Source organism: Puccinia triticina, chromosome 18A (assembly GCF_026914185.1).
Source record: "Puccinia triticina chromosome 18A, complete sequence".
Lineage (NCBI taxonomy): Eukaryota > Fungi > Basidiomycota > Pucciniomycetes > Pucciniales > Pucciniaceae > Puccinia > Puccinia triticina.
In genome coordinates, this window is record NC_070575.1 from 2110223 (window position 1) to 2180571 (window position 70349).

Below are 70349 nucleotides of genomic sequence, written 5' to 3' on the forward strand. Positions count from 1 at the left end.
AAGTTGGAGTGCCTTGATTTTGTACTCCCAAAACATGGAGTCCCCAGATGGGCACTCCATGTTTATTGGAGTACACAACTGGGTACTCCAAAATTGAACAAAATAGGGGAGTGCAGCTAGATGCACTCCAAAAAAAAATGGAGTGTAAGCCCAAGCACTCCACCTTTTCAGTGAAGGATTTTGGCTTTGCACTCCAGTTGGCAAATACCAAATGGAGTGCATTGGGGTGCACTCCAAGTCTCCTTTTTTTTGGAGTGCCCACAGCAATCACACCTCTCTGAACGTCTGGACCGGTCATCAAGGGGCACACAACCAGTCATCCAGAGGACTCATACCTCTTGATGACTGGTGCGGACCGGTCATCAGTCACACCTCTCAATGACCGGTGTGTACCGGTCATCAAGGGGAGGTGCTACTCTTGATGACCGGTCTTTACCGGTCACCGGTCTTTACCGGTCATCGAGGGGACTCCCACCTCTTGATGACCGGCGCGGACCGGTCATAAGTCACACCTCCCGATGACCGGCACAGTCCGGTCATTGAGAGGACTCACACCTCTCGATGACCGGTCATCACCGGTCATCGAGGTGAGTCACATTTCTTGATGACCGGTCAGACCGGTCATTGAGGGGACTCAAACCTCTTGATTACCAGTCATCACCTGTCATCGAGGTGAGTCACATTTCTTGATGACCGGTCAGACCGGTCATCAAAGGTAATAACACCTCTCAATGACCGGTGTGTACCAGTCATCAAGGGGAGGTGCTACTCTCAATGACCGGTCGGTCTGACCGGTCATCGACAGGAGATGTTACTCCCCTCAATGACCGGCACAGACCGGTCATCAAGAGATGTGACTCACCTCGATGACCGGTCATCACCGGTCATCGAGTGTTATTACCCTTGATGACCGGTCTGACCGGTCATCGAGAGGTGTGAGTCCTCTCAATGACCCCTCTGTGCCGGTCATTGGGAGGTGTGAGTCCTCTTGATGACCGGTGGTGAACAATCATTGAGAGGTGTGAGTCCCCTCGATGACCGGTCTGTGCCGGTCATTGGGAAGTGTGGCCGGTCCGTGCCGGTCATCGAGAGGTGTGAGTCCCCTCGGTGACCGGCACAGACAGGTCATCAAGAGGAGATGTTACTCCCCTTGATGACCGGCACAGACCGGTCATCAAGAGGTGTGATTTCCCTCAATGACCGGCGGTCCGGTACAGACCGGTCATTGAGGGGAGATGTTAATCCGCTCAATGCCGGTCTGTAACGGTCATAGATATCAGGAGGATCGAGAGTGGTGTGTTTGTACATAGCCTGGTTGAAGTTGTAGGCACTCCAGCTCTGGCTGGAGTGCACAGTAATGCACTCCCCTTTTGAGGAGGAGAAATATCAGGAATGGAGTGCTGGGGGAATGCACTCCAATCTGATGGAGTGAGACTCATGGGCACTCATTACATTTCCTGGCCACTGGAGTTCTTTGTGCTGCACTCCAAAGAGTCTTGAGTCCCCGGTTCTGCACTCCAATTGACTTGGAGTACTCTAGTCTGTACTCCAACAATCATTGGAGTGCACACTCCATACACTCACTTTTGGAGTGCTTTTGGGATTTTTTTGGAGTGCATTTAGGCTGACCCACACTAAATTAGCAGATAGTGCACGCTACGGATAGTTTAGCGTAGCCGCCCACCGTTGCTCTAGGGCTAGTAGGGATGTGCAGTCCTCAGCTAGCCCAAGTGTGGGAAATTCCTCCTCTGTCTGAAGGCTAACATGCCTGGTGAGAGGGTGGTACTCAATCAGACTAGAAACGTGAAATTGTTGGTTGTAGGATTTTTATCCTAAAAAGAATATAGTTTGAGGGCAAAAAAACCATAACTCAGGAAAAGGATTTTTTATAATGTGAGCCTGAGCCCTTTGTGTGTAAAGCCTAATTCTTCATTCTAAAAATTCCATGTCTACAAAGCAAAGGGGCTGGCTTTATGCACTCCAAATATTTACTACATGCACTCCAAAAAAGGAGTGAAATTGTGTCTACTCCAATAAATTTTGGAGTGAGCAAAGGTTCACTCCAAAAGTGGGCTAAATTGGAGTGTTCAGAAGTTCACTCCAATATTTATTGGAGTGAAAACTTGTGCACTCCAAAAAAATGGAGTATAAAATTAGGCACTCAAACTGTGTAGTGGAGTTCAACCCACTCCATGTTTTGTTTTGGAATGGACCACTGGGCACTCCAAAAAAGTGGGGCCAGTGATTCCCATTCAAAAAGAGCATATAAATAGGCTCAGCAATATTGGAGTGCACAAGTTTCCACTCCAATAAACATTGGAGTGAACTTCTGAACACTCCAATTTAGCCCACCTTTGGAGTGAACAAAGGTTCCCTCCAAATATATATTGGAGTGAACTTCTGAACACTCCAATTCAACCCACTTTTGGAGTGAACCTTTGTTCACTCCAACATTTATTGGAGTAGACACAAGTTCACTCCTTTTTTGGAGTGCATGTAGTAAATATTTGGAGTGCATAAAGCCGGCCCCATTTTTTATTGAATTAATCAGCAATTATATCACCTATAATTATATTGGTACCAAACAGGGCCTTACTGCTCTGATTACAGGTTGAAGATTTTTTTTTTTTTTTTTTTTTTGAAAATGTGGTCCTCTCCGCAACATGGAGATCTATTGGTCGAAAAAACATGAAATGATTTGCTAAGGTGAAGGAGGAACTGGCAGATTACTGAAATTTTTGGGAATTTGGCAAAAAAACAAGTTCCTCGTGTGCCAACATTCACCGCTTGCGGTAAAGTCCGCAGCGCGACCTCCTCGGAGGGACTGCGTGAAGTTCGAGTAAACCCCTGTTCACCCAAATTTATTGGAGTGAGCAACCCCCCACTCCAATGTTTTTTGGAGTGGTCGGCAGATCACGCCTTTTTTGGCGTGCACGTAATTAGTCAATTCTTGGCGTGCCTAAAGCCCGCCTAAACTACCAAAACACGGATGACCAAGACAAGAACAACGGCGATACACAGAAAAGGAAAGCACAAGTTGAGCGAAACAAAAATGTATCCCAAGTCGATGAAAGGTGAAAGCGATCGTTCTCTCCCAAACTCAGTCAATTTTTTGTTGTGGTTATCCAGTGTTATTGGAAGAGGGAAAAGAGTTGAAGGCGAAGGGGGATCAGACCACATTCTCAGTTTCTTCAATAACCTCTTCGATCCATTCTTCGATCTGTTCCGAATCGACGGGCTCGGCAGGTTTTTGCGCGACGAAAGGTTTGCCTGCCCGAGTGGCCTCGGCAGTGCGTTCTTGTTTGGCACGCCGTCTCCAGGAGTCCCATTCGTCAAGCAATCTTCGGCGATGGGCCACCAACTCTGCACTGACGTTGCTAGCTTCAAGTTGGTCGTCCTCCTCGAACTGCTTGCTGTACTCTCGCAAGTTCTTCCTGATCTTCCGTTGCGTCTCCTTGCTCAATAGCGACCGCGGCCGCGGTCTCCATAGCAGTTGCTTGAATTTTTCCAGCGCCGCCTTGTGCATCAGTTCTCCCTTGAAGTCCCAGATGGTGTATCCGCTTTCAGGCTGTATGTAAAGAAAGAGGCAAAATGAATCAGACCCCCAAATCAGTTCACAAAGTAAAGATATGTAAGAGTGATAGAAATAAGAAATGCTTACTGAGCTGAGCCACATACTGCCGATACTGGCGAAATATCTTCCACTCGGATCCCATTCCAGCTCGGTCATACCATAATGCTCAACCGATGAGAGGAGAGATATGCCGGATCCCAGATCCTTCTCACTCTCATCTAGATCGGTATCCCAAAACTCGAGATCACATTTTGAGCTAGAGCCTAAGGTGGCTGTGACGACGTGTCTACCCTTGGGAGACCAGTGAACCGAGTTACACGTCTTGCCGTCGTAGGATTCTTTGACGATCAAATCCCCCCAGAATCAGATGGATTGATGGGGGGGACGAGGGATGGGAGATTTTGGGACTTACTGAATAAACGGAAATCCCCTTTCTTGACGTCCATTCCATAAAAGTGTATATTCGTCTTGATCGTTGTTCCTGGTGTGGGACCTTGTGACAAGTTAGGATCATTGCTAGTGATCAAAATAAATCGATTTCCCTTTGGTTCCCATGCAAAAGCGGTGACGGTATCTAGAAGGAAACCACATCAATTTCAGTTTATTTGTTGAAGAGGATAATTATGCATAGTATCAACAACAAGCAGGGAATAGAAAACCTTTGATTTCAATGACATCGACGGGGAAAGCTTTGTCTCGAACCCGGAACAATTCCAGGTTGCAGTAGGTGGTCTTTTTGGTCTTGGTGTGTCTATCAACTTTTACACAGACATAATCACCGTTGGATTGCCAGTGTATCTTGGCCTATCGGTCGAATTCTTCGCGGTCAGCCACGGCTGGGATTGCAAAGAACGTTCATGAATCAAGCTGATACTGACGTCGTGAACATTGAAAAGATTCTTCGAACGTAGGGTATCACGGGATGGTATGCTCATCAAGGAAACTCTTGCAGGCTGGTTGGCAACTTCGGGTGTCCAGAAAGCCAGCATGTTCGATCTTTCGCCAGCGTTCTTCTTCGGCTTTGAGTCCGAGCTGGGCTCGTCGAATGAAGCGCTCGGGAGCAAGTGTCGAGCTTCCAAGATAGCATCGCGCTCGTTTTCGCTCAAGGGGCACCATTCGAAGTCAACAACTCCTTCGATCTTGATGCTCTTTTTGTCGAGCAAACCCATTCCAGGTGTTTCGTAGACGCTGATGGCCTGTCCAGGCGTCACCCGAGCCAGATAGCGATCATCCCCACTCCACTTAAACATTGGCCATTGGAACTTAATCCGAGCCCCGCCTTCTTCATCCGATGACGGAGTGAGGACTGGAAACGTCCGTAGCAGTTTGCCAGTGACGACATCCCATACTGCGATACTATTGCCTTCATCATCTTCAGAGAAGATCTGAGGCGCTTGAGGGTCGGTTGGAAGCTCGATTGGCTGATCGGACCAGGTGACGAGGTAATTCTCCATTGGTGAAAAGTCGATCAGTTTCACTTTCGGATGGTAGAGTCTATGGATTCGGTCGAAGTTTGCTCCACCCCAGAGGGCCACCCCCTGGTTGTGAATCGTGGCTAGCATTGTACCATCTGGAGACCAGGCACAGTAGGCATCAGTCCATTTCTGATGGAAGATGTGGTGATCGGGAAAAAAAGGTCAAGCATTGAGGTCATGAAGTACATAATCTGTGAAAAGCGAGAAGGAAGCATACAGTTCGTTTGTGAGCAACATCGGGAGCCCCGTTGCGCCCATGCCAGGCGACCTTGACGTCATCACCTTGATAGAGGATCATCTGGTCACGACCTTGTGGGTCGGCTAGCCAGCTCTTCAAGTGACTCCGAGGCTTGTACTGTTCTAATACCGGGGGCACGAAGGTCTCGGGCACATGGGCGAATCGCTCAACCTCGGTGAACTTGATCACCGTAAACCGATGCTTTTTGTCGAATGGATAGTCGTGTAGGTTTCGGACAGCCCGATCGGCGTCTTGAGGACTGTTGAGCTCGATAAAAAGATATCTGTTTGGACGCAGTAAGGCAGATTCAATCTCCCATTGGAGAACTGAACGCAAAACGAGTAATGTAACCAATCTGACCCTTTACTCTGGTTGTTGGGATCCAGAGGCATCTCGATCTTGTTTTCGGAGATCTTGAGATCTTTTTTGGCGAAGGTGGAGATGATAGCTTTGATCAATCTGCCCCGTTTTGATTCGTCGACGACGGGTGCACCCTCGACGACAATGAGGTTATCGAACGTATCCTGGAACTTGGGCTGGAATCGTTCCTCGATGTCCGTGTAATCGATCTCGAGATCAGACTCGTCATCGTCGGTGAAGTGGTCGACTTCCTTTGCGTTTGCAACCATATTGATATCGATCGGGGATGGGTGTCGAGAAAAGGGTGCACTGTTCTGAGTAACATCCTGCTGGGCACACTGTGTGGGGGCGCAGTCGGATGGCGAGCGGACGTCCGGTCTGACGTCGGCCGCCCTCCATCTGCCCCTGCAGAAGAAGTCCGCAAGGCCAGAAGCGGGTTAAAAAACTGTTTTTCCCGCGGAAATCCATTTTTTGTGCAAAAAAACAGTTTTCGCCAAAAAACGTGTATGTACCACAGCGACTGTTTTTTGGAACGTCCAGAAAACAGTGGAGGACTTCCTGTCAACCTGGGAACTCATATTTTTCCAGATTTTGCAGGGAAATATGGGCTCAATCATCTCAAATCCCAGATCTGCCAGCTAGATTTCCCTGCAAAATCTGGAAAAATCTGGGTTTCCAGATTGGCAGGAAGTCCTCCAGTTTTCCCCAAAAACAGGTCTGACCCTGTTTTTCAAGACTGTTTTTCCTCCCCCATCACCCTCCATCACCTCATTCCTCCATCTCTTACTCCAAGACCGGAGCAATCCGGCAATCAATCATCTTGTTATCTCGGAGGAACGATCTATCAAGCGTACAACTGGATTGGTCCAAGGAAAATGAAGAGAGTTCACTACAATTGAATTGGACCAAGGAGAAAAAGAGTCCTTCATCTCTCTTCTTTTTCCTTGGACCAGTCCTCTCCTTCACTCGGACTGCTCATTGATCCAAGAGGAATTCTCCATTCTCTCAAAAAAGAACTTGATTGTTCTGAGAGAAAATATGACTCAGTTGTTCCCAGAGGAACAAGAAATCAATTCCTCCCATAGAAAGGAGGAGGAAACCTTGGGTCCCTTATCCTTCCCTCCCTGGGAAATATGTATACAGTTAAATCAATCCAACAGGAAAGAGGAGGAGATTATATTTTGATCCTCCCATTGCCTCTGACAACAGGAGGAGGGAGTTCCTCTAGGACTAATTGGTCTAAGAGGACTTGATTGCAGGCCTCCTCCCTCTTGGACTGGTCTGAAGATTAGGGGGTTTCAAACATGGTGCAGGTCCCATTTCAGGAACCCCAATTCAGGAAAACAAAGTTCCTGGAAAATGAATTTCCAAATTATTTAGGTATGTTTTTTGGGTAAAATTGGGTGGGTGTTTTTCAGGTGCCCTGATTTTGTGAATTGGGGGTTCCTGAAACAGGACCTGCACCATGTTTGAAACCCCCTATTTTCCAGGTAGCAAAGATGTTAGAATTCTAGTTTCTGTCTCCGCTCACAGTCTCTTTCCTGTTCCCTGTCCTGTCCTGTTCCATGTCCTGTCCTGTCCATGTCACCTGTTCACTTAACTGTCCAGTACCCTGTTCTGTCCTGTCCCCTGTCCTGTCCTTTCCTGTTACCTGCCCTGTCCTGTCCTGTGCTGTCACCTGTCCTGTCCCCTGTTATTGTGGTTAGGCCCCCCTTTGGATCTTGCTGGGGGGCTCTCTAGTTGTCTGGTTAAAGTCCGCACCTCGGACATGAAATAAAAATCATTGAGTCTGAGCTTTAAACTTCTCATGAGTACCCCACTCAACAATCTCCCACTGAGAGAAGATTCATCCCTATTCCCCAAAAAGCTCCTCTTTCAAATCCCCTCCCCTCTCTCCTCCATTGGCACCCAAGGCTGAAAGCCAAAACTTGACAAAAGATTGTATGAGGTGTTCATGAGTAGGGAAGGCACCACAATGACCCCTTCCCTATTCACAAATGTTTGTGAGTGTACCAAAGATTGTCTTTGGGTGTCACAATGACCCCTTCCCTATTCATGAAGATTTTCCAGGGTTCAGAAGATTGTCCGAGGTGTTCATCAGTAGGGAAAGCACCACAATGACCCCTTCCCTACTCATGAAGAGTTGCAAGCATACCAAATATTTTCTTTGGGTTTGATGATGATTGAAATGGATGGTGGATAATGAGTGCAGATGTGGAATCCAAAGTGACGGTTGTGGTACACATTATTGAAATCTGTTTCTCCAAATGTGAGTTTTTTGAAAAATCAGAAAAGCACAAAAAAAAAATATCTTCTCTGCGCAAGAAAAACAGAATTTGTATGGTACAGGCCCTAACTAAGTCCCTCAAGACTTTGAGCCCCCGGGGGGTAGGCTGAACTTGTGAAGTGAGCCTCCGTCAGATGTACAGTGGGTAGACAATAGTATCCACCACACTTTTTTGGACTCTAGAATCTCCCCCCACCAACTTCAAGTCATTCCTTTCAGTGAGATGGTTCAAAACAGGCTTACAAAGATGAATATGAGAAAATAAAAATGGAAAAACAAAGTCGTGATTTTTTAAAAAAGTTGAAAAAACACAAGTTTTTCTTGCAAGCTTAATTTGTTTTTTCAGAGAAAGTTGAATAGACAGAAAGAAAGAATGGAAAATGAAAAGAATGATAATAAATGAAAAAAATGTGACCCAAAAAAGGTTTGGCTTGGTGGGTGGACAATTTGCAGCCAAAATGGGACATTACAGTGCCAGAATCTCAGGTATACTGATGAATGACTCACCCCGCACATCTTTTGAACCACATGTAATCAATCCAAGTTTATTAAATTCACAAAAACATGGCAAAAAAGATCTAATTTTTGGCGTGCAGCCACATGATGGCCACTGTTGAAGAGATTACCCCCGAGCACTATGTGCCATGGGTAGCCCCTCCAGCTTGTTACAGTGCAACAAGCAAAAAAGGGCCAGCATTTTTTTAAATCAAGCAGGGGCCTATCCAAGCAAAGTAGGGGGCCTGCAAGGAGGGGCCAGGACAAAACCGGAACCCCTGGGGGGACAACTGACACCAGCCCCCCCTCCTCAAATACTCAAGCTCGCCCCATCCATAGCTGGTGGTGAGTCGACCTCTCAAAGACTCTAGCCGCATCCAGCGCCACGGCCGCCATATCCTTGCCAACGCCATGCCACCCAGTTCACCCCAACCAAAACCAAAACAACCGTTGATACACAATGCCCTCTTTGGATTGGATGGTCAGCCAACAGTAGTCAACACATGACGGTGAGACAATGAGAAGGTCAAAAGTTGACGGCTGGGTTCTGTTATGTCACTTTTGCCAAAAATCAACCATCAGTTTCAGTCGTTGATTTTGCAAAGGAAGGCACATTGATCTTTTCAGTCTTGCTCAACAGGTCCATTCAAGCCTTCCACTTGATCTGTGCCTGCAACTTTAAGACGTCTCACCCAGTCCAATTCAAGGCACTTGCTGTCAACCCCTCGGCCGAGTTTGTTGTTGGCGGCGGCGTTGCCAAAGGAGATGAGATTTATGTCTTGTTGGTTCAAACGGTCAGGATATTCAACATCTTAACCGGCCACAATGTCCAACATCCGCCTTAGCGTTCTTTCCACTCGGAGATAAGTTGGTCTGTTTCATCTTGGACATGCGGATCTGGGAGATCTATGGAAGGAAGAACGGGGTCAAGCCACTCCAGTTGGTGTCAGACAGATTGGCAGTCGCGTTTTGTCCCAGCGGTGCGGAGGTAGCAGTCTCGACATCAAATGGTCAAGTCGCCTTTGTCACACTGTTGATGGATTGCAACTCCTGGCTGGAGGCAATATCAAATATGTTTGCCTGTATTATTATTGAGGTGCCTTGCTACTCAAAGCTTGGATGGGACCAAAGAATTCCTGGACAATTGGAGGCTCCTACAATCTGGGATATTGGTCAACGAGATCAATGATCCTGCTGAACTGTCTGACTCAGATGATGTCCTGAATAAAATACAAGCAAGAGGTTCGGACAAAATCAGTGAAGTTTTTGCCCACTGGAAGGTCAAGGGGAGCCGCTTTGACAGATGGACTGCTACATACTCTATTCTTTAGACAACAAGATCCACTTTGATCCCTTTGAGCTATTGCTCAAGATCACACATTGCTCCAGCAAACCGTTAAGAAATCAGAATATCTCAAATGCATTCCAAAAGGTGTACATGTAACTCTTGTGATGGCGTTCAGGCCTGTTCAGGCAACAAAGAGTACATCAGAAAATTCTACTACCAATCAATCCTGTTCAAAGAAATCAAGGTCATCGCCGCACAACTCCTACCAAATTCTGTTTTCAAGCTGCTCAAGTCCATCTCCAAAGCCATGGTTGACGGCTCGTCTAATCATCTCCAGTTCAACCTTACTTGGATCAACACTATACTTCTCATGGACGATACCTCAAGAACCATTCCAACAAGGTCGCGCTTACAATGCGCTCTGTCCAAGATGCCCTCCTCAACTCCTATTCTTCCGTATCTAAAATGTAAGTCATATCCTCTCCAGAGACCAAAGGGGTTCTCAGGAAGAGAGACATAGATTGCAATGGCTTGTACTAACTTCTTGTTTATGGCCATGGACTTTTTGCTACATAGATTAAACTGAAATACTCATATGCACCGTTACTTGATCAACCAAAGTGTCCTCCAAGTAATCATCTTACGCTTGGCTCAGATCCTGATGGTGATGGTGATGTGCAAATGTCTTGATCCATTTTTTGTTTGTTTTTTGGTGCCACTCATGCTCCCAAAAAGTCATCTTTTTTGTCTTTTCTTGGGATCCTTTTCCAAGATTGAGTTGTCACATCCTTCATTTACTTTCTGTCTTCTACATGGGGTCTTGATCTCACTCAATTTTCCCTTTTGGTCACCTTTGGTTCATTTGTTTTTCCTCTCACAAAAATTAAATCACATGACTAAGACATTCAGCAGTTATTCAAACCCTCAGAGAAATTGTCATGCTTGAAATCAATTGTGGTATTCAAGTGGGTAGTTAGACAATTATTAGCCTGCAAGTCACCAAGATCCCAGGGGGTGGAGGCCAATTATATCCAATAATGTGGTTACTTCATGGGGACTTGTGGATGCAGGTCAATCACCCCATTGCTGCTATTAATTTTGGCTCAGCTGATTGTTGTTTCTCCCTTTTCTGTGAATGTAATATATCTTTTTTTGGATACTTGATCTGTAGCTCTTGGGTGAATGGTTGATACCCTGAGGTTTGGGAAGGATTGCCTTCAGTTCCAGCCAGCTAGATGGATTGTTGAGAATGGAAATATCAAGCAGTTCACCCTTCAATGTCAGCTTCCTCCATCTCCTTTATGCATTCTGTATAAGTTTGAAATTAAACATTTTCTCATACATTGTGAACCTTGACAGGGTGGCCAAAGTGATTGGATATGAGCCTTGTGATCTTTCAATGTGACTTGCTGATTGTGAGAGTTTTTCATAAATTTTGAATTGCATTTTCCCCAAACTGGTAGACAATGAATCCACAAATCAATCAAGCAATCAGTATCTGATTCTAGGTCTGTATGCTGAAAATTGTGGGTGATAAAATGTGCTACAACAGGTCAAGAAATTAACCATCATCCAATTTTATTAAAAGTACACTGTGTGGGCTACTGGTAGGGTCACCTTTGAGTATACATACATGCACTTTAGGAAGAGTCAAGCAAAACAGGCAAGGAGAGCCTTGAGGTTTCTTCCCAGATAACACTTGCTTCTCCAGCACCAATCTCACCCCTGAACTTCTTCATGTTGCTGCCGCACACAGAAGTCACTCCCTTGCCAAACCTTCATATTGGCCGTCACAGGCCCCAGCCTGCTCTTGTCAATAGCTCTTCACAGCCTACAATGGCCTTTTTGATCTAACAAGCTATCTCCCCCACTGCTACCATCTATCAAGTTGAAGCATAAAGAGTTTAATTCAAGTTTCTCTTATGTTCCCCTCCTTTCCTTCTTGAAATGAAATCCCTAGCAAAAAGCTCATCCTTTCTCCATTGTTGAATTGTTCTCTGTTATCATGATTCTTATTCCATCAATAAATATCTTATCTTTCAAGAAGCCTGGAGGATCCTTACAGTTCCAGGGCCACTTTCATCATGATGGCGGCCCTCTGACACTCCTACTCATAGATGAAGCATTGTTTCTTGATTTGATATATTACAAAGTCTATGTAAAATGTAAAACAGTCTTGAGATTTCTTAGTCTAATCATGGCACTTGATACATCCAGCAGCATGATTGGCCAGATGGGGAAGAATGTGTACCTCAAAAGCTTCAGGAGTGCAGCTGGGTTGGACAAATTTGGCACTGGGCACCTCACAGGCATTCAGAACTTGAATGCAAGCAAAAAATGTGAGCTCTGGATGTAAGTTTGATGGGAATGTGCAGAGTGAGGCGCGGCAGAGGGAGGTGGACAAGGCTAAAGAAGATGGTGTCATTCCATGCGTTTTTCCCCAGGTCTGGTGGGTTTTGAGTTGAAGTTGGGGATCAGAACCAGGGTCAGGGTGCAGACAATGAGAAGCAAGGGAAGCACAGGCGGAGATGGATTTTGGTCCGGGTATCCTGGAGGGATAGGACAAGTGGGCAGAGCAGGATTATTTTGCTACCTGACAGCTATTGGGGCCTTGCGGGGTTACTGGGCGGGTGAATTGGTAGAACGTCAATCCACCTGGCCTGAAACAATAGCCTTACTGGATTCCATTTTGATGGGGGCAAGGCTTGGTTGGTATAATTGGGAGCTGCGCTGTGATTGGTGCTTTTTTGCAGCGGTGGCGGAGGAGTAAAAGGTGTTAGTGTATGGTTAGGAAATCAGAAAGCCCCAACCAAGCCACCTTTTGTAAATTCTGGTGATTCTGGGTTTCAGGCTCACAACAGGTGCCAGGTGCCAGTACAGGTTACGGGATCTTGGGCTGAACAACAGGCAAGTATTTGGTACAATTACTCTCCATACACCTGTGTCCTGCGGTTTATCTTATTTACACCAAATTTTCACTGTTGGATTACCCATAACTAGGGAAGTTGCGGCTCCCAATTGGACCTTGTTTAGATATGTAAAACATAAGGAGGATTTTTTGGGAGAGGCCCAGCAGGGCTTGGATACTTTTTACAAGAGGAAAATTGACCTAAATATTTGTTTTTTTTCTCCAGGCAAACCCAAAAAAATCCAAATCACATTAGGAAAATCTTCAAGAAAAGAAAATGGATAAGTATCTGGTGATTTACATATTTTGCAAAAAAATGTCCCCCGGATACATGCTACATAAGATGGCTTGGTAGGGGCTCTTGAGGGTCCTGTGTGGTTTTGCCTGAATCAAGGTTTGAAATGCATGGTGTTAGGGTCATTTGGCATGGTGGTGGTGGTGGGCAAGTGGCTTGATACATACCAAGTGGTTGCCTGGTGATTCAAGTTGTGGCTTCCAGTTGAATAGACTTGGATGGTACAACAAGTTTGGTGATGCAGGCCAAGTCAAATACATATAAAGATTGAACCTTATATGTAGCCAAATTCTTTGTTCTTCTCTGCGCTGCACCTCCTGCTAGATCAAGCTTTGGCTCATGCCCCTCTACTGTTGCATTGGTGCAGCTTGGGGGGTTATATAAATATTTTTTGGCCCCCCATAGCATAAGTCCCTTGCCGCACGCTGGGGGACATCTACCTACTTTCTTTTAACCCCCTAGAAGGAGAGGGATGGTGGGCCCAGTTGCATTGGATCTTGTTTTTGTGGTCTTGGTTTTTGAGTTGGATTTTTTTTTCTTTCAGCATTGTGTTGGTTTCCCTGTTTGAGCTTGTTGGAAAGGGGAAACCCTGGTATTATATTTTTTGTAAGTTGGTGAATTTTAGGGGGAACCCTTGATCTTTGTGTAAGGACTCCAATTAGGGGAGTCCTTCACTGTCCGTCGAGTGGGGGACACAGAGGAGAACCTCGAGGCGAGATTCTAGTTCACGGGTCTGTATTGCTGATAGGAGGGGACAAATCTAGCCAGGAGAGATATGGGGGCAGGGATCTCTCAGTAAGTACACGAACAGTAGGAGAGGAGAAGGAAGCAACTGGGAGAAGGAAAGGAGAGGAAAAGGCTTACCTAGCCAGGAGAGATATGGGGGCAGGGATCTCTACCGGCTAGGGAGGTGGAAGAAGGGAAAAATGATATACTTGAGCAAGGTTTGTCCTTGTGACACTTCATGTGAAACCCCGCGGAGCGCGGGGGCTTCACACTTTGATTCTGTTATTCCCAGTAATGGGTACTTAAGATTTTTCACAGTCAAGCTACTTCTTGATTTGAATGGTTATGGGGAGTCAGAAGCAATTTTGGAAAAGCCCCAGATGTGTTGTGAGTAACCAGAGGTATGATATGAGAATCATCAGTGTGGGATTTGGACACCACAGTTGTGTTGGTAGAAACCATCTATTTTCTGCCATGTTTGCTTTGAATTTTCTGGGTGTGCTTTGTACACCTTGTAGAAGATATAATACTTGCATGTGTGATCCTGGTCAAGTACCATTTTGACATTGTATTGTATTGTATTGTATTGTATTGTATTGTATTGTATTGTATTGTATTGTATTGTATTGTATTGTATTGTATTGTATTGTATTGTATTGTATTGTATTGTATTGTATTGTATTGTATTGTATTGTATTGTATTGTATTGTATTGTATTGTATTGTATTGTATTGTATTGTATTGTATTGTATTGTATTGTATTATATTGTATTGTATTGTATTGTATTGTATTGTATTGTATTGTATTGTATTGTATTGTATTGTATTGTATTGTATTGTATTGTATTGTATTGTATTGTATTGTATTGTATTGTATTGTAAGGTGCTAATATTACCTTGATCTACAGGGTTCTGGAAGAGGGATTCAACACAGGGTGGAGAAACTGAACCATTAACTTGCAGCGGCGAAGCCGCCTTGGCCTCTAGTTTTTTTCTAATTTTTTACTTATCATCATTCATTTCAGATGTCACTAGAGGCCAAGGCTGCTTTGCCGCTGCAAATTCGGGCTTAGGCCTATACAAATTAATTACACAGTTCACCAGTTTACATTAGTAAATTTAACACCAGTTTACTAAGGGTGTTCAAAGCTGACTTGTGCAAAATCATATTTAAGCTGAAACAAAGTGATTCCAACCAAACTCAAAAAAGAGCCAATTTCTAGAATGGTACATAAAAAGTTATCACTCAAAGGTGTCATGATTTATGATTTCAGAATTCTTCCCTTCCAACCATTCTTTTTTTGATAATCATCAGTAAATTGGTGTTTAGTTTACCAATGTGAAAAGAGCTGTTGTGATAACTGATATAAAATTTAATTTTCCAAACAAAATCTAAATTTACACTTTGAGTGGTAGATCACTATACTCTCAGCTGCACTGCAATCTTTTCCCATTCTCTGTTCTTATATCTACCAGAGACAGACCACAAGCCACTGGAGGACTTCCCATCGAGTCTGGGAGCCTCCCAGATCTCAATTTACACACCCAGACTCTTAATTTTTGGTAGAAGGGAAAATTATTCCCTAACGATACAGCTCATGACTTTCATGTGCACTGATTGTTGATTTGGTAGAGGTCTTCATTTAGAAGTTAGAGGGGCATCTAGAGCTCTCTAAATGCCGACAGGAAGTCCTCCACTCTCAGGTACACATGTTTTTCTTTTGGGGCAGGCTAAATGGACTACCAGCTTTTACTACATGTACTCCTAAATATTGGAGTGGACATTAGTCTACTCCAAAATATTGCAGTGGACATTAGTCTACTCCAATAATTTTGGAGTGAATATCAGTCCACTCCAAATTTATTGGAGTAGATAGACCAATGTTCACTCCAAAAATGTGGTAATTTCTGGAGTGGACCACCTGTGCACTCCAAAAATGTTGGAGTGCACAATTTATGCACTCCAATGTTGATCCTGTGCACTCCAAAGATTTTGGAGTGCACACATGGGAGTGCTGGAGTGCACACATGGTGCACTCCAGATTTTTGGAGTGCACAGGTGGTCCACTCCAAAATTTACCCCATTTTTGGAGTAAACATTGGTCTATCTACTCCAGTAAATTTCTAGTGGACTGATATTCAGGCCCTGTTTGGCACCAATATAATCAGTGAAATAATCACGAGCGATATAATCTGTGACATGCTGATTTTGATTTTAACACCCGAAATAAAAATTAAATTAATATATCGCTAGCGTTTGTCAGTACATGCGGAATAATTATTATGTATACTTCACCCCGGTCCGACGCAGATTGTACACCTTTGGGATGACCATTCCAAAAAGTCATCCCTGCCAGGAACTTCTCCCTCTTGATGACCGCTCAACCGGTTGTTGAAAACAAAAACAGGAAACTTGACCTCTTTAAACTGGTCTCTGGTGGATTTCACCCTTTCGATGACCGGTCAACCGGTCATCAAAAGGTTGAAGTCCTCTTGATCGATCTCAATGACCGGTCAACGAGATCAACCGGTTGATCTCTGTGACCGGTCAAACAAGCCATCAAGAGGCTTTGGGATGGCCTGTTCAAACGGTCATCCAGAGGAACCCAACCTCTTGATGACCGGTTGACTGGTCATCAAGAAGGAATATACAACACCTGGATGACTTTTGTGACCCATCATCTATTAGAAGGTGTATGTATCCTCCTTCTCAATGACCGGTCAACTGGTCATCAAGATCATCAAGAGGTGGTGTACACATTGAGCACCGGTCAATCCTCTCCATGACCGGTGGAGAGGGTGTATGATATGTATGTGTGTGCCGGGTCTGAGCTGCCGATATATCAAGGGGTAGTTAATTACAGGAAATTGGATATATTGCTCCGCCAAACACCATCGGTATTTCACCAATATAATCTGTGAAATATATTGCTGATTATATCGGTGCCAAACAGGGCCTCACTCCAAAATTATTGGAGTCAGAAAAATTTGAAAATGAATTTCTTTGTTAAATCAACTAATAACTAAAACAATAAAATAACCAAAAAACAAAATTATTCTGTATGGATAAGGAAACCAAACAGAAAAAATAGACAAGGGATCAAGAAACTTGGGACTCTATATGTATAGACTCAATTCAGGCCATTTTGAACAAGTTCAAGCAACCCTAGAAGGTCTTGGAGGTTGACTTTGTGTTTAGTATAGGAGTGCATTGTGTTTCACTCCATTTCCCAGAGCAAAAAATAAATGAACAAGTCAAAAAAGAGTGCACAATAGTGCACTCCAAAATATTAGTAGTGCAAGGATTGCACACTCCAAACATTGAACATATTTTGGAGTGGCTGTATGTTTACTCCAGTAATTCATGAAGTGAACCATTGTACACTCCAATATTTTTTGAGTACACAATTGTGCACTCCATTTTTGGAGTACATGTAGTAAAGTTTGGAAGTGCATTTAGCCTGCCCCTTTTCTTTTCATCTCAGTCTCTGAGCTTGTCAGATAGAACCATGATTACTGAGAAATAAATACTTCTTAGTTGTGTGAACTATTTTAATGTTTGCTTGCTCTTGGCCCGAATTGATGCCACATGGTACTGATCAACGGTGAAACAGATACTATACAATACAGTATCTTCAGATACTTGTGTAAATATTGTATCTGTTGAAAAATACAAAATTGTAAATACAAATGTATTGTATCTGCCTGAAGATACAATACCATAGTATTGTATCAATAAATTATTAAAACTTGATTTTCTTGTTTTTGGCCACTGTGGACTGTATACAGAAAAACTATCAAAAATGATAAAATACAGTATCTTGTATTGGGCTGTATTTGCAACAAGATACCAAAGTTTGAATACATTTGTATAGTATTGGTCTTTGAATACAATACAAATAAATAGTATTGGGTGCAAAACAGATACAAATACAGGCAGATACAGATACATGTATTGTATTTGTTTCACCGTTGTACTGATGTTAGCACCGTTGCAGAAGTTTCAAAAGCTACAAGAAATTAGATATTCTATCCAACAAATTTACGGGTTTACTTCGCGCACGGAGGGAAACTCGTTGCGCACGGGAATTTCCGTTGACTCGACGTCACGTGACGTCGGGCCCCCCTCCGTGCGCGCCACCAGCTCCCCTCAAAAAACTATCCGCACACGGGGGTGCCGTGCGGTGACAGGTGGCCGGGGTGAAGCACTCCGGCCATCCGGAGGAAACAAAACCCTCGGTGACCGGCACAGACCGGTCATCGAGAGACTACATCCCTCTCGATGACCGTAATAGACCGGTCATTGGGAGGTACATCCCTCTCGATGACCGGCACAGACCGGTCATCGAGAGGGTATATCACATCTCTCTCGATGACCGGCATTCCGGTCATTGAGAGGACACATCCCCCTCAATGACCGGTACAGACCGGTCATCGGGAGGCTAAATCCCTCTCGATGACCGGTACAGACCGGTCATCGGGAAGCTAAAATCCTCTCGATGACCGGTACAGACCGGTCATCGGGAGGCCAAAATCCTCTCAATGACCGGAATAGACCGGTCATTGGGAGGCCAAAATCCTCTCGATGACCGGAATAGACCGGTCATCGGGAGGCTACATTCCTCTCGATGACCGGCATAGACCGGTCATCGAGAGGCTATATCCCTCTCGATGACCGGAATAGACCGGTCATCAGGAGGTTACATCCCTCCCGATGACCGGAGTAGACCGGTCACCGAGAGGATACATCTCTCTCGATGACCGGCATTCCGGTCATCGAGAGAACACATCTCTCTCGATGACCAGCATTCCGGTCATCGAGAGAACACATCTCTCTCAATGAACGGCATTCGGGTCATTAAGAGAACACATCTCTCTCAATGACCGGCATTCCGGTCATCGAGAGAACACATCCCTCTCGATGACAGGCATAGACCGGTCATCGAGAGGGATGAGTCCCCTCGATGACCGGTACAGACCGGTCATCGAGAGGGATGAGTCCCCTCGATGACCGGTACAGACCGGTCATCGAGGGGATGTGTCCTCTTGATGACCGGTCTATTCCGGTCATCCATCGGGAGGGATGTAACCTCCTGATGACCGGTCTATTCCGGTCATCGAGAGGGATGTAGCCTCCCGATGACCGGTCTAGTGTAAAATTTGGGTCAGCCAAAATGCACTCCAAAAAAATCCCAAAAGCACTCCAAAAGTGAGTGTATGGAGTGTGCACTCAATGATTGTTGGAGTACAGACTAGAGTACTCCAAGCCAATTGGAGTGCAGAACTGGGGACTCAAGACTCTTTGACATGCACCACAAAAAACTCCAGTGGCCAGGAAATGTAATGAGTGCCCATGAGTCTCACTCCATCAGATTGGAGTGCATTCCCCCAGCACTCCATTCATGATATTTCTCCTCCTCAAAAGAGGAGTGCAGTACTGTGCACTCCAGCCAGAGCTGGAGTGCCTACAACTTCAACCGGGCTATGTACAAACACACCCCACTTGATGTCAGCTGCCACCTCCTGATCTCCATGACCAATACAGACCGGTATTGAGCGGATTAAAATCTCCTCTCAATGACTGGTCTGTGCCGGACCACCGGTCATTGAGGGTAATCACACCTCTCAATGACCAGTCTGTGCTGGTCATTGAGGGGAGTAACATCTCCTCTTGATGACCAGTCTGTGCCGTTCACCAAGGGGACTCACACCCCTTGATGACCAGCGCAGACCGGTCACACCTCTCAATGACCGTCACAGACCGCTCATCAAGGGGACTTACACCTTGATGATTGGTCACACTGGTCATCAAGGGTAATAACACCTCCTCTTGATGACTGGTCATCACCGGTCATCAAGAGGGATCACACCTCTTGATGATTGGTTGTTCCAGTCACTGAGGGGACTCACACCTCTTGATGATTGGTCAGACCAGTCATTGAGGGTAATAACACCTCTTGATGACCGGTGATGACCGTTCATTGAGGTGAGTCACATCTCTCAATGAACGTTCATCAAGAGGAGGTGCTACTCCCCTTGGTGACCGGCACAGACCGGTCATTGAGAGGACTCACACCTCTTGATGATTGTTCAGACTGGTCATCAAGGGTAATAACACCTCTTGATGACCAGTCATGTTACTCCCCTTGATGACCGGTTTGTGCTGGTCACCAAGGGGAGTAGCACCTCCTCTTGATGACCGGTCAGACTGACCTGTCATCAAGAGTAGCACCTCCCCTTGATGAATGGTACACACCGGTCATCCAGAGGAGGTTTGTTCCCCTCAAAGACCGGTCTGACCGGTCATCAAGAGATGTGACTCACTCATTGAACGGTCTGACCGGTCATCAAGGGGTGTTATTACCCTTGATGACCGGTCTGACCGGTCATTGAGAGATGTGACTCACCTCAATGACCGGTCATCACTGGTCATTGAGAGGTGTGAGTCCCCTTGATGACCAGTCTGACCAATCATTGAGAGGTGTGAGTCCTCTTGATGACTGGTGATGACTGGTCATTGAGAGGTGTGAGTCCTCTCGATGACCGGTGTGGTGGACAGATGGGTACACGCGTGGGGATCAAGAATTTATTGCACATGGCGCGTGCTGGAGGACGTCAAAGCTTCAAGTTTTCAGCTCACAGGACATCAATAGTCAACAGTGCGGCGCGGCGCGCATCCTCAAGACGTTTCAGGCTTCTTCCCTCCCCCCTTTTTCCCTTCTTGCCTTCTTTTTCCCATGATGTTTGTGTGTTCTTAGGTCTGTGTGTTCATTTCTTTTCTGTTAAAACCTTGTTATTTTCTTTTCTTATATGCGCGTCTTGGTTAGGTTTTGGATGAGGAGGGTTGGTTTTTGTCTTGTTTCATTTTGTTTTGTTTTGTTTATGCTGTTTTGTTTGTTGTAGCGCGCGCGTGCGCGCTAGGTTGTGATGAGCTGTCTGTTAGATGTCACAAACTCCAGGGTTTGAGTTCAGCTCAAACTCAGGCTTTGGAGTGGCATGGACCCACTCTGAACCAAAATTTTAGTGATCCATCAATCTAGAGGTTATTTTTCCTGGCATAGTTACGCCAGCACTCCGACGTCTTTAAGTTCATTACCCCGCAACCCCAATCTCTCCCAGCTTCTGGTTTTGATCACAACCCCGCCGGCAGTATCCCCGGCTCCCCTCTCAACACAAAAACCGCCAACGCAAAACTCCAGCCATCAGAAAAATCATCCCCCCCTCAACGCTCAACAATTTCTCAGCGCTCTTTTTTGGCCAATCACCCCGAAGGGCATATAACTCATTTTCATTTCTCTTCCTATTCCCCTCCACAAACTGCCTACCGCCTGGCACGGTAGGAGTTCCTCACCGGTGATGACTGGTCATTGGGAGGTGTGAGTCCTCTTGATGACTGGTCTGTGCCAGTCATTGGGAGGTGTGACTGATGACCGGTCCGCGCCGGTCATCAAGAGGTGGGAGTCCCCTTGATGACCGGTCTTTACGGGACATTGAGAGTAGTATCTCCCCTCAATGACCGGTACACACTGGTCATTGAGAGGTTTGACTGATGACCGGTCCGCGCCGTTCATTGAGAGGTATGAGTCCTCTGGATAACCGGTTGTGTGAGTCCCCTCAATGACCGGTCCAGACCGGTCATCAAGCGGTGTGATTGCTGTGGGCACTCCAAAAAAAATGAGACTTGGAGTGCACCCCAATGCAATCCATTTGGTATTTGCCAGCTGGAGTGCAAAGCCAAAATCCTACACTGAAAAGGAGGAGTGCTTGGGCTTGCAATCCTTTTTTTTTGGAGTGCATCTAGCTGCACTCCCCTATTTTGGTCAATTTTGGAGTACCCAGTTGTGTACTCCAATAAACATGGAGTGCCCATCTGGGGACTCCATGTTTTGGGAGTAAAAAATCAAGACACTCAAACTTTTTTGGAGTGCTGGCCCCCCAAAGCCAAAAATGTGGAGTGCACAAAGTAAAATTTTGGAGTGCATTTAGGCTGACCCTAAAATTTTGGATTCTTTCTTGTGAAGGTCAATCAGATGTAAAATCAACTTGGAGGTTGTGGGGATGGGAAATATATGTTACTAATAAGGAGTCTCCTTAGTACTAAACAAGTATTTGAGAAGAATGTTGAGTTTGGACTGATATTTTGGGGTGATGTGGATATCTAATATGTCACCCCTCAAGACTGCCTACAATTTTCCTGAAAAGGAGTGCAGCAACTGGAAATTTCTCTTTTGATGGAAGAAATTGAAGAGCTTGGTACAGTAATTGTATTGGACCTTGATTCTGAAGTTAGCGGTGGCTAAGGACGGGCTCTGAAGCTGCTCAAAGATAATGTTTGGGAGAGTGTTCAGGGCAGGTGTACTCTTGCTTTCGGCCGCCTGAAAGCCATACCATAATGGACAAAGGCATCACAGAGGACAATAGGAGAGGAGGACTTGGAAGATGGCATCCGCAGGCGACATCCCAAAGTCATGGATGTGGAGCGGGAAAGCCTTGGATCTGTAGGAAAACAGTACAGGCTATCAACGGAGAGGCTATTTAGCAAGCCAGCATTGAACAAGAGTAGAAGGGAAAGCTTCCACTCACGCCTTTGCCTAGAATTTAGACATCCATGTAGAGGTAGATCGCCGCCGCAAACATTTGATTTTTGATGGGAGAAGTTGACCTTGGTGTATTCATTGTAGTGGAAGTCAAATCTGCTTTTAGCAGTGGCTAAGGACGGGCTCCAAAGCTGCTCAAAGATAATATTTGAGGGAGTTGGCAGGGAAGGTGTATGCTCTCTTTTGTCTGCTTGAAAGCCGTGCCATGACTGACAAAGATAGAAGAGGAGGGCTCCGCAGATGGTTATAGCGGGCAACATCCCAAAGTCATGGATGTAGAGCGGGAAGGCCTCAAAGCTGTAGGCAAACGGCACAGGCTATCAAAAGAGAGACTCTTGCCAGCGGTGAGCAAGATAAGAAGAGAAAGTTCCCACTCACAGTCACACCTTTGCCCAGAATCAAGAAGGCAGATCGCTGCTGCCACAAAATCCACTTGAAAGTGGTCACCAGAGCGTTGACTGGGATAAACAAGACCCTACGGAACACAACTAAACAGGGTAACTTCGCTGGGAACGTCGCCAGGAGCAGGTTTCATTGCCCAAACATGTGCGCAAGCTATTATAATCAGTGATGTAAAAACATAGGAAAGAGTGAAATGAGGGGAAGATAGGGCTGACCTTAATGCCAAGGGATTTTGCATGAGCATTACAAGCCCCAGGGCCCAAGGCCTGAGCTGCGTGGTGGACTCTGGGGATGCAAAGGATCTTTTTGAGCTTGCGGGTGAGCATGTTCACCAGAAATTCTGCCTTGGTCTTGAGTGTGTTGATGAGGTCCTTCTGTTGCTTTCTATCTCTAGCAGCACATAGCGATCTCAAGATGGCAGTTGAGCAGGTTGGGTTGGCTTGGCAAACGCATTCTGGGATGGAAGAAAGGCTTGATTTCTTTTACCTGCATCTTGCTGCGGGGCGTGTTATGAATGAAATTGGGTGGGCCCAAGGGGCTGTTGAAAACGCCAAGTTAGTCAAATACACAGCCATGCAGATCAGACGTACCTACAGGGGGAGCGTGGCGGTGGTGGTGGTGGTAGTCAAAAAGGCAAGGCAGTTTTGCTGGTGGATGTCCAACCTTGTACATATAAAAGGTAGGCTTTTGTGTTTGCTTTACCCCAGGGCGTCCTCTGCCACTGTACTTCCAGCGTGTGGTTTGTCCTCAACCCCCTCTGCTGTTGCACTTGCACAGTTTGAGGGGCTAAAGAGTGGGCCCCCCGGGTTCTGCAGCCTTTGCTGCAGGAGGCCTTCAATGTCCTTCCTTTTTGACCTGTGCACTTGACGTGGGCTGGAGGTTGGCCCAGACGCAACAGCCATTGCTGTTCACAACACCTTTGGTGTTGTTTGGGGGCATTTGAGATTTCATTTTTTCCAGTTCTGTTGTGTGTATATTAAACCTTGTAATTTTTTTGGTGTTTCATAATAAGGGGAAACCCTTGATGTTTTTTTTTTGCTGTTTTGGTGTGTTTAAAGGGGGAACCCTTGATCTTTTTTTTTCTCAGTTGTGGAAAAACTGTGTCTTTAATAAACTTGGATTCTTTGGAACTTTGTTTCCAATCTCATGAATTAAAGGCTGTGGGCTGAACTTCTGCATTGAAAAATATGGTGCCAAAAACATTAGATGACCCACTGTACACCACTGGTGCAGGTCAATGTTGTAGCACCAGGAAAAATAAATTGTCACCAGACATCAGGTGACATCAAGAAACAATGACTGTCACTTTGTTCCTGCTCTGGTGCTACCACAACCAGGCTACAATGGCCCCTTTCTTTCATACAGGGGGATGTCCATGCGGCCAGATGTGCAGCTGGTGGGTAGCTCATTGGACTTAGGCTGATGTCACCTGTAGTCTAGTGACAGTTTATTTTTCCTGGTGTCTGTTGACAACCTGCCTCCGCATCCCCCAAACATTGATTTCCTCTGCAGGGGACAACGTTTTGACACTGTCAGAAATTACCACAAAAGAAATGGTTGGTGTGGTTTTGGTTCCCACAACCAAATCCTGGCGGAGAGGGACGGACGCACCAACGTTGTTGGACCAGCAAGGGTTCTCCACATTTGTTGGCCAATCAATCCAGCAAGGTTGAGCTGATGCATGCCCCTCTCCGCGCCAGAAGCGCGTCGAGGGACCCAGTTCACAACTTTGGGAGGCTGGATGACCTCCAGCGCCTCTAGTAAACGCCCAGCCATCAATATTTGGAGGACTCTGCAACACCTGCCCCTCTGCGCGTCAAGGGATCCACCCCTCAACGTTGGCAATGAATTGAGCCCAAAGGTGCTGATGGGCAAAAGGAACTCTTGCAGGCTTAAACCCACAGCCCAATATAACCAGGAGGTCCACTGAATGGCTTCTTACCAGTTACACTCATTAGCATTTGTTATGCCCACACTGCTAGCATAATTGGCTGGGCTGAGGTTATGCCAGTTAAAATGGGATGCAGTGAACCAATTTAAAATTGGTTGATCTCAACTCATGAAATATAAATCCAAGGTAGCCCACCTTAGGTTTATATTTCATTGGTTGGGATCAACCCATTTTAAATTGGTTGAGTGCATCCCGATTAAACTGGGATGGCTTCAACCCAGCCAAATATTTTGGCTGTGCCATGGAATGGGATTGTAACATAAATACCTAAAAAAACCTAGTTGGCTTCCACCATCCCACAAAAACAAAACAAAGGCAAAAAAAAAATCAAAATCAAGTTGTCTCCTCAAACGCTCACTTGGCAAAGCATCTTTGCAGGTGGGCGCAGGAAAGCAAAAAAAAAAAAAAAAATCTGCAAACAGAGCATCCAGAACCGGCTGGTCAGACCATTGTGTTCCAGCAACGCTCAGGTTGGGGGACCTCGCCGTTCAGGATAATTTTTGGTTAATTTAAACATCTATTTTAGAGATGGCACTTGGCACCCGCCGGTGGGTACCCGTCACACTTCAGCATATAATTATATGCGCTTGCAGGTGCCCATTGCGCTCATGCAGCTCCCTGCATGTATTTTTACTACTAGCTAAGTTAGAGGTGTTAGAGGCAAGTCCCTTCTTGTTTTTTTTTTTTCGGACTTACTTCGCGCACTGCAAGAAACTCTTTGCGCACTGTGGGGGTTGTCGTCTCGACGTCCCGCCCCCAGTGCGCGCTTTCGCCACGGCTCTTTGCGCACTGTGCATTCCCCCCAAAAAACGGCTTGCATTTCTTGAGATATTTTTTGATGAATCAATAGAATGACTTTTTATGATCCCCCTGAAAAATAATCAAGTCATTTAGGGGTCTCCTTGAGCCTAGAGAAAATTGACATGAAAAAATCATATTTTAACGCGGCAGGGACCTGTAATATCACTTCCTGTGCCCCAGTAGCCCCAAAAATTTCACAGTATCATGGCACATGTGCAAATTCATGACCTGATAATTTTCAGAATTTTTACAAGCTTTCCTTTAGCCCAAATAGGTATTGCGTTTATTATTTTGCGTATATGTATAACTTTTTTGTTACACACAACAAAGGTACAAAATTTTGAGAGCACAGAGAAATATGCTTCAAATTAATTCCCTGAAATTCCTAGCAATGGTGTGTCATTAGGGGGGTTCACAATAGGATAAAAGTAAAATTTTAGAGTCAATTTTAAGGTCTTTATCAACAAATTTTTAAAAATCTGGCAAGGTGTACAGGACTGGGTATCCCATGAGAATCAGAGCAACATCTTTATTTTTTAAAAAGTTGTTCACAAAGGCCTTAAAATTAGCTCTAAAGTTTTATTTTTATCCTATTGTGAACCCCCCTATTATAGTTTATTAAAGACACAATTTTTCCAAAACTAAAAAAATCAAGATCAAGGGTTTCCCCTTACAATTACACAAAATGAAGAAAAAAAAAACATGGGTTTCCCCATTAACAAAATATCAAAAAACAGTTGGTGGGTTTCCCCATCACAAAAAAGACACACAATTTCTCAACCCAGCCTTCCAACAGCGGCAAAGCCGTGCCCACAGGCTCAACACCCAGCCCGTGTCAAGTGCACGGGTCAAAAGTGATGGACGTGAAGGCCCCCGGCCCACAGCAAAGGCTGCAGACCCGTGGGGGGCCCACTCTTTGCCCCTCAGACTGCGCACGCGCAACAGCGGAGGGGTTGAGGACAACGGATAGCTGGAAGTGCAGCATCTCCAATCGCCTGGGGATTCAACTCACTGCCAAACTATCCGCCTTTTAAGCTCCCCGCTCACAGCCCCTCGACTCAAATTTCAACCTACTCTGGCCAGAACGCCCGCTCCCCCCTACGCAAACGCCACGCCGCGGCCCCGTAACCGTAATGGATTCCTTAGCAACGGCGTCAGCCATTGAGAATTTCAGGATGCCTGTGTACTCTCATCTCGACCCAACCCACCCCGCGGCCCTCGCAACTGTTACAATTACTTTTATCCCCTCACCACAGGTATCCCCAGGCACATGCAGTGTCTGCTGGAAGAAGAACGGCTACCATCGCAACATACGACCCAGAGCATCCAAACAGGCCAATCAGCTTCGTCGGCCAGCCATCATCCCCACCCGCTCCTCCTCATCCCGCCCACGCCGCTCATGCCCCTCCGACTTCAACCCTGGCCACGCCAGCGCCACAGCCTTCCAATCACGAACAAATCAACAGTCACCCAGGGGAACTTCAACATCCAAGATTGCATCTACCCACATGGCCTAACACCACCCTTACACCACGTCCAAAAGCGACGGTTCAGGAAGCGGCTCAACAAACGGACAATCGAGACCGTCGAGAGAGCGGTGGAGAGACTACTAGAGGAGGATGGCCGGGCGGGCCAAGTGATCATTGACATCGTCGACAACGTCCGCGATCTCAGCGACTCGGAGGGCGAGGATTACCAGCCCCCTCAATCGGCAACCGTCGGATTCGGAAACCAGCCGCCTTCCAAGATTGTCTACAATAAGGCCAGGCCAAGTATCAGTCACACCAAACGCAGCTCCAGCCAACCATTCAATCCACATGGCCACCACCATCAACAGCAGCGTCACGACAAGCGTGCCAAAGATTTGTGATCCCGTCAGCAGCATCCGCAGGACCTTGATCCAGATGGCTCGGCCCAGACAATCACCGTCGAGACGCCAATGGGAGAGTCGCTCGGCGCGCCCACGCCAGCCAGAGAGGAGTTTGAGGATAGAGGGGCGATGGACTACAATGACAAGGGGAGCATTGACAGCTAACTCGCGGCGGAGATCGAGGCGGGCTTGATGGAGAGTGCGGCGGCGGAAGCGCGTGCGGCGGCCGGGCTGACGGGCCCTGAGGACAAGGAGGACAAGAACGACAGAGAAGACCTCTTCGGAGACGGCGATAACAATGACAATGATGAGAAAGAGGACGATGACAATTACGATGAAGAAACGAACGAGATGGTGGAGGACAAGTAAGGGATCAGACTGCTTCAGCGCGAGCTCAAGGACCTCGAGGCCGCCGTCAGCCGGAAGAAGGTCGAGACCGCAGGCGCGACTAACTTGATCGTCCGCAAATGGTTCGAAGAGGCTCTCAAGAAACTCAACCTCGAGCTCGAGTCCAAGAAGAACCAACTTACCTCGACCCACGCCACCCTCGGGTATGCGGTCAACTTGCGCTTTGGCTTGGTCGCAATTGCCGTCCCGAGGTGATCCCGCACATCCAGCAAATATCAAATAGATAGTGGGACCGTTCGCGGATCTCAATCACTAGGCTATTGTTTTAACTGGAAAGGCATGCAAGATGGCTTCAGATGGCGTCCATCTATCTTCAAGTTTGCAAATTTCTTCGATGGGAGTGTGTGGCGAAGAGTGGAGCTGACTAGCTAACTGTTTTTAACCCTCACTCTTTCTTTTCTTCCTCTCCAGAAGCTTCCCAACTTAAAGAAGCATTGGAAACTTCGCTTGCCAGGGAAATGAGTGACAAGAAGGTGAACTGGGACCCTGCCAACCAGACAACCGTGTGTCCTTCATGAACACCATTTACCATCTAAACTACCTTTTGAGTGCGTCCTATTTGTTTGCTTCCAATCAAAGGCCAACACCAGCCGCAAGCTTGTTCCCATCCATCAGAGGCAGCCAAACTGAACCTCACAGAGTTAGCCGCTGCTCCTAAAGAGTCCTTCCAGTTATCCCTTACTTTGTTTCTCGTTGTTCAACCAAACAACTTGCTGTCAACAGTGGCAAATATAATTTGGGAGGGATCACTGGCTTGGGTCAAGCACTTGTGGGTGTCATAATTGCTGAATCACAACTGCCTCATTAAATCTGAGCAAACAATTGTATTGGTGAATCATATCCTACAACATGAGAAACACTATAGTGATTCTTTTGTTTGTTTAATGTAATGAGAATTTCATTGCATAAGCCATTGGGATTGGGATACATACTCTTTTGCTCTTTCTTGGCGGGGTTTTTATGGTACTGCTAAATAAAAAATGAAGCCATTTGAATAGCATCAATTTTCTATGGTAAATTTTCAGATTTGTGTAGGGAAGAACCTCCCTGTTTACAACATGTGGCAACTTTTCCCAGTAATTATACCAGGCACAATGGAGGACTTCTCATGGGCATTGAGAGACCTTTAGATGTGGCTGTAAATCCGAAATTAACCCAGTCATCAAAACAACAACCCACACAAAATAATATACTAAATCCTAGGCTTAAGAAATCAAGTTTTTTTTTTTCCCAAAAGTTAAAATTTGTGGTGTGTAAATTGAAATCAATAGGGTTTGCAGACCCAAGGGGAAGTCCTCAAATATCATGTAGAAACTATCCAATTTTGTACACAGTTTGTGCTGATAAATACCCACTTTTTGTTGTGATAGTTTGAAATCTGTTTGTTTTCTATCTCTTGTTGATTAGAGAAACATTGTGGTTATTGCTGGTCAAATTTAATGGTCTACTACCCAGAGCCTGAGTTTAACACTTGCAAAAGTTATCAGTTAGCAGAATGTTGAACTGAACAATTACTAAGATTACAAGAAAACAGAGGCCTGGGTGTTTTACCTTGACTTTGCAGCGGCGGAGCCGCCTCGGCCTCTAGTGAGATATAAGGGGTGCGCAGCAGGCTTAGTAGGAAAATTACTGCTAGCTGTATAGCTTTTTTTTACACACCCAAACAGTCCCAAAATTTCAGAAATGTTTTCATTGTGGATATTCTCCGCGCCATAAATTTCTTGGCAATAGTGTGTCATGATAACATGAGATATAAGGGGTGCGCGGCGGGCTTAGTAGGAAAATGGCGGCTACATGTATAGATTTTTTTTTACACACTGAAACAGTCTGAAATTTTCAGGAATGTTTCAATTTTGCATATTCTCCGCGCCATAAAGCTCTTAGCAATAGTGTGTCATTTAAACATGAGATAAGCTAGCAGTCATTTTCCAACTAAGCCCGCCGCACTACATCTCATGTTATCATGACACACTATTGCCAAGAAATTTATGGCGCGGAGAATATCCACAATGAAAACATTTCTGAAATTTTGTGACTGTTTGGGTGTGTAAAAAAAAAGCTATACAGTTAGCAGTAATTTTCCTACTAAGCCTGCCGCGGACCCCTTATATCTCTGGGAAAAATTCTGAAAATTATCAGTTCATGAATTTGCACATGCGCCATGATACTGTGAAATTCTTGGGGCTACTGGGGCACAGGAAGCGATATTACAGGTCCCTGCCGCGTTAAAATATGATTTTTTCATGTCAATTTTCTCTAGGCTCAAGGAGACCCCTAAATGACTTGATTATTTTTTAGGGGGATCATAAAAAGTCATTCTATTGATTCATCAAAAAATATCTCAAGAAATGCAAGCCATATTTTGGGGGGAATGCACAGTGCGCGAAGAGCCGTGGCGAAAGCGCGCACTGGGGGCGGGACGTCGAGACAACGACCCCCACAGTGCGCGAAGAGTTTTCCGCAGTGCGCGAAGTAATTCCGTTTTTTTTTTTCATACAACTTTCATTAAACTTTGCTTGGAGCACGCTCCCCGGAGGAAAGTTTGCAAACTGGGTACAAGGGACCAGGACCCTGGAAACCCCCTACAGAGGTGGGAAACCAAATTTCAAAGATTTTGGCAAAATTCATACATTGGGGGGGGCACCGGGGAGTGATTTTTTTTGACTGATTCATACATTTTTGTGCCTATGCTTGGGGCAAAATCACCCTGGGGGACCGAAGAACCCCAATGACAAGCGGGGTGCTGCGGGCTTTAGTGGATTTAACTGAGGACCCATTTGGCAGCAATAATGTTATGTGATGTTGCGCACTTACCTAATGTGATACACATCACTCTTGAATTTCATATCTTTCAACATAACACAAGTGTTTGGCTGCCACTTGTGTCATACAGCTTGCCTACATAAAAGCTTGATGGCCAGTAAATACCGGCCATCAAGCGTACATACCGGCAAGGCCAATTGAGTGTTTAACTCCTCTGGACAATGGCCGGTACACAGTCATCAAAGGGAATACAGAGTCCCTTTTGGGGAACACATATTTCCATCAATGACCATTGGTCATCAAAGGGAATACATGGTCCCTTGGATGACCAATGGCCATTGAGGAGAATATGTGCACAATCCCTTTGATGACCAATGGTCATCAAGGAGAATACATAGTCCCTTTGATGACCAATGGTCATTGGGGAGAACACACAGTCCCTTCAATGACCAATGGTAATCAAGGGGAATACATACATAGTCCCTTCAATGACCAATGGTCATTGGGGAAATACATGGGCCCTTCGATGACCACTGGTCATTGATGGCCAATTGTGTTGGATTGGTCATCAATCTTGATGACCGGTGTAGGACTTGTGTGGGACACTAAATATAATTTGGTGAAATATCCGCTGAGGGGGAAATAAATTGCTTAATAGGTTGGAAGGCTATCACAACTTACGGGTGGTTTGAAAGACCTGCCCCTCTAATAATACTATGCAAATATCTAAGAGTCTTGTAATCAATATTTATAAAGATATGGCTGATTCCAAGATAGATCTTACTTTCATATAGTAATCTCTATCAGACCTAGATCACTTGATTCAACAGGCTAGCAAATCTGTTATAACTTCTTTGCTCGCAGGCAATACACTTACTTTGTTATACTTGTACTACACGTTACTAATATGCTGTTTAACGCGAACTTGTTGTTGTGTTATGCTTGGTTCTACTACTGCCAAAACACTAATACTGCTACTAAACTTCTACACTACTTGTACTAACCACTAATACCGCTAATAACCCCACTGCTGACTAAACTACTGTATGTGACCAAACCTCTGTAGGCTGATCCTAACTAAACTAACTAACCACTTGTGACCAAAGCTCTGTAGGCTGATGGGGAAAAGTCTGATGAGGGGAGAAAGGGCCTCCTTATATATTGAAGGGTGAGGGATTTTTGCTCCAGGGAAGCTCCTCATGAGGGATTATTGCTGCAGGGGATCTTAACTACACAGCCTCTCATGCATGTACTGCGCTGCAAACAACGAGGGGTTTATGCTGCAGGAGACACTCAACTACACAGCATCTGCATGCGTGTGCTGCACTGCCTTACAAACAATGAGGGCTTTATGCTGCAGGAGATGCCTCCTGTACATCTTATCTACCTGCATATGATGTGCTTCATGTACAAACAATGAGGGATTTATGCTGCAGGAGACACTTCCTGTACAGCTTATCTACCTGCATATGCTGTATTATGCGTACAAACAATGAGGGATATATGCTGCATGAGACGCTTGAGCTACACAGCACTTTCATGCATGTACTGCGCTGCATGATGTCATGTGTTGCTATGCAACCAAGCCTTCTTCCATCCTCTTCCACACACTCTGCATCCATTGTCTAACCTGTTCCATTCCCAATGTTGGGGGTCAAGGCCTCTCCTCCCATCTTGCTCCTTCTTCCCTTCTTCCCCCGCACTGTATTACACACTCCCTCCACTATAATACCTCTGCAATGGGCTTTTGGCATTGTCACGCATATGGAACACCACACCGGTTGTGTTGGCCCATTGATTGGAGTGTGTACTCCGCTCGATGACCGGTACAAAGTCTGTACCGGCCATCGAGGGGAGTAACAGAGGTAGAGTTGGGGGTGTGTTGTGTAAGGGTGCCAATATCACCCCAAAAACACCCCCAGGGTTACTATATCGGAAATGGCGGGGATCATGGGGAGTGATGAGGAAAGTCGTGATGACCCTCAAGTCATAACTTCTCAAATCTGCCAAACATGCGAGTGATGCAATATGGGCCTCGGTGAGGCCCGGTTATAGAAAAGCAGTGGTTATTACATAACATCACTGCTGCCAAACGGGGCCTGAATTTCAGCGGAAATTCATACATTTATGGCATGTTTGGTGCGTACCCTTTGGGGTTTCAGAGCCCATTCATACCAATTTGATGCCTAACATTTTGTAAAAAAAATTAAAAATTCACACATTTAGGTTACCCACCCCCTTCGGGGGGGGGGGGGGGGGGGGGGGGGGGGGGGGGGGGGTTCCAGGGTCCTGAGGGACCTGTGTCAATGTCGTCTCCAAATCAATGCCGATCTTCCCAGAGTCCGCACCCAGGCCCGTCCACCCATCCACAAAGCTGCAACAATTCCAGACAAAAAATAAACATATATATGCTACATACATACACAGCACAGACCCGGCCATTCCAGATCGGAGAGAGAGAAAAAGAGACGTGCATCGATCCGTCTAGTATACAAGCATCCTGGAGAGAGCGGATCAACCGGGAAGGAAAGAAAGAAGAGAAAAAATAATCCTGCAGAGTACGGGGGAGGCGCTTTGGATGCTATGTGAGAAAAGAGGGCCCAGGAAACAGAGTATTATGGAGTACACATTGTAGATATATTTAGTTCCAGGAGTGCCCAAATAGAATCGAATAAAATAAGAAGCTTGTGGGTGAGGGAATGCGGTGTCTTGATGTCTGCGCGTTGCCGAGAGGCGAAGAAGAGGCCGATCGAGCAGTGCCTGTCCACGGCTTCCTCCGTAGCGGGTCGGCCCGGAACCCGAAGCAGGATCGGAGAGACAAGACACGGCGGGAGCGGGTCACCACTCCTGTTTCCACGTATTCTGCACGGTCGGGGGATGGTATCCATGGGGCTCTCCGACGGAGCTGGTAGTGGCCTGGCCGGCGACGCCGCCGGCGGGGAAATGGGGCGAGTGGGCGCCCATCCAGCCGACCATGAGGCCTTCGTAGCCGACGTTACCGCCGGCGAGATGTGCGAACAAGTTGTCGATAGGCACGCCCATTGTCTGTGGATTCTGGGCTCCTGCGGAAAGCGGGGCCGCAGAGGCGAAGGTTCCGAAGCCGTGGACGGACGGTCTAGCCGTCCCTGGGCTTCGCGAACTGGAGCCGGTTAAAGGATCGAGGCGCTCAGGTCGTGGGCCGTCGAACGCTCTCGATGGGAGCGGCTGTAGGATACAGACCTCGCCGGGCTGATGATGGATGCTCGTTGGACTACTGGCCAGGCCGGGCGACGGGATTATCAGTGGCGCCGGTAGATAATTGGGGGGCCCGATGGTGCCCGGTTGGCCCATGCTCGACAACGAGGAACGGTCCGACGGATTCAGCTTCGCCTCGGGATGGCGCTCGTATCCGGTCTCTGGGATGAGCGGGGAGGGATAATAAGGTTCCCCCGAATTATCCTCGTTCTACATTGGAAAAAAAGGCGCACATTTTCAGGGCTAGTTCCAGACACCTGTCCAGAAAAAGAACATAATACCTGAGGGACGGCGGCGAGCGGGATCCTAAGCGCCTGGACCTGAGCAAGCTCGCCCCTCCTGACCTCGTTGAGAGCGGTCTCGATCGCCAAGATACCGAGGTTAGTGACTTGGGACAAGACGCCGTAGGAGTGTATGACGGCGGTGAATCGGGAGAGCTCGTCGAAGAGCATCCGGCGCTCCGCGCCGTCCGGGCTCTCTGTGTTCACACTTCCTGTTAGTTCTACTCTTGCGCAAGCCATGTTGAGGGAAACTGGGGTAGAGGACTCACTGGCCATTAGCGCTGATAAGGTCAGGCCGCCTACGATTGGATGAAAGCGCGGGTAGCCACTGCACACACATAAGTCCAAAAAAGTGAGCACAACCTTTCCAAAAAGGGAAAGCGGAGAAAACTATGACAAGCCTGTGTCCCAGAATGCGTGTAGAATACTGCAGATGGAGCTGTTCAAGCCTAAGCAACCTAACAGCCCTCGAGATACAGATAGCACGGTGGTGGCTGGCCGACTGATGCATGTAGGGAGGGGCGTCGGGGGGTGGGGCGGCGAACTTAGTGTGGAAGCGGACGCGGACGGCGCATAGCTGGACGTTGGTGATGATCTTCTGGCTGAACTCGGCCTGCTGTTGGGGGTCGCTCAACGACTGGCCAGCTATAAACCACACACAGAAAGACATACAATCAGCACCCCTCTTTTCTGCCCACAGGATTTCAAGGCGGAGAGCTTACAGGGGAAGTTGTCCACATCGATCTCGCACCAGCCCGGGAGTCGCTGGTCGAGCCGATCCAAATCGGCCTCGAAGCCCGCCGCATCGTTCTGCGAGATCCCGCCCGGCAGAAGGGCGAGTGTGGCCAGTTTACGCAGCTGACGCATCAACAGGGAGCGGAAGGCAAGCCCGGAGATCGCCGCCGGGATCGGGTCCCGGTCCGCGATCGAGCGCGGCAAACGGACGTCATGGCCGTCCACACCTACCGGCGAATAGGTCTTCCCCGAGATCGCGCTGAATAGCCAGTCCGTGTTCAGCAGATTATCTGCGAAAAAAAAAATCGTTATCTTCCTGCTGGGTCGGGGGAGATGAAGATGGTGGAACTTACAGAATATCCGTCGCCTGTCTTCCGCCTCACGCGGCGAGAGTTGGGGGTCGACTTGGCTCGGATCGCGGTGCTAGATTAGCAGTCGTCCGATCAATTCTCTCTCTCTGTCAGCGGGAACAGCTGATTGGTGAGGGGGAGGATGAGGGTGGGGAGCTCACCAGCTGAAGCTTATCGCACGCTTGGTACAAGATACGTGAGTTCAGATTGACCGCGGGCAAGACCTCGTCGTCCTGGCCATACAAGACGAACCTAAACGAAGGGATAGCGCATCTGAGCAATGAAGAATGGGCCAGAAGGCAAGAAAAAAGGAGGGCAGAAACTGACACCCAGACGACGAGACAGACGCTGCGGAGGGCGATGAGGTCGAGCGGCTCGTCGCCGTCGAGCCGCATCCTCAATCCCTGGAGACAGCCCTCGAACCAGAGCTTACTTTTGCCGTCGGCGCGTTGGGAGTCCGAGAGGGCCTGGGGGGAGGTCGGTCTGAGCAGTCCCCCCCGGTCACGTTTGTCCGCAAGGGTGAAGATGGCCAGCATAGCGCTCAGCCAGCCGGGCTCCAAGAGGGGCGGGACCGGCATCGGCGAGGGCTCGATCGGCCGGGGAAGGTCCAAGAGAAGCAGGTCGTAGAAAAACTCGATCTCGAACCGCGTCTGTGGGCCATCGACCACATGGTGCACCAGGTTCACGTAGGAGAGGTAGGTATCTAGCAGCCCTAGTGCTTCCTCTTTCTTCGGCGGGAACAGAGAGACCAGGCCGTGGACGCTGTTGATGGTCTGGGTCTTGGGGATGATCGTGCTGGAGACAAGGGGGGGCGGGGGGAGGGGCGTGGCATGGGAGGGGTTGAGGCCGAAGCCGCGGGCGAACTCAGCCCAGCCGGAGTTGTGGGAGACGAGCAGGGCGCGGACGTTGTTCTGGAGCAGCTGGGCCTCGCCTGAGGCGGCGGTCGAGCTCCGTTCCTGGTGCGTGGCGCTGGAGTGGGGCAGCTCGGGGGCGTCGAGCTGGAGGGGCGAGATGGCGGAGCCGATGACCAGCCGGGTCATCTTGTCGGCCAGGTCCTCCGGATGCGTCTTCGACCCGTCCGCCTCCGCCCCGCCGCCTACTCCATCCTGATCCTGATCCTGCGAGGCATCCTCCGCCGCCGACGACGACTCCGGCGGCTGCCCGGCACCACGGAAGCTGCTCGGGTGGTCGCGCAGATCGCCGTGCCCGGTCGACATCGACGCCGCCGCCGTCGCCCGCAGTGTCTCGATCGTCTGTTGCTGGGCCATGATCATGTTTTCCGCTTCCGCCAGCCGGGCCTTGAGCGTCTTGGTCTGTTTCGTCCGCGAAGACGGCGCACTGGGACATCTGCACACACCACAAAGGCGCCGGAGATAGCAGCCGCATGACACAACTCCTTCAGCCAGCCGTGCTGCAGTGGGGGACGGATTGAGAGTGGAGAAGCACATACAATCGGGCTGCAGATCTGTGTTCGCGCGGGACAGCCAGGGTGTCATAGTAGCAGCTGTCGACAGTATGGTGGAGCTGGCAAGTGGAGCAGGGCTGTTCGAAGTCACACTTCAAACACCAATCGGGGGATCATCCAGTGGGTAATTAGCATTGACAATCGTCGAGGTAAATCAGCCGCTAGGAGGACGATAAGGAGTGTTTAATACCTTGGACTTTCGGCGCTTGCATGCCCGACAGGCGGGCGGCCGTTGGGGCGGTCTGGGGAGCTTGGTGAGGCTGAGGCCCGGGCCTATGAGGCTGGTGGACATTGCAGATGGAAACTGCTATCTGGATTCTGGGCTGGGGGTCTCACTGTCGGGGGCGGCACACAACAACAAGAAAGCCACGAGAGAGAGAGGGTATGTATGTATGGCTAGAACTTAGAGGTGAGGGTGGGCTGGGGCTGGAGTCTGGTGGGCTGGCTGCTGCTGGTGAGCCGATGGCAGTCTTCCAGCGTCCTCTTGTCTGTTTGTCAGACTCCGCCTGGTTATCACCGTCATATAACAGCCATTCAACTGCTACGACGTGGTGTAGCAGTTGCAGTACGTCAGGATCTCCAGCTGCATCGTGCAACGGGTTGTCTCCAAAAAATACCAACTCAATCGACCCATATCCACACAGGTTTGGCAACTCAGCAGACTGCAGACGACGAGGCACTGATTAACAGTGCTCCTACTTGAATAAGTTCACAATGTGCCCGATTTGGCCCGCGCCCCTGCCAGCACCCGGGCACATCCTATGCACAGCCGACCCCCCATCAAAGGGAACCCTCGCCGAACAACAAGGGGCGTGCAGTCCCGTCTCCCCGGGAGGCTCACCTGATAGAAGTGGGGCAAGTGCAAGCCGGGGAGCCAAAGAGTTTCTCAAGCTGGAATATCTTCTCCTCCACAATTTGGAGGACACTGCCCCAGTTCTATATGTGCATGTCAATGTGGCACACGCTCAGCCCCGGCTCCGGCACAACCGAAAGTTCGGCCGCCCTGCGCCGGCCGACCTGGAAGCCCTTCCAGAGCCAGATCCAGATTCCAGATGCAGACATATCTGGTCGAGATCCGGACGAGCGGACCCTACCAGACCTGTGAGTTTTGCGATCCCTGGCTCAGATCTGGATCTACGACACATCCAATGACGCACCAGTGATCCTTGACACACGCTCTCGAAAGTTCTCATCTCCATCCAGCTTCTTCTTCGCTTGCCAAGAGTGCCTGTTTGATGTGCTGAGCCTGAACTGCGGCGCATTGGGCCCGGAAAACGTGTCACACCCGCACCAAAACCTCTGGGAATAACATGAGCTATGCCATAGATGTTACAGTATGTACATTAATTATGCTGGCCACAGTTCGAGGCCAAACCCTTGGCGCATCGGGTCTCCCTTCAGGAAGTTCATGGCACAGCCGGCCCAACGATCATATACACCCCCCCCCCCCCCACTCAAGCTGAACAGATGAACGTCATTTTTTTTTGGCAAGGCCACAAAGTCTGTATATGTGTTAGTGTAATTGTAGAGCATTGTAACTTCAGCAGCCTGCCGACCAATGACTGATGTGCGCAAGACATGGATACCCCCACGTCCCACCTGCACGTACAAAAAAATAGACACACTCATAATGTTTTGAACTTGTTCGAAGCTTGAACGAGCTCTCGGGCGATCCCGTCTTCCTTTGCAGAATGGCCGCAATCCGGGATGATTTTGAACCTGGAAGAAGAAAGAGGCGAGGAGTTGCAGAATAATAAATGTTGATCTCAGCGGCGCTCAGAAAGATGCGATGGAGGAGAAGACAGACGCACTCTGCCTCGGGCCACGCTTTGTGCAGCTCCCACGCCGTTGTGGCCGGACATACACCTACCAAATACGAACTCGAGAGATCAGCCCCTCTTTCACTTGCTCCATTTCAATGGTCTAGGACCGCTGCAAAAAAAAAAAAAGATAAGGAGGCATGATCGAGAAGATCGCACTGACAGTCGTATCGGCCCTGGATGATCACAGCGGGGATGTGGCGGATCTTGTCGACTTCTCCCTTTTCCAACAGCTGTCCGTCGCGCATCCATCCGCCATTCACAAAGTAGTGACACCTACAAAGACATCCAACAAAACAGAACATAAATCACGGGCGGGGTAGAGGGTGTCGCTAGGCAGTGAGAAGCAAACAAAGAACTGATGGGGGGAGGGGGGGTTTGGAGAAGGGACTAAACTCGATGCGCGCAAACTTATCCGAAAAGTCGTCCTCATACGCCTTCTTGACGTAGTCTGGATCGACCAGCAGCCGGCTGGTCGAGCATTCCCACGCCGACCAGCGCTTGGCGGCCTCGGATCGGACGGCCTTGTCGGGGGAGACGAGGCGCTTGTAGTACGCTCCCATCAGGTCGTTCCGCTCCTCTGGCGGGATGATCGAGACGTATTCCTCCCAATCTGCGGGCACCACAAACCCCGAAGTGCAGATATATAGTCAGCACGAACTTCAGTGGGTAAACGAAATGCAAAGGGATGGTGGCCGACATTCGGGGAAGATGAAGCTGGTCCCGGGGCCTTGGTAGAAAAACTCCAGCTCGGCGCGCCGGAGGGCGAAGATGCCGCGCAGGATGAGCCCTTTGACGCGGTCGGGATGGGCCTGTGCGTATGCCAAGGACAGAGTCGAGCCCCAGGATCCCCTATCCAGCCAACAACAACAAACAAAATGAGCCATCAACACGATTTCTCGAAGCCGATCCTCCAGCTATTGGTCGTACCCGAAAACCACCCATTTCTCGATCTTCAGGTGCGCGCGGATCTTCTCGATGTCGGCGACCAGATGCCAGGTGGTGTTTTCCTCCAGACACGACGGCGGCGTCGACTTTCCCGATCTGCATGCACAAAGCCCGGGTGGATGTAAGGCCCAATATCCGGATGCAGGGATGTTCGGGGGAAGAACCCACCCGCGTTGGTCAAACACCACGATCCGGTAGCTCGCGGGGTCGAATAATCGTCTGCATGTGTGTCCCGCTCGTTAATTTCGCCTCCTTGGTGTCCGATGGTCTGGGGACACCACTCACCGGTCCTCGGGCGAACATCCGCCGCCGGGTCCTGCTCAGATCTTCGGGCAGCGTAAGCAGGTCGTTTCACGCTTTTGTCGGTCAGCGGCATAAGAGAGAGAGAAAGGGCCCGCTGACCTCCGTGGATGAAGACGATCGGATTGCCCTGCGGATTGCCCGATTGTTCGAGATAGAGAGAATGGCTGTGGTCGGAAGCACGCAACTAAGTCTTGAGGCCAGGATGAGGTTGGAGGGAGCACACGCACAGGTCGGACACTTGGAGATGCTCGCTCGCGAATGGCTCGACCGGGCCGAACAGGACGCTGCTGCTCATGATGCTGGTCTTCTTTCCTCGCCTGCAGTGGTCTTCGGCTGCTGGTGTGGCCATCGATGACGTCATCCAGAGTCACGCCGGGCTGTCACCAGGGCTTTCACGCTCCAGCCAGTGTCTGCTGAAGTGGATGATGAGTTTTTCACCCCATAAGGCTGTAGTGCCCTTCAATCGAGCAAACCCATTACTGGCTCACTCTGCTACCTGAGGGACATTCATCAAAGGTCTGGGTGCTTCGCTCAGCTGTGTGAGTAGGATCAGGGACCTTGGCCTGAAGCCTATGGATTGCTGGATGAAATGATGACAGAGAAATACGGTCGCACATGGGCCCAGGAATTACATTTCAGGAGATGGGGCGAAATTCAATGGGTGGGTTGGAAATGGGGCAGTTCAACTTCAAGGATATATGTAGATTAGACGGCATTCACACTTCACCTGAACAAGACCAATCACATAGAAGAAAAGAGTTCTCCATCCAGTATTGATTGGCCAAGAAAGACGAGGACCTGACGGAGACAAGCTGAAAAAGCCCAGCAGGTCATTTGAGTATTGTAGAGGCACCTTTGTCTTTGCTGCCTGGCACGACCGAGAATCTCCCCTCGACAAACCAGCCGGGCTTAGCGGCTTCAAGCGTAGCCTGTTGCCTGGCCCTCTGCGCGGCAGGGTCGACGAGTTCGAGGCCCTGGACGGGGGTGAAGACCAAGGAGGAGGAGGTGCCGGAGGTGAGGGCCGACTGGCCCGACGAGGCCGCACTCGAGCGCAGGGCCGAGAGTCGGTTCTTATTGGCCTTCGAGAGCTTCGCTCGCGACCTGCTCTCGCCGGCATTCAGGCGCACCTTGCCCGTCGCATTCCCCCCAAGCATGCCCAGCCCTTTGGTTTCGTCGAACGAGCCGATCTCTTCCTCCGCCTCGCCAAACCGCAGCCGGTTCGTCAGCTTCTTCAACTCCGTCTGCGCGTGCGCCTCCTTGGCCTTCCGAGCCCGCTTTCCCCCGCGTCGTTTCTTCGGTCCTTCCGAGGGGACCGGGAGCGCTTTGGTCAGCTTCTGGGGCGGCGGCTCGGCGAGTTTCTCGAGCTTGATTTTGATCTCTTCTTTCAGCTTCATCCCGTATGACCCGTCTAGATATTGTCGACTATGGTCCATCCTGGTTGCCAATACACATTTCGCACCAATCGTCCTTTGGGCCTTCATCCTGAATGGCTCCTCCGTGTTCCGAACTAGGTCACACTGATATATAAACCCGGTATGGAGCCTTTGCTGTGAGTGGGTCGAATGAGCCGTTGAGAAGCCAGTAGCCAAGTTTTTCTTTTGGGCGCCTAGCAACTGAAAGAAAGAAATTGGGTGAGATCGGTGAACAGTAAGAAAAGCGAGGGCAATACTTACATGAACGTTGCACGAAGGCATCTTGCTCAACCCACTTAAACCGCCCGCAACACCCATCAGCTTGGCGGCAGTCCGGGTCCCGACGATTGCAGAAAGATTCGGGGCCATGAGTGACATGCGGGATTCCACGTATTCTAAGATCTTCCGCCTGGCGTCTTCGAGTTCTTCAGCAGCCAAAACCGCCTTGTCGACGCGATTCCATTCAAGCTCTGTCAACACTCGATCGTCAGATACCGTGGCTGCCTCGACTGTGACAATCATCGCTGTCGCCGAGCTCAAGACATCTGGAAGAAAAGAAGGCTACCGGTTAGTCAACCTCGTACCGTAATGAGCAAAGATAAACTAGCAAAAGGCTGCTTACTTTCGAAGCCTCTAACTGAGCTGAGGTCCGGTGTATTCCCAAACAACCTTACAGCTCTTAGATATTCATATGGGTTGGGAAGCAATCGTTCGAGGTTGGGAAAGCGGGGCGCGTAATGATCCCTAATGAACTAAAAATTGCTAGCACACCAGTTTCAGTCCCTCGGACATAGTAACAGAGACAGGTGAAAAAATCTTGCAAGATCGGGGACTCACCTTATGTACTACCATCACTTCGTTGTCGATCTCGACCGCCAAATTGTTTGCTTGAACGATCAGTCGGTATTCGGCGGCATCGTTACTCATGGCGGTCTCGCCAGAAGGATTTTCGGCGTAATGCTCAATTTTCTGTTCGGGAGGGGAGAAAAAAAGGATGAGTATTAGCACGATATGCTACCTCAGGCCAAGTAAGGATCTGGAAAACAATAAGACCGCCGAACCCAGCAGATTACGTACTGCCATTACATCCTTGAGCGTTCGACTATTCCACAGCTTGGCGACCGATCCGACATCGTCAATATCGGTCAACACCATCTTTTTGACGTCGTCGATGTCCATCTCCTGGGCGGGTTCGGTGCCATTGGTGGGCAAGCTGAGCAAGCCGGTCTTGTCGTCCATCTCTGCACCGTCCTCATCATCGTCGTTGTCTTCGCTGTCTTCGCCATCGGCCGCGCCACCGTGTTTGCGCTTCGAGCCTCCTGAGACCGGCAAGTTCGGCCGCACAAAGCCGTCCTCGTCCACCTCTCCAGGCGCTCCTTCGGAGCCCGAATCCCCGTCGAGATCGTTGAGGAGCTCGTCCGCGAGGTCCATCGGACGATGCAAGTGATGCTATTCGGCTTTTTTTGTTTGATCTTGAGTTGTAACGCCGTCGTTACTATGTAGCTTAATTCGGGTCGCGATGTGCTTGGCGGTTCTGGAAAGAGCACGCAGACGGACGCAGACTGAATCAATTTCACTGTGCGGGACAATCCGGGGGTCTCTGCGGGTGTCAAAGTATTGCCCGGCCTCCGTCACCTATCGTCCCCCCGCAAAATGCCAAGTTGCCCCAATGGTCCATCAGTCCATCGGGGAGAATTTTCTTTCAATAGGGGGGTTCACATTTGATATTTGGCAGAAAAAAGAAATCAAATCAGCAGAGAAATCAAGGTTTTCACTTACGACTCCCAGCCAATTTGGCTGGATAGTTAATTACTTTCCAAAACAGCAAGCAGTGCAGTGTAAGCAAAACCATCAGCGCTCACCCTCAAATGGGAACCATCCTAATTGGGAATTCCAACTGGCGTTTCATTTTTAGAACTCTTGAAAGAGCTTCTATTGCGCAAACTGAACCTAACTGTGCCAGACTCAAGGTATTTTGTAAGGTGCAATGGTGTTGCAGCCCCACCTTCCAAATGTCCACAGGGTGGATCAATCCAGCTCTGCCCAACGCTATAGTCCTGCTTTCAACAGCTCTCATATGAAAACCCATATTTGTTTTTTATCTTTTAAAATGTCCCCAGAATTTTATAGCTGCTGATGGGCCACTGTTTTACAGTAACTTTCCCTATAGTTTATAACTAAAAGAGGTACAACACAGAGGTAAGTAGACTTAAAATCCCATTCTGTTGTACAAACAAACCGGACTTGACAAGTCCTTTGAAATTGAAATGAGGGCCCCATCCTGCATGGTTGGTACAAGGAAGAAATTTCTCCACCACTCTTTAGGAGGATGGCTGAACATACAAAAAAAACTCAGTTGATTGAAGCAATTTTGATTTGCCAGGCTCACACTCTTGCCTGGAGGCTGACTAGTTTTTCTCAATCTGAGTCAAGCAGACAGGAAAACAATTTTGTGCGGTTATGTTTTCTGCATCAAGTTGACATGGCTTCATGGCTGATAAGCTGTAAATAACTATTCACCCTGATTGTATTGCAAGCTTCATTGATGGTTATCTGACATAAAGCAAAACCATTATCATCATGTGGCATCTTGCCATAAAAACCTTCTTTGCACTGACAGGCAAATATGTAGACTACATGATCAGACTTTTCTCAGTCCCTGAAAATAAGGTTTAAGTTTTTCAATACATATGATTTTCTGGTTCTATATTCCTTAACTTTGTCACCCCTAATTGTAAGTGTGCTGTATGTTTTGGCTTTTAGAGGATACAATTACCAATAATTCAATCCACTAGATATTTTACAGGATCAATTACCAGGTTTTGACGGGAAAAAACTCATACATGATTTCCCATACATATTTAGGCTCTTCAGGCCCCTCTGGATTGATTTTTCAGGGTTTGTAACAGTGTGAGTCGTATCTTTCAGCCATATTTTCTTGCAGTTTTTACAACAACAGTGTTGCTGACTCACATATCTTTTCATGGCTTGACAGTGAATAAATTTCATACACTACTAGTACACTATACAGAATAAGATTTAAAATTAGTTTGGGAAGTTTCACTGTATCATTGAGACTCAATTGTGAAATTCTTGCTTCTTGCAGGTGGTGGCAAACCCGGGCACAACACACCTTATCATTTGCTTAAACCTAGGAAGGAATAATAAGGATCAACAATTTTCCTTATCTGATTAATTTCAAATTCACAATGGGAGCTCATTCAAATTGCCTGAAATTATCAGCTTTGTTATTTGCCTTTTTCTTCTTAAAAGCAGTTCAAGGCTCATATCTATGGGGAAAGCTCAATTGGACACAACAGTCAGAGGATTTGACTGAGAAATTAATTGCAGAAAGTATGCATCATTTTATTTGCCTTAGCCATCATCACTTTCATAATTAGGTTTTCTATAAGCTATGAGTCTGGCTGACCTATAATCCTTCCAATTGTTGAAATCGATTATCTGTTACTAACAAAAACAAAAATTCAGTCAGCCAAGAAGACAATGGGCACTCAGTCACCCACATACTGCGAAGCCCAAGTTACAATCCAAGCTGGACAGAACAACAAGATGCAAAGAAACACATTTTAGGAATAATCCAGATGGGAAATCATAGAAGTAAGCTAAGAAAACAAATGAATCTTCATCCATGCATTCATGAGGGGGCTTCAAGCTTGTATTTTCAACATGCAGGATGAATTTCAGAAACCCCCAATTCAGGAATTTTGTGACCTTGTCCTTTTGTTTCTCCATGATAGTTGGTTGATTGAATTCAGAACAGATGTTTTGTGCTGGCAGTCCCAACTCCCTGGATTGAGGGTTGATGAGTGAGGTCCTGCATGCAGAAAACAATCCAAGTTTCAATTTCAAATCCCCTAGTGATTATATCCAGACATTAATTTTGGAACTGTTTTGAATTTCATCCTTAATTCTGATAGTGATAGAGCCTGAGAAATCTGGATGGGAAAAGCAAAGTATGTATTCATGGGGTTTTCAAAACAATAGCTTCTCTCTGAAGATGAATAATAACTGTGCATTAATTCTCTCAACTAGAAATGATGAAGGAAGATTTCAATTCACTCAAACATTTTTCCAGGGGGTTTTCAAAATTGCCCCAAAGGCTTGGTGATCTTTTCAAAGACGAGGACTCAAAATATGATCTCTGCTATGGAAATTTTTATAGGCTGAAAGAAATACATACAACTATGGAGAATTTGCTTCCTGCCTTTCAGGTTGAAAATTCAATGTATGTGAAAATCCAAATCTATCATGAGAGCTATAAGGATAGGATTTGAGCTGAAACAATAGTATTTATCCTTTATTATCAGAATACCAAATTATAAAGAGATTGAGGATATATTTACAAGATTACTTCAGGAACTGCTTGGCACTGTAGTTCAAATGAGTCCTACTATTAAAAGTGAATCATTACATTCAAGGTTCTTGTATCTGCAAAGGACCATGTTTGAAACAATCTACTACTTCTTCAAATATCAGCTTATAGGAGTGCATGAATTTGTTACACTGTTTAGAAAACACAACACTATATTTGAGTTTTCAAAACTTGTTTTCCAATCATATAGGCATCAACAACACTTGATCTCAAGTGAAATTTTACCTCAGAGCAGAAAAAATGTTCTGGATAATTGGTATTACTCCTCCTTCAAGTTTTTCTTGGAAGGTAAGCTAATGATCTTTAGTTTTCCATTAGAAACTTTTGACTGAGGATAAAAATTTTCTACTATCGCATCTACATCTTGCCATAGGAATAGGAGAAAGAGACAGGCACCTTTTTTCACATGAATATGCTAAAAATTCATTTTTATACTACATGAAACTGCCTGAGGGGGAAAAGAGTCAAGGATTAAAGATGAAGATATCACATATCATAGAGATGACCTTTGGTGTTGATCATCAGGGAAAAGAAGGAAAAATATTACCGGATCCAACATCCAGAGAATGGAGTATACTTTATTTCAAAAATAATAATTTTGAAGAATTGATTGATGCTTTCATCAACATTGATGCCTTTGAAGAGCAGGGAAAATCCAGTTTAGAGTTAACACTCTTGTTCCAGCTTATTGAGTATTTGAAAGAATACTATCCACAAGAGACTCAGGAGATCCTGAAAGGAAAAAATGAATTCCACAAAAAGTTTAATTTGATATCATCAAGTACTCAGTTGCTTTCAAAGTTAGAAAACATTCAGATTTATTTGGAAAGGGAATTCAAAAAGCCAAGTTGGAACGTTCCCATTTTTTCCAAAAAGGATAAAGAGGCAACAGAGAAGAGGTTATTTGAACTGGAATCATTTGCAAAGTATATAAAAAGTATGGAAGCAGAAAAATATCAAGACAATGAGAAAATTGACTATCATAGTTCACTTTACAGATATTGTCACTATGGTATTATTTCTGATAGAATTGAATCTCTGAAGTTAAAGCTTATTGAATTAAGTGAGTACTATGAAAAAATATAAAACATAGAACTCATGAATTAATTTCTGTCCTCAAAGATACATTTTTGAATATTTGAATTATATTGCCTCTTTCGGCGCTTGTATCTAAGTGGATATATTCTCATTTTTGAATTTATAGGAGAGGGAGGATTTTTTTCATTTCTATTTTCTATGTGATATGGGTTCTTTCATATATCTTGTTTCCTCTTTTGGTTAAGAATTCATCTTATGCAGTAGCAATAGGGGTTTCACAATAAGGAAAAACGGGAAGGTGTTTGAGCGCTTGCAAGTATTGTTATGAGGATGCTTGGGGCAATTTCTTGCAGGACTTCACGCCAAATTTTTAAGTGAGTATGTCAACCGCAAGTAAAGAAATTTAGTGCCGCGGGAAGCAAAAATGGTTACTGTGAAACCCCCTAATAGATTTTTCTGCAGGATAAAGTTTAAGTAGCCTTGGAAAATCTTATCCGCTTTATTCAGCTTTTCCAAAAGATTTTGAAAGATTTTCCCTCCTGCATTTGGATCTACTGGGAATCAAGTGACACAAATTAGTCTGATCTCAGTACTGCCCACACAACAAGCACATGCGCAAAGGGTCTGGTTTCAAACCCCCCGGGCCTGTTGAAAGTGCCAGCTGGTTTGATCTGCACCAATGTCAAATATTATGATGATATAGAAAAATTGTTAACAATCAAAACACAGGTGTAAACCTGGCTGTGTTTGCGTATGTAGGTCTGGTCAGCCGGCCGGCCCAACTGGAACTGGAGCCCCGCCGCACCTTTTGTCCTGGGTCAGGTCAGCCGTCCAAACTTGTCCCGTAGCCTGCCGGGTCGTGGTCTAACTTAACTGAGTCCCTCTATTGGAGAGAGGCCGCCCTCCCGCAGGGACCCCCCGAAGGAGGTCGCTTCGCTCCCCCGAGGAGGAGGGACTTGGCTAAGAGCATTCACATTTGTTCCGTAGATTTTCAGGTTAAATCAGCTTGAGTAATTAGCCTCAGGCTTGATCTCAGGCTAGGAAGGGTCGCTAAATAGCGAGCGTTAACCTGAACTCAAGCGGTTTGATCGACCAGGGTAGCCCGGACCGATGCGATTGCCGGTTGGGTTAAGTTGCAATGCGAGTGCTCAAGTTAGGGTCGCGGGTAGCCCACGGGTAGACCCGAGCCACTCTGTGTACCCGCCGAGTCCCGACTCACCGCGACGGGCCCGGGTAGAGGCGGTGGACCCGAATTGACAGGGGGACCGTCATCTACGCCAGAGTTGGGACTGGGCACTCGAAAGTTTTCAGTCACCGATACCCTCACTAGCCCGGACTCACCAAGAAAAACAGGTCATCAACCACTCGTCTCGTAAGTCACCTCTCATTTCATTACTGTGTGTTATCGAAACATTTGGATATATCCCGGACGGCGCTGACACTTCCTCTGTTTCCTTTTTGGTTTAAAATCCAGTTAACGCTCTACAGTAGTAGCACGCATAGAGTAATCTTAACAAAATGGACGCCTCGTCTCTCAGCTCTCAAGATTCAGCCCAGTTGAATCGACTGATCGAACAGAAACAGATGAAGGATTTCTTGAAACTCTATTCGTCTTTAGTCGAAAGATGTTTTACAAGTTGCTGTCAAGATTTCACCTCGAGAGCCCTATCTTCCAAGGAGGTAAGTAATGCTTTAATTTCGATGAACTCAGGAAACATAAAAGTTTAGATGATCTTTTCTTTCAGAAGAGTCTGGCCGCTGACACCTCTCTCCATTTCTCGCTTCTCCCCCATTTGTCTACACTTTCTTTGATTAGGAAAGTTGCGTGAACAATTGTGCGGATAAATTTCTGAAACATTCCGAACGAGTTGGCGCTAGATTCTCAGAACATAACGCCGAAATGATGCAAAAACGATCCTAATAACCCCCCCCCCCCCCCGATAACTTCTTTCATCACTGAATTACGTGCCAACTCTACTTGTTACCAGAAAGCCCCCCATCGACATCGGATAAACGAAAAACGAGATCAATTCAAACCTGTGACATCTAAGCTAGTGTCTGAGACAAGAACTTGCCGGTGTACTACATATACATCAATTGTTCGATGGCCATTAAATAGAATTTTCATTTAACACATCCCCCTGAGACCCATGTTATTAAAAACGAAAGAGTATTTTCACTAGGCCTACTTACCAAGGGGCAATGACTCAATATGAGCACACATCTGATTCCAGATAATTGATGAGCGGCCGTCACCACAAAGAGATTACAGTCGAGCGTTTGTTTGGGGACATTTCCGGTGCTCCGTGTGTCTTCATACTGGAGCGACCTTTGGCGACCCGGCAGAGATCTTTGGGGAATGATCAGATCTGCTTGGACCAGCAATGTCCCGCCGATGTGACTGCCACTAAAGCCTGAATGAGTTTCCTTCCACCAAATTCCATCCATTCATTCTCGTCCCAAGTCCGTGGCCCTTTGGTAGGCCAGCCTGCAGCCAGAATATTCATTAACTCATCGTGTCTTGGAGGGACTTCCATCAAGCCAGACTTTCTTTGCAAGATTAGCGTGACCACACCTGCATCCCACCAACGAAGATTGACGATTGGCCATGTCTTCCCGTCTGAAGGAGGACCTCTTTTTTTGGCCCAGGGGAGGCTGCTCCAAGATATCACTCGAGCGGTGGTTGTCAACCACCACAGATGCTTGATTCTTCTTGTGCTAAATCCTTGCATCCAAGCACGTCTCCCTGTTCCGTAATCATTCGGACCGAGCCTATTGGCTCTATGCCCGGCCGGAGTTCCCATGGCCTGGAAAGTAGAAAAGAGGCCCCATGGACAAGTGCGCTCGAGCATGCTGCTTCTTTTCTCATCTGGTGTAAATATTTAAATAACTCATTTGATGTGCCCCTGCAGGCCCCTGCTAATGTATAGCTGCGGATTTCCTGCTTTTCAATCTTGAAAGCAAGCCCTATATGTATTCGTTCGATGCACAGCTTTGACTTGGCCATCTTCGATTAATCATTCTCCCGCCTTGCCCTTATGCATACGGACATTAAAAAGGGGTGGTGTTGACGAGTATCTGATTGCTGGTCGAAGCTTGAAAACTCTCGGGCGTAGTTTGAACAAAACTAAACTCTCAGCTATCTAATTAGTAAAGCATGCTTTCGAAGTGGTGGACCTGGACCAGCGCACAAAAAAGAAAACTTGCTGGGATGACATCGCTTGCCTTACTTGATGCAACTAACAAAAGTATGTATCAACAAGTGTCAAGCGCTACCGATTAGGAATGCGAATAGAAATTCCAGACAAAGTTTTCGAGGTCATGGCCCATACGAATTCGTACCATAGTTCTGCCGGTGAGCACTCTGGCGGATAACAAACTCCGACTCCACTGGGCTTTGAGAATTACAAAGACAAACTGTAAGACCGGTGCTCTCGCCATCGTGCGCCTGTCGCATGCTGGAGGCCAGATTAAATTATACTTTTGTCATTGACAGCCTTTCTTTAAGTGCGCCGATACTTCTAGGAATCATTAAATGAATATTTACGAGACTTTGTCATCGGAGAGTTAAACATAGGAAAAAGGCAAGTGTTTTTCACCTCAGATTTTATTGAAAGCAAGGGTTCTACAAGATGAAGATTTATTGGTTCATTTCTGACTCAAAATTTGAACACAAGTGCCCCATGGGATTGGGATTCACGCTGTGTTTCCATAATGATATTGGCACTGGCGACGGCGAAGCTTCCCGCTCTCTCTTCGTTCTCCTCCGCACCGAGAAGCTTTGCTAAGCTGAAGATATCCATGTGTACATTTTGATTTATGTATCAAGCAAGCATCAGACTCAAAATTCAATTACTCCAAATATTCCAGTAGCGACTCTTAGTAAGGAAACGTCTACTTTCTGAAGGCCTTTTCCACACGATAACTCCGCTAAAGGTTTGCATGAGATGACGAAGGATATATCGGATCTCGATTTTGAAAGATTCATATCCCCACAAGATGTTGTTATTTGAGAGGCCCGTATAGAGACGGTTCATTTGGTAGGTGGGAGAAGAAGAAAGACAAAATCGAAAGAAGGCAGGTTTACATGAGTTGAGCAAAAGTAGCCTTTTCGTTAGCCCGAACGCTGTGTGGTTGGATATGGAAAGGACATCGACATATTGATGTAATTTGCATGCAAAGAGCGTGGAGCACGCGTAGTGTCAAGTGGGTTGGCTTTGGACCAAAGGAAGTATGTCCAGGAAGTCCACACAAGCCATCGAGTCTTCTTGTTGGCTGGAACATAGAGCCCTTGGAGGCACATAAAAAGACCGCGTCTTTGGGCTCTTTCGTCGCTCATCCTCACCCATTCCACAGCTTCTCCCAGTCCTCACCCATACACGTACCATCCCAAGAAAAGATCTACTGTCGAATTTTCGGTTCCGCTTAACTGCTCATAATGTTGTTCAAGTACTTGATGGCCACCGTGGCTCTTGCAGGTGAGTAGAGCGTTTTCAGATGAGAAAGCGGTGAAGATGGATGGTGTTGACTTGGATTGCCATCGATCTTTCTATAGCCTTTGCGATGAGCTCGCCGACGGAGCCTACTGCGACAGTTGCGAAACCAGCGGACACACTGAGCAAATGCCAGACGACGATCACCGAAGTCAAGGAGCCAGTAGTCGTTTCTTGCAATGAAGGCAAGGTCGAGAAAGTGAAGTCTCACTTGATCAAGGTCCAAAAACCCGTCCAGGCGCTTTCGATCAGCATCATCTTTTCTTCTACCCTTACCATCCAAAAGGAGGTCGTCGTCAGTAACCTTTCGCCGAATCTGCCATAGCTCTTAGTCGAAGATTTGTTAACCATAACTACTTTTTGTATTCGACTATTGCTAGACTAAGTACTCTCACGAGTTCATCAAGGTGCTCATCAAATTCCAAGCCATCTTGAAGGTTATCTACTACCACCCCAAGATCTCAGCCGGCTGTACTGGTGGGCATTTGAAGCTTAAATCTGACAATTGTTGGTCGAAACGGGAAACACTGATGAACCTTATGTTTTATTACTCTTTCCTCGATTATCTTCGAGTGCAGAGGTCTATGCTAAACTTGACGCCCATTTCGACAGCATTTGCACCGTCTTTTTCAAAAAGCATGGGGTGGAGATTTACAAGATGATCCACGAGGAGGTCAGTCTCAACGTAACCGTTTGGGAGAAGTCCGGCTTCAAGTTCCAGTCCAAGGGCAACTACTCCACCATCAGCCAATAGGATCCTTTCCTTTCCCTCTTTCCAATGTCTTCTCTATCTTTGTTTCACCTCTCGGAATCCGGACCCCCCTATAAATCGATGGCCCCCGTGGAATTTTCTTCTTGTATAACCCAAGACTGTTTGTCTATCAAGGAAATCGCACTCTTGCTATCTGTTATACATATCTCTCTCACAAAGAGGGGTCGTCTCCTGACCCGTCTTGTGAAACTGCTCATGTGCCGGGCCTCGTACCCTCACCCGGTCATGGTAATGTAAGACGGCCCCATTGCAAGGAATTTTGACTTGGGCATGAGTCTCCAGAGGCGAGAAACTAGTGAAGCAAACATGAGAAAGGGACGACGATTTGGTACCACAGTGAGACGATAAAAGATTGAAGGGGAACACTAAGGAGTAATTGGTATGTATATGACAGTAGAGCGATGGTACATTGTCTCATTAGTTGTCAAGCAAACCATTTGCGTAGGTTCAGGCAGGACCCAGGAAAGCCCCTATGGAACACAGTAACCAAAATGTATGAATTTTTGGTCAAAAAACAAAAAATGTACGCACCCCAGATGTATGAATGGGAAATTTGGCGGATAAGGTACTCACCCCAATTGTATGAAGTTTTTTGGGGGACAAGGGGGGTAGTAACCAAAAATGTATGAGAATGAGGATGTGATGCCAGGGTTTTTTTTGCACCCCCCCTATATTGGTCCAGCTCTTCCTGTATCAACCACATGTCCCAATTGCAGCTGGTTTCTACACTTCCTTGCCAAGTTCTGGGATTTTTGTGCATCTTGAAGTAGCACATCTACACCATTTATTCCCAGTCACCAAAGGCTTAAATATTACGGATGCTGGTGGGAATTGTGTATCCAGCTCCCAGAGATTACATTCTCTTCTTCTTACAATGTCTCAAATTGCTTTTCTAGAACACTGGCAGAACAAATTTTTGAACACAAAAGCTCTCAAAAAAAGCAATAAAAATGTAGATGAAGAGTAACAATCAGTTGTTGATGATAGTCTATGCAGTTTTCTAGTTGAATATGAAATTTAAAATATCTTCTTCTTACATTTTTTACCTTTGTCACTGCTCCTCTGGGTATGTAGCAGAAATGGCTACTCAAAAAAGGATTTCTGGGAGTATTTCTTCACACCCGCGGCAAAAAAAAACATACGCACAAAATATGTATGAATTTTTTGAAAAAGCTCTGCACCTACGCACAAAACGTGTATGAATGGGCTCCAAAAATGTATGAATTTTTTGAAAATCTTGAAATTTAGGTTACTGTGTTCCATAGGGGCTTTCCAGGGTCCTGTTCAGGCCGTGTTGGCTTGAGAATTTGACTGTGGTGAATATTTTTCAGCTCACCCGGTTTCATGGAGTTTTAGACTGTCCAACTCAACCCTGTACCTCCCTAGCAGGTTGTCCCGCAGCTGCACACAGTCGGCGCGATCCGACCACAATTTTACAACACTGTGGCAAGAGGGAGGTACTTGAGTTAAGTCAAGGTAGCTGGATCATTCCAATCTGGTGAAGAAATCCCCCTCACTCCATCCGGTTGGACAACCTAGAAATGTCAAAACTCAGGTACATGAGGGGGGCTAGGCAGCTGGGCCTTGTCAAAGGGACACCCTGCTTGACGCAAAACTGGACAAGGAGTTGAGATTCAATTGTGCAACTTGTGCAAATTTTGCAACTTGCATGCATAAGACTTATCCAAACTATTGCAACCACAAGAAAAATGCATTGCTGCATAGCTAAAGTGAAAACTAAATCTAACCAGAACCAAGCTAAATGTAAAGAAAGAGGATCAACAAGAATATTAAAGCAAATCTCCTAGGCTCTACAGAACCCAAATCAAAAGCAGGGCTCTGGAAGGATAAGAGAATTCAAATAAACCAATTAAAGATTCAAGAAAAGAATCCTTGATTCCTAGTTCTTGTAATACATGCTGCATTCAATTATCTGAACCTTCAATAATTCAATTCTATCAGAAATTAACCCATACTGACAATATCTGTAAAGTGAATGTTGATAGTCAACTGTGTTTTTGGCAAAGTACTCTGCCTCAATGGTTTTCACATACTTTGCAAAGGTTTCCAGTTCAGACTTTTTTGTTGCCTCTGCATCTTCTTTGGAAAGAAGATTAACTTTAATCCAATTTGGTTTTTTGAATTCCTTTTCTAAATAAATTTGAATGTTTTCTAACTTTTTGATGACTTGACTACTTGAGGTCATCAAATCAAACTTTTGTTGGAAATCAGAATTTTCTTTTTGGATCTCTTCAGTCTCTTCTGGATAATATTCATTCCAATATTCTATGAACTGGAATAAAAGTGTCAATTCTAAATCAGATTTGCCTTTCTCTTCAAACAGGTTAATATTGGTGAAAGTATGAATCAATTCTTCAAAATTCTTCTTGTTGAAATAGTTTAAATTTACTGTTCTGTAAAATGGATCATACATTATTCTTTCTGCATGGCCTTCATTTGCAACAAAAGTTTTTTCCACAATTTGTGAAATCTTTCCTGTTAATCCTTGATTCTTTTCCTTTTGCGGTAAGGCCATGTAGTTTTCAAAAGAATGTCTAGCATATTCATATGAAAAAATGTTTTTGTCTCTTTTTCCCCGAACTTGACATTTTGGTTTTGATCAGAATTAAGAAAAATGCCAATAACAGTTCAACAAATCCAGGATAAAATAAAGCTTACCTTCCAACAAATATTTGAAGGGGGTGTAATACCAATTGTCAACAGCATTTCTGCTACTCTGCGGGAGAATTTCTACTGATATTAATTTTTGTTGATATTTATATGACTGGAAAACATGTTTTGCAGCTACAAATATGGTGCCATGTATTTGAAATAGAGCATCAAAGTAACTCTCTTTTACTAGCTTGTGCTTGGAGAAGTAGTTTATTGTCTCAAAGAAGAATTTCTGGAGATTCATAAATCTAAAATATAATGATTCATCCTCAAGATACTGATCCATTGCAACTACAGTAGAAATCAGCTCTTGAATCAAATTGTAGAATGTGTTATCTTCATCATTCAGTTTGCTGACATAGCATAGGAAACAAAATCATGTCAACTCCAATCCTATTGTTGATATCTCACCTTAGGCTTAAGTTTCTACATACGTTGAACTTTCTCCCTTACAAGGAGGAAGCAGTGTTTTCATGATTCCATGTATTTCTTCCAACCTTCCTAATTTTTCATAGAAGAGATTATATTTTGAGTTTTTGTCCCGCCAGATATCACCCAATAGTTCAGACAATTTTTGTGACTCAGAAAAAGAATGTCTGAGTGAATTGAAATCTTCCCACATTAATTCTGCTACAGAAAAATAATACATCAGTAATAATTATTGTGAAAATTTCAGCAGACAAAATATGTACTTTGTGTTTCCTGTTCAACCGTTTTGAGATCTGTCACTACCAAAAATAATGAATGAAAATAGTTCAAAATTGAATCCCTTGATCTTTTCATGGATGAATAATCTTGAGTTTTTTTTCCCAGCTTACTGATTGAATTTTTCAGCTGTACAATACTAGAGATTTGCCGCTTTGCAGCGTCTTGTTCATTTGGAGTTGGAGCATAACCTGGGTTTTGCAATATGTGGACTGCAGATTGTTCACTTTCTTCTTGTTCCACATGGGTGTTGTTTTTTACATGCAATCCAATTTGATGAATGATAAGTCAGGAGGTGTATTTGTAAAGAAAAATCTTCCCTAAGAAAAAAAAGACATACACACTTCTACCAATTAGCTGCTCAGTCAGACTTGAGTCTGCTGATTTACCCTTCAGATCAAACTTTTCCAGCAGATATGCGCCTCGAACCGTTTGCAAGGAGCTAAGTACTGAAAACAAAAAAGCTGACAGTTGTAGGTACTTTGAAAAAGTGCCCATTGTGAATGATAGAACACTAAGATAAATTTATGATCCTTCCTAGGGTCAAGCAAGTGATAAGAGGTGGTCTACTCAAAATGGTTTTTGTGGCAAGTAGCTTTTCAAAAAAAAAAAAAAATCTGTATGGTGAAAATAAATTTCCAGGGACAGGTCATTGTGACACATGTGAACTTTTTCCTGTCTTTGTTCTTAACCACATGATCAAGTCGGCCAGACTTGTCTTGACAACTAACAACTACATGGAACACACAAGAAAAAAATTCCTGCAAAACATCTCCAAGCCTGATACAAAACCTGATGTACGCCTCCAGAGGTGTGTTTGACCGGCAATAGGAGACCAAATCTGAGTTTGTCACTGTCAAAACAAAGGGGCAATGGGGCCGGGTCCGTAATTATGCAGTTGCGCAGGGCGTAGACCGACCCCTCCGCACTCGCGCGGCGCGGGTTCGCGCAGAGTCAGCTCGGCCCTGCCACCACCCCGGCCGGCCAGAGACAGAATGATGGTCACCCTGGACAACCGTGCCCAGCCGCCGGGCATTCCAACCACCCACCCGGTCCAGCAGGCTGTCCAAGAACCAATCGATCTGCTCATCTTGGGCGCCGGATGGTCTGCCGGATTCTTGATGTATGCGTTTGGATCTCACCACCTCGAAGCTATTTTCTCCCAACACCAAAAATGTATGGAAACTGACAAGGTTTTTCATTGGTCAATGTTTGCACAGCTCTTATCTCGATGAAAATCAGAAACACTTGACGTATCGGACAACGACGACTTGTGGAGGAGGACGATACAACTCCATCAAGTTCAAGTTCGATCCCACAGCCGACCTATCTAAATCAAGAAAGGAAGAAGAAAAAGTTCAAGAGTCGACGAACCAGTTCGAGAGCTTGCCTGACGCGCGCTCAATCCTCATCAGCTTCCCCGTCAAAAATTCCGGCGCCTCCTCCTTTCTAGTCCATTCTTATCTCAGGTCCAGATCTTCCTCTTCTTTGCTGGGCAACAGTAACGACCCAAATCTTAAGGATCATTTCGTCAACTTCATTCAGCTCGGAAGTACCGGGATATTTGATGTTCAGTCTTTTCCTCCTCTTTCTTCTTCTTTACCCTTCACAAAAACATGATGTTGATACTGAATCCTTTCCTCTTGATTGTCATTGGCAATCCAGGGAGGGCCGACGTTGAGTTCTCAAAGCAGTGAGGAAAAGAACAAGACAAAAGAGGAGGAGGAAGGAAAGATGATATGGATTGACCGACATTCGAAGTATGACAAGACAAATGCACGAGCGGAATCGGAGGACGAGTTACTGCAGCTCAACGGAAGCAAGCCGATCAGCAAGCTAGAAGTACGAACGACGGTGATGAATCTATCGGGGCTGTGGGGCGGAAGCCGAAGCATACGAAACTATGTGGGCAAGGTAGCACCGAGCATAGAAGCGCTGAGCATGAAGACGAGCGTGCACATGATCCATGGACTGGATGTGGCCCGGGCGATAGTTGCGGTGATCGACCGTTTCGACCTGGCCGCCGGCCAACGATGGATCCTCACCGACCAACGCGTTTATGACTGGTGGGACCTCGCCTCCGCTTGGGGCCTCTCAGCCCTCGACAACGCACATTCTCATCAAACAATCGGACCCCAAGCCCACTGGGTTAATCAACTCATGCAAGAACATAATATTCGCGCGTTGCCCAGACCTCCTTCCGCACTCGGTAGAGCCCTCGACAGTCGTCAGTTTTGGGACACCTTCGGACTCACTCCTGTTCGTGCTAGAATGGAACTCCTTGCTTGATATCCTTCACATATTGTCGAAAAAACACATCCATAAGAAGATGAATTATCATCAGAAAATGTTTTGGGAAATGATTGAAATTGATTTGTACAATCCTTAGTATCTCAGATCCCCAATGGCAGATCTGTTACAGGTTGTAAGCATTTATTCAGAAAACCATCATTGAAATCAATAGTACAGGTATCCCATGTAGAATTGCTGCCAGCATGCCACTGGAGACCCGAGCACCTTGCTCCTGGTCTCGGAGTCAGCCAGAGATGCCTGGGCAACCATCTCCGCACTTCTGAACGCCTCCCATCCAAACTCATCAACCTGTAAGTAACACATTCCTATTAAGAACCCTACCAACAACTGTCAGAGCTAACCCAGTCTGGAGGTGAACTAACAAATCACATTGATACATACCGCCTGTTTCAGACGACGACAACATGGACCAACCGAGCGTAGAGAACGCCTTGTGAAAGATCAAGATCAACTGGAGGCCAGTCACAACAGTACGTCTCCTGCAGAAAGACTCACCTGCATGCGGGCAAGGATATAAAAGGCTGACCTCGATGCCCATGATCCCAGGTTTTCTCTCTCAGCCAATATCACATCTCCAAATTGAGATAAAATAATCATATTTTAATGCGGCAGGGACCTGTAATATCGCTTCCTGTGCCCCAGTAGCCCCAAAAATTTCACAGTATCATGGTACATGTGCAAAGTCATGATCTGATAATTTTCAGAATTTTTCCCAGAGATATAAGGGGTGCGCGGCAGGCTTAGTAGGAAAATTACTGCTAACTGTATAGCTTTTTTGTTACACACCCAAACAGTCCCAAAATTTCAGAAATGTTTTCATTGTGGATACTCTCCGCGCCATAAATTCCTTGGCAATAGTGTGTCATGATAACATGAGATATAAGGGGTGCGCAGCGGGCTTAGTAGGAAAATGGCTGCTACAGGTATAGATTTTTTGTTACACGCTGAAACAGTCTGAAATTTTCAGGAATGTTTCAATTTTGCATATTCTCCGCGCCATAAAGCTCTTAGCAATAGTGTGTCATTAAAACATGAGATAAGTTAGCAGTCATTTTCCTACTAAGCCCGCCGCGCACCCCTTATATCTCATGTTATCATGACACACTATTGCCAAGGAATTTATGGCGCGGAGAGTATCCACAATGAAAACATTTCTGAAATTTTGGGACTGTTTGGGTGTGTAACAAAAAAGCTATACAGTTAGCAGTAATTTTCCTACTAAGCCTGCCGCGCACCCCTTATATCTCTGGGAAAAATTCTGAAAATTATCAGATCATGAATTGGCACATGCACCATGATACTGTGAAATATTTGGGGCTACTGGGGCACAGGAAGCGATATTACAGGTCCCTGCTGCATTAAAATAGGATTATTTCATCTCAATTTTCTCTAGGCTCACGGAGACCACCAAATGACTTGATTATTTTTTGGGGGGTTCATAAAAGGTTGTTATATCAAATCATTGAAAAATATCTCCAGAAAAGTAAGCCGTTTTTTTGGGGGAATGCACAGTGCACAAAGAGCCGTGGCAGAAGCGCGCACTGGGGGCAGGACGTCAAGACAACGACCCCCACAGTGCGCAAAGAGTTTTTTGCAGTGCGCGAAGTAAGTCCAAATATTTATATTGGTATTCTTGATGTACAGAAGTTGGAAAAAAACCTTGATTTGTTGAAGCAAGCTCAGCAGTGATTTTGCAAGGATGTCCAGCAGCCAGCTGGGGGGATAAGAAGCTTATTTGTGGATGGCTGCCTGCGCAAGAAGCTAGCCTACAAGGCTGCACCACGCATGTCCCTAATGGGCAAAAAATGGGTGTGAGATTGTGGATAAAAGGAAAAATGGGGGTTGGTTGGGCCCCAGGCTTGTCAGCTCTCACTCCAAAATCAGTGGCTTGGGGGCAAGCCTCTCTGTGAGACAGAGACCCTGCGGGGCTCTCCTCCAGAGAGGCTTGGTTAAGCTTGTCCTGGTGGTGGTCCCAAATCTTGAGCTTGGAAAATTTCAAAAAATCCCCCAAACCCCCAGGGGGTAAGGGGGGATTACAAGATATTGAGGTGTCAACCAGTGAGGTGGTCTGAAGTTTTGAGGGCAGATTTCATTCCTCAGCTTCCAAAATGGCCTCAATGACAGATGCTTGAAGAGCCCAGATTGATAGACAACAACAAGAGGCTCCACTTTGGAAAAAAATAATTTCATTTACATGTTCCAAAATACACTGAAAATGCATATTATGTACTTAAAAAAAATTATAGATGCATAATTCACCCCCCCAAATCCCATACTATGGTCTCTAAGTCCATGGGTCCCAAATCCAACCAGCTAAAACGTAGTTTTTTTCTCAGTGCTAGTCTACAGAGCTGGTGAGATATTTATGGAATCCTCTAGCTCTGTGGAGCTCAAAAAACACTTTCATGTGTTTTACATGAAATATGTATGAGAAATTTTGGTGGACTTGATCAGGTGTCACACAGAATGTCAAGCAAAATTCACATTATTATGCTTGCAATATACAGCTGACAAATGTGGCCTAGATTTTCAGCATTTATGATAGATTTTTTATGAAGCTTTCAACCTTTCCAGAATCTCCAAAACCAAATGGATCTTGATGTGAAACTGGTTTATGTAATTTTATGCATAAACCTGTCAAAACTTAGGCCAGTTCTCAAATTTGAAAAAATAAAAATTCCAAGCATTATGAGTGCAATTTCACTGTTAAAAAACTGATATGGATCAATTTGTAACTTTTTGGAATTTGTGCGCTGTTATACATTACTAGAGGCCAAGGCAGCTGTGACACTGCAAGCTCCCAGGGCAGGACCTCAGAAAAAAAGGTATGACAAATTGGGCAAAACCTCTGAAAGGTACTCTTCAAAAAGGTATGAAAGCACCAAAGTGCCATTTAGGGTGTTCATAGAAAAAAATCAAAATGTGGAAAGCCACCAAATTGCTTTGGGGGTAATAAAGCTTGGAGAAATGCTATTAATTCAGGCCCTGTTTTGATGCACTGTTATATGTGATTGATGAAATAGAGATTGACAAGTGGACCCAGGTACCCGCCGCGTGTCCGGGTACCCGCAGTGTTTTTTGTGATATTCAGACACCCGTACCCATACAAGGCACCTGCAGGCAGGTACTGGTGCTTTTTTTATATCCGGAACCCCCTCTTGATGACAGGTACAGACCGTTCATTGGGAGTGTTGGTTCCTCTCAATGACCACAGTCTGTCCCATTCATTGAGAGGCTTTTTTCCTTTTGATGACCGGGGCAGATCCTGGTCATCAGGAGGAAACAACCCTCTCAATTTTAGAGACTGTAAAATGAAGATGTGTCTGGTGAGAGTCAAACTCACGACCTCAGCTATGCTGAGACACATACTAGAGTGCTGCCTTTACCAACTAGGCTACAGACGCTTGTGGCTGCCAGCTGGGTGGTTGGTTGGTAGTGCTCATGGGTCAATCCAACAGCCCTCCATACTGTGGTGATACATCATGGTAGCAGACTTACAGACAACTCAACATCAATGACCGGGTTCTGTCCTGGTCATCAAGAAGGCTAATTCCTCCCAATGACTGTTTTCTGTCCCGGTCATTGAGAAGGCTAATTCCTCTCAATGAACGGTTGTTGTCCCAGTCATCAAGAGGGTTGATTCCTACCAATGACCAGGATCTGTCCCGGTCATCAAGAGGAATAAACCCCCTCAGTGACCGCAACAGTGGGCCGCTACGCTAAACTACGCTATTTTAGCCCTAAAGTTTAGTGTAGCGGCAAAAAGCGCCAACCTTTTTTGAATAGCGTTAGCGCGCTGTTAGCGCCGCTACGCTTCGCTAATTTTCAGCGGCGCTAACAGCATACCAATTTTTGTTTAGCGTTAGCGCTGCGCTACAGCCGCTACGCTACGCTACATTGCGCTAAAGCGGAAAAAAGGCACTTTTTTGCCGCAAAAAACACTTTAGCGCAGCATAGCGCGCGCTCTTTTGCGCCTTGCGTGCTTAGCGTTAGCGCAATTGCGCGCATCTGCGCTAACACTACGCTAAAAGCTAAAATAGCTTTGCATCCTTTGCGCGTAGCATTAGCGCAGATGCGCGCAATTGCGCTAACGCTACGCTAAAAAATAGTGCATTTACGCTGCGCTACGCTACGCTAAGCTATGCTAACAGCTATGTTAGCGTAGCTGACCCACTGTTGGTACCCGGGTACCTGGAAGACCCGCCTGACCGTGGGTTTTTTTGGCCGGTATCCGGGTACCTGGTGCCCAAAATCCCGCACCCGGACCCGTACACGGCACCCGCGCGCGGGTCCTGGGTACCTGCCCACAGGTCCACTTGGTAATCTCTATAATGAAATAGTAGGAAGGACAAAGATTTATTTCTTTGGATGTACTTTGTGTACTGCAAAAAACTTGCTGCATACTGCAGGAGGCATCCACTCAGCTTCCTGGCCACAGGGCACCATAGCTTAAAACACTTCATGTACTGTGGCAACCCCCAAAAGAAGGAATTGTTTTTGGGAATTTTCTCTTGACTAATGAAGAGTCCCCCAGAGTCTCCCTAAGAGCATCTCCAAAAGAGCCACTTTTGCGCGACCTGATGTAAGGGTCTGGTGGACCCTCACTGGAGACAACAAGGAAAGCGGGCGAGTGGGACGAGGCCGGAGCCTTTTGGAGCCTCTAGTTCCAAACAGTGCGGGCTTTGGATTTCAGAAGGGCTAGCCGGGAGAGAGGAAAGCTCTCTGCCGGACTAGGGAAGCAGAGGGTGAAGACTAAGTACAAGGGGGAACTAGGCTTATGTAATCTGGTGACATGTCTGTGTAAGCCTATGAGGAGCAGGGCTTACACCTGAGTCCAACTTTGGCGGCCAAGAAGGTGATTTTGGCCTCCAGCGGAGCTGCTGAGAGGGCTGCTAAAATTAGCGTGTGTCAATCAAAGCCACCCTAAACTGCTTTATCTGCCAGCTTGGGTCTATTCCATCCCCTATGAGTTTTCAGTCAATGCACCATGAGTGATTTTACCATGAGGGTTGGAAATCCTGATGCTGTCCAGCTAGAGGGCATCACATATGTATTTTTTTACCTCATGCTTCCATCCTGAGCTAGGAGGGAAGTGTGAAAACTGATGCCAGTCACCAAGTAGCCCCATCAAATTTGATGAAAAAATTCTTATGCAATTGGCTTGTTGAAACCTGGACAATGCGGGTCTTAGATCTGCATTTGCTCAATTTGTTCCACCTTTCACACAGAACAGGCCAATGTAAAATAAAATTTCCTCATGTCTGTGGAAAACTGACCAATTCCAACAAGGTATATCCAAACTCCTGCAGATAAAATGAAAACTGAACCCAAAAAAGAACCCAGATAAATGAAAGAAAGAAGACAAAGTATTATCCTCAGGCAAAATATCCCAGGTTATAAAGAAGAAGAATTGATACAATTAGATACAGAAACCTGCCAGTTTATGTAATAAAAACAGCCAAAAAAGAATTCAAGAGAAAAACTTGATTACTGAGGAGTTAATAGTATGTGCTCAGTTGAAGTATCTGAACCTTCAACAATTCAATTCTATCAGAAATGACCCCATACTGACAATATCTGTAAAGTGGATCTTGATATCCAATTTTGTTGTTGTTACCTAAGTAATGCTCTACTTCAATGGTTTTGATATAAGTTGCAAATTCTTTCAGCTCAGACTTCTTCTTTTTTGACTCTGGATCTCCTTTGAAAAGAGAGAAAAATTTCCGTTCTGGTTTTTTGAATTCCTTCTGCAGATAAATTTGAATGTTTTCTAACTTGGTAATAAACTGACTACTTGAGGACATCAAATCAAACTTTTTTTGGAAATCATTGTTTTCTTGCAGGATATTTCCAGTCTCCTGTGGATAGTATTCTTTCCAATATTCAATTAGATGGAATAAAAGTGTCAATTCCAATTCTGATTTTTCCTTCTCTTCAAACTTTTGAATGTTTGTGAAAGCTTCAATCAATTCTTCAAAAGACCCTTTGTTGAAATAAGTCAAAGGCAATTTTCTAGGAATCACAAGTTCAAAACCTCCTCGTGCTTCAACTTGATAAGGAATGAAGTTTTTCTCCCTAACTTGTGACATCTTCATTTTTAAACCCTGATTTTTTTTGTTTTGGGGTAAGGCCCTGTAATTTTCAAAAGTCATTTTAGCATATTCATAGGAGAAAGATTTTCTATCACTTTCTTCCAGAACTTTGAAAATGGTTTTAATGAAGAAAAATGTCATTTATGGTTCAACACATCCAATGGAATGTTAAATCAATTTGGCTTACCCTCCAACAAATATCTTAATGGGGAGTAATACCAGTTTTCAAGAACATTCTTGCTACTTTGAGGAAGAATTTGTCTTGATATTAAGCTTTGTTGATATTTGTATGAATGGTAAAGATGTTTTGAAACTGCAATTGTGGTGCCATATTTTTGAAATAAAAAGTTGAATGCATCTGAATTTATAAGCTGATGCTTTGAGAAGTAGTAGATTGTCTCAAAAAAGAGCCTTTGGAGATTGATGAAACTAAAATAAAATGATCCATCCTCAAGATAATTACACATTGTAACAACAGAACTGATCAATCTGTCAAGTGCACTTTTCATGTTTATTTCTTTTTCTTGATCATTTATGTTTCTGATAAAAAATGGCAAAACAAAATCTTTTCAGCTCACATCTGCATCCCATTATGAAATCATCATGTAATGGGTTTTTTACATACATTGGACTTTTTTCCTGGTGAGGAAGGAATGATTCAACAATTTCATGTATCTCATTCAAACTTTCTCTTTTTTCATAGTAGATATTATATTTTGGGCTAGAGTCCTCAAATAAACCAATTTGAGGCAATTCTTCCAGCCCAAAGAAAGAACGTCTCAGAAAATTGAAATCTTCCCACATCAATTCTACTGTAGAGTATGCATTATCATATCAGAAGCTATTATTGCAAAATCCTAGCAAAAGACATACTTTTTTTATGTTTTTCAAGTGTTTTGAGATCTATCACTATCAAAAAGGATGAATGAAAACAATTCAAAATTTAGTTTCTCAGTAATTTCATGAATTCATAGATGAAGCTTCAGTTTCTTTTTTCCTAACGTACTAGGACTTGGATTTCCAAGCTGTTTAATTTCAGAAATGTATTTCTTCATAGCGTCTTGTTCTTTCAATCGGGGGGTATAACCTGGGCTTCGCAATATATGGCCTATGGAGTACTCACTGTCTTTTTTTTGTATCAATTTGTGTATTTTTTGTTGGATAAGCCGTGAGGTTTTCAAGAGGAAATTAATCTTTCTAAGAGGAAGTAAATTGTACTCACTTCTTTGAATCAAAGGTTCATTCAAACCTTCCTTTGGAATCCCGTCAAGCCCTCCCAACATAGGTGTGCTGTAAACCATTGGTGGGAAGCTCACAGCAACTAAAAAAGCTGAAAATGGCAGATACTTTGAATGAATTATCATTGTGAATGATAAAGTGATGATTGATCAAATAAGGTAAATGGATGATCTATCCTGGTTTGAAGCAAGGAATAAATTTGTGTCTCCTTGAAATGCAGTTTCTTAGAAGGATGCTTTTTGAAGAAGAGTCTTTTAGTGTTTGCAATGAAACTCCCAGAGCCAATGAGACATCTTGTTTTGTACAGTACATGAGATTTGTCGCGTTGTTGTTCTTAAACTCATCTGCAATTCAGTCAAACTTGTCTTATCAACACCAACTACAAGTAAAACTACTTGCAATACAACTCCAATCCCAAAACAAAACCTGAAGTAAAACTCAAGGGGATTGTTTGACAGGTAACATGAAACCACTGCTCAAATCTGGGTTTGTCACAAGGAAACTTTCCAAAACAGCCAGTACATTTCTGTAGAAGAAACCCCACAAGAGAAAATCTGCTCAACTTCCATAAGACTAAATGCAAGATACATCAGCATAACTTCCCTTGTAACTTGACCCAATTACATTATGATAGTATTTTTCCCTGGGATTTTGCACTGGAGCTTTGTTGAAAAATACCTATAAGAAAGGTTTCAGTAACACCACAAGCTTTTTGAGACCTCCCACATGCCAACTGCTGGAAGTTGAGTGACTTTTTATTGCAGTATTACAGGGTTTAAATAGTGTGCACACCTCCAAGGCTCCAATCAAGTTTTACCTGCCCATGCAAATCTTTAAAGCTTCATGGCATGTATAAGTTTCTTAAATCCACACAAACATGGAAGCCTACACTAGCTGGACCATAGTACCTGTTGGTGTCTACTAGGCACCCGCCAGTGGGTGCGGGTGTGAGTGTCCAGTTTGAGGCGAAATTCAGGCAGGTACCTACACCTGCCCCAGGTACCCAAGCGCAAATTTCCAGTTTTCCAGCTAGAGCTGACCCCTAGTGCCCATTGGCGGGTACTAGGCACCTGTTATTTGGTACCCGTTGGGGTGCGCAGGACCCGCTTGCGGGTGCGGGTTTCCAGTTTGAGGGGAAATTCAGGCAGGTACCCACAAAATTCCTGCTCAGCTCTTCTCAGGAGGAGAATAAGGAGGAGGGCCCTTGGTGGCATGGGCTGCAAAAGTCTAGACCCACAGCCGCAGATTCTTAATCTAAAGGGGATGGCTAAACCTCACTGGCTCATGGTGAAAATTTAATGAGATCAAGTTTTCACCAGAAAACAATGTTTTGATTCTCCCACTAATTCAAGCCATTTAGGTGAAAAGAAGTCCTCCATTGACACAATGAGATAAAAGATTTTGTTTCTGATATCCAAATAAACAGTAGTAAATCTTCAAAAGCAGAATTTGATTATTGAATCAGAGTTCTTCCTGTTTTAATAAAGTTTACTCAATTCAACTATCTGAACCTTCAATAATTCAATTTGATTGGAAACTACACCATACTGACAATATCTGTAAAGTGGATCTTGATAGCCAATTTCCTTGTTGCTGCCAAAGTAATAATCTACTTCAATTGTTTTCATATAAGTTGCAAATTCTTTCAGCTCAGACTTCTTCTTTTCTGCCTCTTGATTTCCTTCAAAAAGAGAGGAAAATTTCCATTCTGTTTTTTTGAATTCCCTCTGTAAATAAATCTGAATGTTTTCTAACTTGGTAATAAATTGACTACTTGAGGACATCAAATCAAACTTTTGTTGGAAATCAGTGTTTTCTTTCAGGATCCTTTCAGTCTCTTCTGGATAGTATTCTTTCCAGTATTCTATGAACTGGAATAAGATTGTCAATTCTAACTCAGAGTTTCCTTTCTCTTCAAGCTGGTCCATGTTGGTGAAAGTATCAATCAATTCTTCAAAATTATCCTTGTTGAAATAATCTAAATTCAATTTTTTGGGGAGTCCAGAATATAACATTATTTGTGCTCTACCTTGATTAACAATGAAGATTTTATCTGCAATTTGTGACATCTTCTTTATTAATCCTGGATTTTTTTCCTCTTGGGGTAAGGTCATGTAATTTTTGAAGGAATGTCTAGCATATTCATATGAAAAAATGTTTCTGTCTCTTTCTTCCAGAACTATTATTCTTTTTTTTTTTTTTGGATTTGAAGGAGAAAAGTCATTCATGCATAGTTCAACACATCTAATCAAAGCTCAAATAAATCTGGCTTACCTTTCAACAAGTATTTGAATGGGGAGTAATACCAGTTTTCAAGAGCATTCTTGCTACTTTGAGGGAGAAGCTCTCTTGATATTAATTGTTGCTGATATCTAAATGAATGAAAAACATGTTTTGAAGCTGCAAATATGGCACCTTTTTCTTGAAATAAAGCATTGAATTGAGGTGCATTGATAAGCTGATGCTTGGAGAAGTAGTAGATTGTCTCAAAAAAGAGCCTCTGGAGATTCATGAACTTCAAGTAATAAAATTCATAATCAATACCACCACTCATTTCTCCAACAGAAACCATCAGTCCATGAAGTAAATTGTTAAAATCTGTCTCCTTATCATTCATGATTCTAATACAAAATAACAAACAAAATCCTTTCAGCTCAGATTCTTGTTATAGCATTAATTCTTTCACATACTTTGAGCTTTTGCCCTTACAGGGAAGAAAGGATTTCATGGTTCCATGTATTCTGTCCAAAAATTCTAATTTTTCATAAAATAGATCATACTTATAAATAGTTCTCTGATCATCAAGAACACTTAGTTGAGGCAAGGTGCCAATCTCCAAAAAAGAGATTCTGAGTAAATCAAAATCTTGCCACATCAATTCTACTAAAGAAGACAAATCCACAATTTATTAGCCAATGTCAAAGAAGCTGTTAACGTGAAAATTCCTGGAGAAGAAATACTTTGGCTGTCTTGTTCTAGGGTTTTGGGATCTATCACTGTAAAAAAGGGTGAATTAAAATGCTTCAAAATTGAATTCCTTTGTATTTTTGAATGCATAGATGAAGCTTGATTTTTTTCCCTAGCTTACTACTTGCAATTCCAAGCTGGACAATACTTGAGACTTTATTCTTCACGCTTTCTTGTTCTGGTACTGTGGGAGCATAACCTGGGCTTCGCAATATGTGGCGTACTGAATGCTTGCTGTCTTGTTGCATCACATTTGTGCAATTTTTATTAACAGATTTTAATCCAATCAATTGACAAATTATAAGTCAGGAAGTACTGAGAAGACAGTTGATTTCATGTGTGAAGATGAATCTTTCCAAGGTGAAGAAAATGATACCCACTTCTTTGAATCAACGGTTCACTCAAACCTTCTGGTTTCCTCATCAAATTGAACCTTTCCCACATAGGTGTACCTTGAACCACTAGGGGGAATCTCATGGCAACCAAAAAACCAGCCAATTTCAGGCACTTGTGAATTCTCATTGTGAATGATAAACTGCCAAGATAAGTCAATTGGGTGACCTGTCCTGGGTTCAAGCAAGTGATGAATGTGCGGCCACTCAAAATGAGATTTGTTGCAAGGAAGCTATTTACAACAAAGTTTCATGGTGTTTACGGTGAAACTCCAAGAACCAATTGCACAGGTTATTGAACACACTATTGCATAGGTTATTGTATACACTATTACACTGCACATACAGCAAATGAAATTTCTCCAGTCTTTGTTCTGAAACCCATGATTACAAAACTTGAAGAATAGTTCCAGAGGGGTATTTGACAGGGAATGTGAAACCACTCATATCTGAGTTTGTCACAAAACTCAACTGAATTACTTATGTAATACTATTGTTTTTTTGCCCAGTGAGTGTGCATTGAACTTAAGATTTGATAAAGGTTGCAGTGACACCACAAGCTTTCTCAGGGTTGCCACTTGTTAACTGGTTGCATTTAAGCAACTTTTTCTTGTAGTGGTAACAGTCCTTGCAAAGGAGGGCTTCACGATATGTGCTGTTACTCTTCTACATGGCATAGCTTTGAGTATTCCGATTGAGTATTTTTCAGTTGCTCACTTCCCCTTTTACAGAGATACTCTCAGTGGATCTTTGAGATTGCGTGATCCCAAAATGACACCTTGGTTCTATTGCTTATTTTGTTGGATGTGAGAAATTGATTGATAGACATCACAAGAAAAGAGAGGGGCTGGATAATTGATTCATGTACAAACAGACAAGCAAACATAGAAAGGGGCGGAGGGGACTCAAGCAGGACGTTTGTTATCAGGCGAACCGTCAGGAACTTCGTCAGCTTTGCGTTTACCAGGGGCCAGACCGATGGAGATTTTAGATTTCGACGCCGCCTTATCGAGGACGGAAGAGAGTAAAGAAGAGGAGGGTTGAGGCTTAAGGGTGGTCGAGGAAGAGGCAGTGGAAGAGGCTGCGGCGGCGGAGATAGGCTTGAAGCCGGCTTTCCGGGGGGCCATGAATCCGGAGGGCGTGTGGAAGCCGTCCATGGAAGAGTCGATGCCGGAATGGATGTGGCTTCCCAAGCCGTTCATAAGATCGGGGCCGGAAGAGATCGTATGTTTGTTGAAAGGTCGGTTGATCGCGTTGGCGCCGATCGCCGGCTTGCCTTCGCGGCCCTTCGCCTTCTTCGACCCGCCACTCGCCCCTGCCGGCTTCGCTAGCGACGACAGAAACTCCTCCTGGTGCGGCGCCGAGCCCTTGTTCCCGACCGATAAGATCATCGTCGCCGTGCCTAACTTCTCTTGTCGCTTTCGGAACGCTTCGTTCGTTCCTGTAGGCGTGTCTCCTGATGCCATTGCAGCCTAAAAATCACACCACAAGACGGAATGTTAGCAGCACAAAGGGGGAAGGAAAAACTTGTCGTCGATGCTTACCAATTTTTTCTCTTCTTCGATTTTCTTGATCCGTTTTTCAGTCTTAGCTTTTCCGCTACCTTTACCATGGAACTTGTGAGAGAGAGCCTTCCAGGCCTCTTTCCGAGACAACTCCCTGCCGAACTCGTCATTATATTTGATTTCGACGTCCGGTTTGTAATGGCGATAAGCTTCCATAGCTTCCTTAGCGGCAGCAGCCTCGCGCATCCTGTTCTCGTATTCCCGAGTAGCTTGGTCTTTAGCATCGCCCATCTTCTTCGTCTTCTCCTTCTCCAGCTCTCGGAGGCCATCTCGCCTTCGTTGTTCGATTAGCCAGGCCATCTTGTCCTTGTAAAGTCGTTCTTTCTCCCTCTCTTCCGGCGTCATAGGCTTGATCAGTCCTTGCGACTTGAGCAACGACAAGGTCGAGGCCATCCCTCCCGAGACGTATTGCTCAGTGCCCGTCGCACCATAACTCGTCGGGTCATCTTCGGCTTCCTTCACCTCTCCACTCTCCTGCTGCTTCTCCTGCACCTGATCCCTGACGATCTTTTCCGAATCTCCTGCCATCAATCGTTCCATCTCACGCCGCTCTGCCTCCTCGTCGATCGGCGAATCAGCCTCGTTCTCGGCGATCGCCCCCAGACTCGGTTCGATCGACACCGGCTTGGGCTTGTTCCGGGCGGCTTCTTCCTTTCGACGAATGTCGGCGAGGCGCTCTTGTTGCAAACTGATCGTCCGAATGAATTCCGAAGCATCGTCG

The 70349-nt window shown here is 45.6% G+C and overlaps 10 protein-coding genes across 10 annotated transcripts in view; 5 read left to right on the forward strand and 5 right to left on the reverse strand.

Moving 5' to 3' along the window:
* Positions 1 to 3169: 3169 nt before the first annotated feature.
* Positions 3170 to 5916, reverse strand: PtA15_18A265 (uncharacterized protein; the record flags this gene model as incomplete). The annotated part of the gene is made up of 7 exons (XM_053164787.1): positions 3170 to 3568; positions 3662 to 3912; positions 3987 to 4148; positions 4234 to 4378; positions 4453 to 5178; positions 5267 to 5570; positions 5648 to 5916. 7 exons carry the CDS (start codon positions 5914 to 5916, stop codon positions 3170 to 3172), a joined length of 2256 nt encoding a protein of 751 aa, XP_053028762.1.
* A 3402-nt stretch (positions 5917 to 9318) lies between these two features.
* Positions 9319 to 10298, forward strand: PtA15_18A266 (uncharacterized protein; the record flags this gene model as incomplete). The annotated part of the gene is made up of 4 exons (XM_053164788.1): positions 9319 to 9461; positions 9544 to 9686; positions 9903 to 10184; positions 10294 to 10298. The coding sequence occupies 4 exons, from the start codon at positions 9319 to 9321 to the stop codon at positions 10296 to 10298; spliced, it is 573 nt and encodes a 190-aa protein (XP_053028763.1).
* Positions 10299 to 33276: 22978 nt separating this feature from the next.
* On the reverse strand, positions 33277 to 36306 carry PtA15_18A267 (uncharacterized protein; the record flags this gene model as incomplete). Its single annotated transcript, XM_053164789.1, has 8 exons — positions 33277 to 33882; positions 33954 to 34150; positions 34223 to 34281; positions 34355 to 34598; positions 34676 to 34978; positions 35042 to 35111; positions 35200 to 35290; positions 35366 to 36306. The coding sequence occupies 8 exons, from the start codon at positions 36304 to 36306 to the stop codon at positions 33277 to 33279; spliced, it is 2511 nt and encodes an 836-aa protein (XP_053028764.1).
* A 1822-nt stretch (positions 36307 to 38128) lies between these two features.
* Positions 38129 to 39935, reverse strand: PtA15_18A268 (uncharacterized protein; the record flags this gene model as incomplete). The annotated part of the gene is made up of 10 exons (XM_053164790.1): positions 38129 to 38222; positions 38315 to 38369; positions 38487 to 38599; positions 38720 to 38936; positions 39024 to 39175; positions 39254 to 39367; positions 39440 to 39490; positions 39557 to 39587; positions 39674 to 39738; positions 39802 to 39935. The coding sequence occupies 10 exons, from the start codon at positions 39933 to 39935 to the stop codon at positions 38129 to 38131; spliced, it is 1026 nt and encodes a 341-aa protein (XP_053028765.1).
* A 469-nt stretch (positions 39936 to 40404) lies between these two features.
* On the reverse strand, positions 40405 to 42417 carry PtA15_18A269 (uncharacterized protein; the record flags this gene model as incomplete). The annotated part of the gene is made up of 5 exons (XM_053164791.1): positions 40405 to 41187; positions 41248 to 41531; positions 41609 to 41738; positions 41824 to 41955; positions 42064 to 42417. 5 exons carry the CDS (start codon positions 42415 to 42417, stop codon positions 40405 to 40407), a joined length of 1683 nt encoding a protein of 560 aa, XP_053028766.1.
* A 1778-nt stretch (positions 42418 to 44195) lies between these two features.
* On the forward strand, positions 44196 to 45500 carry PtA15_18A270 (uncharacterized protein; the record flags this gene model as incomplete). Its single annotated transcript, XM_053164793.1, has 6 exons — positions 44196 to 44340; positions 44476 to 44604; positions 44925 to 44960; positions 45040 to 45232; positions 45315 to 45406; positions 45484 to 45500. 6 exons carry the CDS (start codon positions 44196 to 44198, stop codon positions 45498 to 45500), a joined length of 612 nt encoding a protein of 203 aa, XP_053028767.1.
* Positions 45501 to 47935: 2435 nt separating this feature from the next.
* PtA15_18A271 (uncharacterized protein) lies at positions 47936 to 48338 on the forward strand (the record flags this gene model as incomplete). The annotated part of the gene is made up of 2 exons (XM_053164794.1): positions 47936 to 48097; positions 48234 to 48338. The coding sequence occupies 2 exons, from the start codon at positions 47936 to 47938 to the stop codon at positions 48336 to 48338; spliced, it is 267 nt and encodes an 88-aa protein (XP_053028768.1).
* Positions 48339 to 50855: 2517 nt separating this feature from the next.
* On the forward strand, positions 50856 to 51664 carry PtA15_18A272 (uncharacterized protein; the record flags this gene model as incomplete). The annotated part of the gene is made up of 4 exons (XM_053164795.1): positions 50856 to 50895; positions 50973 to 51205; positions 51291 to 51387; positions 51489 to 51664. 4 exons carry the CDS (start codon positions 50856 to 50858, stop codon positions 51662 to 51664), a joined length of 546 nt encoding a protein of 181 aa, XP_053028769.1.
* Positions 51665 to 56055: 4391 nt separating this feature from the next.
* Positions 56056 to 57349, forward strand: PtA15_18A273 (uncharacterized protein; the record flags this gene model as incomplete). Its single annotated transcript, XM_053164796.1, has 3 exons — positions 56056 to 56183; positions 56281 to 56629; positions 56726 to 57349. The coding sequence occupies 3 exons, from the start codon at positions 56056 to 56058 to the stop codon at positions 57347 to 57349; spliced, it is 1101 nt and encodes a 366-aa protein (XP_053028770.1).
* An 11619-nt stretch (positions 57350 to 68968) lies between these two features.
* Positions 68969 to 70349, reverse strand: part of PtA15_18A274 (uncharacterized protein) — a gene marked incomplete at both ends in the record, with an annotated part of 2732 nt that continues 1351 nt past the window's right edge. Inside the window, 2 exons of the mRNA XM_053164797.1 lie at positions 68969 to 69535; positions 69608 to 70349. The exon at positions 69608 to 70349 is cut by the window's right edge and continues 400 nt beyond it. Coding sequence (XP_053028771.1) covers positions 68969 to 69535; positions 69608 to 70349 — 1309 coding nt within the window. The remainder of the gene's footprint in view (positions 69536 to 69607) is intronic.